General features: G+C 41.8%; 1 protein-coding gene and 1 pseudogene across 1 annotated transcript; both read right to left on the bottom strand.

Moving 5' to 3' along the window:
* Positions 1-45,155: 45,155 nt before the first annotated feature.
* LOC147436180 (uncharacterized) lies at positions 45,156-45,545 on the bottom strand. The gene has a single exon (XM_086488101.1). The coding sequence runs from the start codon at positions 45,543-45,545 to the stop codon at positions 45,156-45,158; it is 390 nt and encodes a 129-aa protein (XP_086344227.1).
* A 783-nt stretch (positions 45,546-46,328) lies between these two features.
* LOC147436179 (uncharacterized) lies at positions 46,329-46,824 on the bottom strand (annotated as a pseudogene).
* Between the last annotated feature and the right edge of the window lie 25,265 nt (positions 46,825-72,089).

Here is a 72,089-nt window from a genome sequence, read left to right as displayed (position 1 = left end):
CCACCACTTGTCCAACCTATTATCCCTAGTAGCATGAGTGGTTTGATCTCAAGATTCACCACTTTTCCACTCTATGTCATTATATTAAGAAGATCTCGGTGTTAAGGTCCACCACTTGTCCAACCTATAAGGCTATATCTTAAATGGTATTATTTACCACCACTTGGAATGACCATGATAGGTTTTACATGGAGGTTTGGTTCCAAGTTCCACCACTTGTCCAAGCTAACTCTATTGAAACATAAAGAGAATCAAAGTTCCACCACTTGTCTAAGCTAGGGTCCATTGAAACATGGAGAGAAGGATGCTCCACCATTTGTCCAAGATAGGCTCCATTGAAACATGAAGAGAAGCAAGCTACACCATGTCTCCAAGATGCTAGGCTCCATTGAAATACCTCAAACCCATGATATTTTGTACATGGGGGGTTTACATTCAAGGTCCACCACTTGTCCAACCTATTATCTCTAGTAGCATGAGTGGTTTGGTCTCAAGATTCACCATTTTTCCACTCTATGTCATTCTATTAAGAATATATGGGTGCTAAGGTCCACCACTTGTCCAACCTATAAGGCCATATCTTAAACTTTATTCTTTCTCACCACTTGGAGTTACCAAGATAGGTTTTACATGGGAGTTTGGTTCCAAGGCCCACCACTTGTCCAAGCTAACTCTATTGAAACATAGAGAGAAGCAAAGGTCCACCACTTGTCCAAGCTAGGCTCCATTGAAACATGGAGAGAAGGATGCTCCACCATTTGTCCAAGATAGGCTCCATTGAAACATGAAGGGAAGCAATCTGCACCATGTCTCCAAGATTCTAGGATCCATTGAAATACCTTAAACCCACGATATTGTCTACATGTGGGGTGTAACGTCAAGGTCAGTCACTTTTCCAAGCTATTATCCCTAGTAGCATGAGTGGTTGGGTCTCAAGATTCACCACTTTTCCACTCTATGTCATTATATTATGAAGATCTAGGTTTTAAGGTCGACCACTTGTCCAACCTATAAGGATAGATCTTAAAGGGTATTATTTCTCACCACTTGGAATGACCATGATATGTTTTACATGGGGGTTTGGTTTCAAGGTCCACCACTTGTCCAAGCTTACTCTATGGAAACATAGAGAGAAGCAAAGGTCCACCACTTGTCCAAGCTAGGCTCCACTGAGACATTTAGAGAAGGATGATCCCCCATTGGTGGAAGATAGGCTTCATTGAAACATGAAAAGAAGCAAGTTGCACCATGTATCCAAGATTCTAGGATCCATTGAAATACCTTAAACCCACGATATTGTTTACATGTGGGGTCTAACGTCAAGGTCAGTCACTTTTCCAAGCTATTATCCCTAGTAGCATGAGTGGTTTGGTCTCAAGATTCACCACTTTTCCACTCTATGTCATTATATAAAGAAGATCTAGCTGTTAAGGTCGACCACTTGTCCAACCTATAAGCGTATATCTTAAAGGGTATTCTTTCTCACCACTTGAAATGTCCATGATATGTTTTACATAGGGGTTTGGTTCCAAGGTCCACCACTTATCCAAGCTAACTTTATTCTTCTCATAGAGAGAAGCAAAAGGTCCACCACTTGTCCAAGCTAGGCTCCATTGAAACATGGAGAGAAGGATGCTCCACCATTTGTCGAAGCTAACTCTATTGAAACATGGAAGGTTTACATTCAAGGTCCACCAGTTGTCCAACCTATTAACGCTAGTAGCATGAGGGGTTTGGTTTCAAGATTCACCACTTTTATAAAGAATATGTGGGTGTTAAGGTCCACCACTTGTCCAACCTATAAGGCTACATCTTAAAGGTTATTCTTTCTTACTACTTGGAGTGACCATGATAGGTTTTACATGGGGGTTTGGTTCCAAGGTCCACCACTTGTCCAAGCTAACACTATTGAAACATAGAGAGAAGCAAAGGTCCACCCCTTGTCTAATCTAGGGTCCATTGAAACATGGAGAGAAGTATGCTCCACCATTTGTCCAAGGTAGGCTCCATTGAAACATGAGGAGAAGCAAGGTGCACCATGTCTCCAAGATGCTAGGCTCCATCGAAAAACATTAAACCCACGATATGTCGTAGATGAGGGGTTTACATTCAAGGTCCAACACTTGTCCAAGCTATTAGTGATAGTAGCATGAGTGGTTTTGTCTCAAGATTCACCCTTTTTTCACTCTATGTCATTATATTAAGAATATTAGGGTGTTAAGGTCCACCACTTGTCCAACCTATAAGGCTATATCTTAAAGGTCATTGTTTCTCACCACTTGGAGTGACCATGATAGGTTTTACATGGGGGTTTTGTTCCAAGGTCCACCACTTGTCCAAGCTAACTCTATTGAAACATAGAGAGAAACAAAGGTCCACCACTTGTCCAAGCTAGGGTCCATTGAAACATGGAGAGAAGGATGCTCCACCATTTGTCCAAGATAGGCTCCATTGAAACATGACGAGAAGCAAGTTGCACCATGTCTCCAAGATGCTAGGCTCAATCGAAATACATTAAACCCACGATATTTCATAGATGAGGGGTCTACATTCAAGGTCCACCACTTGTCCAAGCTATTATTGCTAGTAGCCTGAGTGGTTTGGTCTCAAGATTCACCACTTGTATTAAGAATATGTGGGTGTTAAGTTCCACCACTTGTCCAACCTATAAGGCTACACCTTAAAGGTTATTCTTTCTTACTACTTAGAGTGACCATTATAGGTTTTACATGGGGGTTTGGTTCCAAGGTCCACCAGTTGTCCAAGCTAACTCTATTGAAACATAGCGAGAAGCAAAGGTCCACTCCTTGTCTAAGCTAGGGTCCATTGAAACATGGAGAGAAGGATGCTCCACCATTTGTCCAAGGTAGGCTCCATTCAAACATGAGGAGAAGCAAGTTGCACCATGTCTCCAAGATGATAGGCTCCATCGAAAAACATTAAACCCACGATATGTCGTAGATGAGGGGTTTACAGTTAAGGTCCACCACTTGTCCAAGCTATTATTGCTAGTAGCCTGAGTGGTTTGGTCTCAAGATTCACCACTTTTATTAAGAATATGTGGGTGTTAAGTTCCACCACTTGTCCAACCTATAAGACTACATCTTAAAGGTTATTCTTTATTACCACTTGGAGTGACCATGATAGGTTTTACATGGGGGTTTGGTTCCAAGGTCCACCACTTGTCCAAGCTAACTCTATTGAAACATAGAGAGAAACAAAGGTCCACCACTTGTCCAAGCTAGGGTCCATTGAAACATGGAGAGAAGGATGCTCCACCATTTGTCCAAGATAGTCTCCATTGAAACATGACGAGAAGCAAGCTGCACCATGTCTCCAAGATGCTACGCTCCATCGAAATACATTAAACCCACGATATTTCGTAGATGAGGGGTTTACATTCAAGGTCCACCACTTGTCCAAGCTATTATTGCTAGTAGCCTGAGTGGTTTGGTCTCAACATTCACCACTTTTATTAAGAATATGTGGGTGTTAAGGTCCACCACTTGTCCAACCTATCAGGCTACATCTTAAAGGTTATTCTTTCTTACTACTTGGAGTGACCATGATAGGTTTTACATGGGGGTTTGGTTCCAAGGTCCACCACTTGTCCAAGCTAACTCTATTGAAACATAGAGAGAAGCAAAGGTCCACCCCTTGTCTAAACTAGGGTCCATTGAAACATGGAGAGAAGGATGCTCCACCATTTGTCCAAGGTAGGCTCCATTGAAACATGAGGAGAAGCAAGGTGCACCATGTCTCCAAGATGCTAGGCTCCATCGAAAAACATTAAAACCACGATATGTCATAGATGAGGGGTTTACATTCAAGGTCCAACACTTGTCCAAGCTATTAGTGCTAGTAGCATGAGTGGTTTTGTCTCAAGATTCACCACTTTTTCACTCTATGTCATTATATTAAGAATATTAGGGTGTTAAGGTCCACCACTTGTCCAACCTATAAGGCTATATCTTAAAGGTCATTCTTTCTCACCATGATAGGTTTTACATGGGGGTTTGGTTCCAAGGTCCACCACTTGTCCAAGCTAACTCTATTGAAACATAGAGAGAAACAAAGGTCCACCACTTGTCCAAGATAGGGTCCATTGAAACATGGAGAGAAGGATGCTCCACCATTTGTCCAAGATAGGCTCCATTGAAACATGACGAGAAGCAAGTTGCACCATGTCTCCAAGATGCTAGGCTCCATCGAAATACATTAAACCCACGATATTTCATAGATGAGGGCTTTACATTCAAGGTCCACCACTTGTCCAAGCTATTATTGCTAGTAGCCTGAGTGGTTTGGTCTCAAGATTGACCACTTTTATTAAGAATATGTGGGTGTTAAGGTCCACCACTTGTCCAAACTATAAGGCTACATCTTAAAGGTTATTCTTTCTTACTACTTGGAGTGACCATGATAGGTTTTACATGGGGGTTTGGTTCCAAGGTCCACCACCTGTCCAAGCTAACTCTATTGAAACATAGAGAGAAGCAAAGGTCCACCCCTTGTCTAAGCTAGGGTCCATTGAAACATGGAGAGAACGATGCTCCACCATTTGTCCAAGGTAGGCTCCATTGAAACATGAGGAGAAGCAAGGTGCACCATGTCTCCAAGATGCTAGGCTCCATCGAAAAACATTAAACCCACGATATGTCGTAGATGAGGGGTTTACATTCAAGGTCCAACACTTGTCCAAGCTATTAGTGCTAGTAGCATGAGTGGTTTTGTCTCCAGATTCACCACTTTTTCACTCTATGTCATTATATTAAGAATATTAGGGTGTTAAGGTCCACCACCTGTCCAACCTATAAGGCTATATCTTAAAGGTCATTCTTTCTCACCACTTGGAGTGACCATGATAGGTTTTACATGGGGGTTTGGTTCCAAGGTCCACCACTTGTCCAAGCTAACTCTATTGAAACATAGAGAGAAACAAAGGTCCACCACTTGTCCAAGCTAGGGTCCATTGAAACATGGAGAGAAAGATGCTCCATTATTTGTCCAAGGTAGGCTCCATTGAAACATGACGAGAAGCAAGCTGCACCATGTCTCCAAGATGCTACGCTCCATCGAAATACATTAAACCCACGATATTTCGTAGATGAGGGGTTTACATTCAAGGTCCACCACTTGTCCAAGGTCTTATTGGTTATAGCTCGAGTGGTTTGGTCTCAAGATTCACCACTTTTATTAAGAATATGTGGGTGTTAAGGTCCACCACTTGTCCAACCTATAAGGCTACATCTTAAAGGTTATTCTTTCTTACTACTTGGAGTGATTAGGATAGGTTTTACATGGGGGTTTGGTTCCAAGGTACACCACTTGTCCAAGCTAACTCTAATGAAAGATAGAGAGAAGCAAAGGTCCACCCCTTGTCTAAGCTAGGGTCCATTGAAACATGGAGAGAAGGATGCTCCACCATTTGTCCAAGGTAGGCTCCATTGAAACATGAGGAGAACCAAGGTGCACCATGTCTCCAAGATGCTAGGCTCCATTGAAAAACATTAAACCCACGATATGTCGTAGATGAGGGGTTTACATTCAAGGTCCACCACTTGTCCAGGTTATTATCACTAGTAGCATGAGTGGTTTTGTCTCAAGATTCACCATTTTTCCACTCTATGTCATTATATTAAGAATATGCGCGTGTTAAGGTCCACCACTTGTCCAACCTATAAGGCTACATCTTAAAGGTTATTCTTTATTACCACTTGGAGTGACCATGATAGGTTTTACATGGGGCTTTGGTTCCAAGATCCACCACTTGTCTAAGATAACTCTATTGAATCATAGAGAGAAGCAAAGGTCCACCACTTGTCTAAGCTAGGCTCCATTGAAACATGGAGAGAAGGATGCTCCACCATTTGTCAAAGCTAACTCTATTGAAACATGGGGTGTTTGCGTTCAAGGTTCACCACTTGTCCAAGCTATTAGTGCTAGTAGCATGAGTGGTTTTGTCTCAAGATTCACCACTTTTTCACTCTATGTCATTATATTAAGAATATTAGGGTGTTAAGGTCCACCACTTGTCCAACCTATAAGGCTATATCTTAAAAATTATTCTTTCTCACCACTTGGAGTGACCATGATAGGTTTTACATGGCGGTCTGGTTCCAAGGTCCACCACTTGTCCAAGCTAACTCTATTGAATAATAGAGAGAAGCAAAGCTCCACAACTTGTCCAAGCTAGGGTCCATTGAAACATGGAGAGAAGGATGCTCCACCATTTGTCCAAGATAGGCTCCATTGAAACATGAAGAGAAGCAAGATGCACGATGTCTCCAAGATGCTAGGCTCCATCAAAATACCTGAAACCCACGATATTTCGTAGATGGGGGGTTTACTTTCAAGGTTCACCACTTGTCCAAGCTATTATCGCTAGTAGCATGGTTTGGTCTCAAGATTCACCACTTTTATTAAGAATATGTGGGTGTTAAGGTCCACCACTTGTCCAACCTATAAGGCTACATCTTAAAGGTTATTCTTTCTTACTACTTGGAGTGACCATGATAGGTTTTACATGGGGGTTTGGTTCCAAGGTCCACCACTTGTCCAAGCTAACACTATTGAAACATAGAGAGAAGCAAAGGTCCACCCCTTGTCTAAGCTAGGGTCCATTGAAACATGGAGAGAAGTATGCTCCACCATTTGTCCAAGGTAGGCTCCATTGAAACATGAGGAGAAGCAAGGTGCACCATGTCTCCAAGATGCTAGGATCCATCGAAAAACATTAAACCCACGATATGTCGTAGATGAGGGGTTTACATTCAAGGTCCAACACTTGTCCAAGCTATTAGTGCTAGTAGCATGAGTGGTTTTGTCTCAAGATTCACCCTTTTTTCACTCTATGTCATTATATTAAGAATATTAGGGTGTTAAGGTCCACCACTTGTCCAACCTATAAGGCTATATCTTAAAGGTCATTCTTTCTGTCATAATAATCAATATCTAATTCTCCTAAATGATTTTCTCATATTAAACTGATCATTTAATGTGGGGAAGTGCCAAGGGAGAAAAAGCTAGAATATTGGTTAAGTTAGCAGACCGGCCACAGTAGGGATCCAAAGGAGGGAAAATAGGGATCCAAAGGGGGGGCCGTCTGCAAAAGAGCCATGTGAAACAATGGGCCAAAAAGACCCTAAGGTTCAGCCCATTAAGACTTCCAAAATGCTAAGGTTCCAAAATTCAAAGGTTGTGTCCAAAGGTCAACCCTAGGGAAAATTGGATGCTTCGTGTGTGCCCAAAAAGTCTTTCTACATCCCTACATGGGAGGGGGCGAGCCCCAAAGCTAGGGGATGAGAGAGAAAGCCACACACACACACACAGGCTCCCTTTACACAAAGGGAATGAGGGACACATGTCAGCTCCCTAGGCCAGATGCCCACAAGGTGTGCCCAATTCCTATTGGAAGACCCTTGAAGTGGACCAATGAGAATTAAGCTAGAGTAAATCTAGTTTAATTAATTTAAAAACATTTAATAAAAGAAACCAATGAGAAATAAGTCTCCTAGAAGACTATTGGGCAGTCTCCCAAAGGGTCCAATGAGCATTCAGGAGCCCCATGGCTTGCCTGATTCCTATTGGCCAGGAGGCAAAGGGGTCCAATGAGAGTTTAGTTTAATTATTTAATTACCTAAAGCTCTCACAAAAGGGGAAAGGGGGACACATGTCAGAAGGCTATAACTTATGCTGCTTAATTCCTATTGGCTTGACCTGGGGAGGTCCAATGAGGCAAAGGCCAGACTTATTTAGCAGCTAGGGCTCGCCCAAGAGAGAGGGGGGGCTGATTTTTGCTTGGCATTGACACACACACTCTCACACTTGACCATGTGTGAAGGGAAAATACTCTATCTCCTCCCAAGCTTTAATGGAGAGCTCATCACCTACTCCAAGCTTGTGAGATAGAAGCCTACATCAACACTCTCTTGGCATGTGGATGCAAATCCAACCAAGAGCCAAGCTTCAATGCATGCTCATCTTCTCTACCAAGCTAATTACTAAGCTAAGCTATGCTAATATGAGTGATTATGTGAGGAGATGTACTTCTTTCTCGTAAGATACTTCTTTTTCCTCTCAATCTACTCTCATACCCTGCTAGCTCTCACCATCTTCGAAGGTGTGTGAGGTCTTGGGTCTGAGAACGGGGATAATTCAAGTTGTGTTTGATTAAGTGTTTTGCTTGGTGTATGAAGCTTCCATCTTCATTGCACTAGCTAGTCTTGAAGGAACACAAAGAATTGTATTGTACAATGTCTCTCTTGATGGGAGAAACCATAATACAAAGCCTTTTGGAGGGGGGACCGGCTCCATGCAAATCCGGTCCTCAACTGTTGTCAATAGCTTAATTGCTCTCTCTTTTGAAAGTATTGTCGATGCTATCTAACTAGGTGTTATGCTTTTTGTTGCTCTCTCCACCCAAGCACTCTTGTAATTCTCATTAGGAATCTATTCTAATGAAATGCCCACTATGTTCATGCTAATTTCCGCTACACATAAGATTTTAGGCCATTAAATGTTACATTGGTATCAGAGCTCAAGGTTTCTCTTTTCTTGCTCAAGAAGGGAGGTCCTCAAGCTAGCTACAAATGGTTGGTATTATTAATTGCCTGTGAGTAAGTAGAATAGGGATTTTTCAGCCTTGCAGTGCGCCTGCCTTTGTGCAGTTAACGGGGCATCACCGTCGAGAGCTATGGTCTTAATAGTGGAGTCCTACGGGGCTTGCCTACGGCTTAACCACTATTGAGCTATTAGAAGCTTGACAGGAGCCGGTGCTGTTTTGGTGTCGAAAGACCCTCTCTTCTATTCCTTGCAATTAATGGTATTCGAGCCGCGGGTACAGTAGCTTGAGTGCTTTTTCTAAAGGGGTAAAGAGGAGTAGCAACTAGGGCTTGAAGTGCCAAAGTACACCTAAAAAGTTTACACCTAAAAGTTGTTAGAATGGCTGACAATAGTAAAGAGAGTGAAATTAATGTTGATAACTTTGATTTTGCTCATGAGCAAGCTACTAATGATGCTTCAATGCTTGTTAACTATCTTGTTTCTAGGCTTCAACAAGCCATGGGCAATCCATCTCTCCAAAGTGAAGTGCAACGGCAGCTCCGTGCTCACGGGATTCTCCAAGCTCATCACCATGACGAGAGAACACCTAGGAAGCCTCCTTGTGAGACTACCAAAAGAGGTCTCTCTCCGATTCGGGAAGAAGAAGAGAATCCATATGAAGGGCTCAAGAACTTACTTCTTGATGATGCATCTCCTTCCCAAAGGAGAACTCAAGAGCCTCCACCGAAGGAACGAGAAAGAAGCGAGTCTCCCGTCACCTCGGCGGAGATGGCTCCACGAAGACGGCGGGCTAAACGCTCTCCATCACCACCAAAGCGGAGAAGACCATTACACTCTTCTCCACACCATAATTCAAAGAGGGATGATAAAAAGCAAGAGAAGAAAAAGGCGAGAAAGAGGACACCCTCTTCTCCATCTTCTTCATCCTCTTCCTCTTATGAAAGCTATGGTGAAGACGACAAAGATCAAGACAAAAAAAAGGCGAGAAAGAGGTCACCCTCTTCTCCACCTTCTTCAAATTCTTCATCTTCTGAAGAAAGTGATGGTGCAACTTTTGAACCATCAAAAAGAAGAGGCCATAGGAAATCCTATGCCGCATGGAAGAGGTCGTCCAAGCTAAAGAAATTCAAAGAGGGAGGGAAGAGCATCTCTTTCCTTACCTATGATGGCACCTTCGGTGCTACAGACAAAGTTTTGGCCTTTATCCAGCAATTCGATGCGGCGTTTGGAGATGAGGGCTTCACAGAGTCCTCTAAGCTACACCATGTAGCTATGCATTTTCAAAAGTCCGCCAGACAATGGTGGTCTAGCCTACGAGCCAACGGTGAAGCTCCACGAACATGGAAGGCTTTAAGAGCTTCCATTATGAAGCAGTTTTTGGCCACCGATGCCAAAGACAAAGTACTCACCGAATGGCGAAGCTTAAAGCTCTCTCCCAATGAATCCATCCACAAATATGTAGACAAGTTTTGGGACCTACAACTCAAAGCCACTGTCTTCAAAAAGTTGGATTTTGGAGAGCAAAAGCAACAATTTTGTGCGGGCTTAACCGAAGAAATTGCGGAGTATGTCAACTCCCAAAGGCCACGTACCATATCGGCGGTAATACACCATACTATGGTGGCCTCGCGAATCAATTTCCAAACAGGGGGTAAAAGAAATAATAAGCCCCCGGAAAACAAGGGTTCCAATGAGCCTAAGGGGAAGGACAATGTCCAAAAGTCTCCTAAGGGCAATTCCAACAAAGCTAAAGAGAAGGGAGTTTACAAAGGAAAGAATAAACTCTCTCCTGAAGAGCTTGAGCGTTATCGTAAAGATAACCGGTGTTTCAAGTGCGGCGAACAAGGGCATGCATACCGCGCTTGTCCCCAAAAGAACAACCGCCAAGATCCTCCTAGAGCTTCTTTGGTTGAAATCCAAGAGGAGGAGATTCACCAAACTCACCACAAAGGATCTCCTCTATGCCATGCTTGGGGAAAGGTAAGAGAACATGATGCTTTTATTCTCTTTGACCCTGGTTCTACTCACAATTTCATATCTATGGAGTTAGCCACCAAGCTAGGCATACAATCCTACGAGATGGGAGATATCCTACCCGCAGACAGTGCCTTCAAGGGGCAAGAAGCTTCAGTCACTCCCTTAATCGGGAAATTGAGGCTTCATGTCCAAGGCTATGTGGACAAAGAGGACTTCTTTATCTCTCCTCTCAAGCATGAGGATGTAATCCTAGGGGCACCATGGTTTGACCGCCTGGCTGCCGATATTAAATTTCCTGAAAGGAGAATCTCCTTTAAGTTCAAGGAAAAGGACATGCATATAGATGCTAAGGAGATGGGTAACACCATCCCCATTGTACATACACCAGCTTTCAACAAGTCAATAAAGAGCTCTATTTCCGTGTACATGATTTTTGTTAAAGATTCTCACAATGAACCTAATGCTTTAGCAAAAGAAAATAAAAGCAACCAAAAGGAATTAGAGTTATCCAATTTTCTCAAGGGGTTTCAAGATGTCTTTATTGACGACATCCCTTGTGAGCTACCTCCTAAACGAGGTAATGATGACCATGCAATTGAACTTCTTCAAGGAAGTTCACCGCCTAACAAACCTCCTTATAGAGTTTCTCAAGCTCAACAAGAGGAGATTATGCGGCAAGTGCATGAGTTAATTGAGAAGGGCATGGTTAGGCCTAGCTCATCTCCATTTTGCTCACCTGTGCTATTAGTGCAAAAGAAAGACGGCACATATCGTATGTGTGTCGACTATAGAGCACTAAATAGGATCACTATCAAGAATAGGTTTCCCGTTCCACGGGTAGAAGACCTATTTGATAAGCTACAAGGATCGACCTACTTCAGTAGGATTGACCTAAAAAGTGGCTATCATCAAATAAGGATAGTTGATCAAGACATTGTAAAGACCGCATTTCGTACTACATTTGGTCTTTACGAATACATTGTCATGCCTTTTGGCTTGACTAATGCACCAGCCACATTTAACCGCTTGATGGAGAAGCTGTTCAGGCCTCATCGAACCTTCACTGGAGTGTTCTTTGATGATATTATCATCTACTCTAATTCATTGGAGGAACACAAGCAACACCTCCAGGTAATATTTCAAGTTTTAAGAGAGAATAAACTTTATGTTAATCGAAAGAAAAGTGAATTTTTCTTGCAAGAGATTCAATATTTAGGTCACATTATCTCTCAAGATGGAATCCAAATGGATCCATCCAAGTTAGAGGTAATAAAAGGATGGCCTAAACCAAGGAATCTTCATGAACTAAGAAGCTTTATAGGTATGTGTGCATACTATAGACGCTTCATAGAAAAGTTCTCACAAATTGCGGGACCATTACATGACCTAAAAAAGAAAAGTGTTAGGTATACGTGGTCTGCTAAGGAGAACAATGCTTTCGAAAAGCTTAAAGAAAAGCTTATCTCTCAACCTGTGCTTACACTACCGGATCTCTCAAAACCATTTGAGGTCCAATGTGATGCTTGTGGTGATTGCCTTGGGGCTGTTTTGCTCCAAGAAGGGCACGCCATAGGCTATGAGAGTCGAAGGCTCGACCCTGTTGAGCAAGCTCTAGGCATATACGAAAAAGAACTCCTTGCAGTTCTACATGCCTTAGACTCATGGAAGCACTATTTATTGGGGACTCCATTCATTCTGCGAACGGATCACCAAAGTCTTAAGTACTTCATGACGCAGACCAAGCTCTCCGACAAACAAATGAGGTGGGCAAATTTCCTTTCGCAATTTCATTTTCATATTGCTCACATTGCTGGCAAGCATAATCAAGTAGCCGATGCACTCTCAAGACGACCGAGAGTGAATGCGGTTTCCATAGCAACTCACAATGATCTATCTTCAATGATAGATGAGTATGCTATTGATCCCGATTTTAGAGATGTGATTTCAGCCCTTGCATTAGGGAAGAAAGAAGAACCATTTACTTTACAAGATTGTTATCTTCTCTATGGCAATAGACTATGCGTTACTAACTCACTACGTGAGAAAGTAATGTATGAATCTCATGCTCCCCCATATGCAGGGCATAGAGGGATTCAGTCTACCCTAAAGGGAATTGAAACATATTTCTATTGGCCTACCATGAAAGTGAACATACACGAGTATGTTTCCAAATGTGTGGTATGTCAAAAGACAAAATTTGATAGAGGGAAACAACTTGGATTGCTTCAACCCTTGCCAATCCCTAATTCACCGTGGGAGAGCATATCCATGGATTTTATCTTTGGATTGCCTAAGTCTATCCATGGGAATACGGGAATATGGACGATAGTAGACAGGTTCATTAAACAAGCTCATTTTATACCTGTCAAAAAGACTATCAAAGCCCATCAAATGGCAACCCTCTTCATTTCACAAATTTTCAAATACCATGGCTTGCCAATGTCCATAGTGTCGGATAGAGATCCTAGAATGACCAGTAATTTCTGGAAGGGTCTCTTTGAAAATTTAGGAACAAGGCTAAACTTATCTTCGACCTATCATCCACAAACTGATGGCCAAAGTGAAATAGCTAACCTAACCATTCTCGATCTACTAAAAGCCTATGTAACGGAAGTAGATCAAAGATCCCAATGGGAGAATTACTTACCCTTAGTAGAGTATGCTTACAATAACACTGTACATACTTCTACAGGAAAAGCACCTTTCGAGGTAATTGAGGGAAGATCAAAAAGTCCCTTGCTACTTAAGGTACCACTACAAGAGGTTGTGTGCTCTTGTGACACTCTTAGCGACGGAAATACACTGGGTTTTTATAACCCCCGGCGTCGCTATAACCGTCGCTAAAAGCGTCGCTACGAGAGCGTCGCTATCTGCGTCGCTATAGGCGTCGCTATAGGCGTCGCTATATAGCGACGCTCATAGCGACGCCTATAGCGACGCAGATAGCGACGCTCTCACAGAAGAGTATAGCGACGCATATAGCGACGCTACAGAGCCATAAATAGCGACGCTTATAGCGACGCCTGAGAGAATATTTTTTTGGTGGCACGGCATTGAATGCCCTGCCACCCATCAACCATATTGTACTTGATTCACTTTTTAAAAAAAGTGCAAAGGTAAATAATAGACCCAAAATAGTCACCCACAGGACGCATTGTTTGCAAAATTGACAATTGTACACATCATAGACAAACTGAATTGATTGGCAAATGTAATAATGACAATTGTACAACATCATAGGCATAAAGAATTGATTGGCAAAAGGAATTGCGGTGACAAATGTAATAATATACATGGTTCAAAAAGACGTATAAAATCCGTCTCATGATACATAAGCTATGAGAAACCCTAAACTAATGCTATCCAGCTACGGCTAAACTGACGTCGTCTAATCAGACGTCTCATCGCGTCCAAGCGGCGTATCTGTCGGATTTTGCAAAAAAAGACAATAAGACAGTTTTCAGTAAATATAAACATATAACGACATTTATAAAACAATACAAAAAATAAAAAAGAGTAAACCCTAATACTAACCATGCCGCCGCGAGAACTGAGAATGTCCATCAGGGCGTTTAAGCCCTTCCTGCCTGCGTACTCGCGCTCGTACGGTGTGGGATCACGTCCTGTCATCGACCACTGTCAAAACATACAAAGATTTCATTATGTTAGAACTAAAAAACTCATAAACCCTAAACTATCGAACATGCATAAAGAGCAATGTGAAAAGACTTACAAAATCGGCCTCAAATGATGCCCATCCACCGCTCCCCAAGTGGTGCGAGCTCCCTGCCTCTACTCGCGCTCTGGCTGCATCCTTTTGTTGCTTCCACTTGTCGGGATTCTCGCGCGCTGCTTTCTTCGCATTCTTCCAATCTTCTTTGGCCAGCCAATCTGGCCTATTCCACCCATTCTTGATTGCTTTTTGCACTTCGGAACGCTTTTGTTTGCAGTATTCGCGCATTCGAATCTTCATCAGGTCTTCATTGAAGCGCTGATCCCGTGTTGGAACGGGAAACTCATCATGAAGTATGCTGATGACTCTGTTTTTTAAATCACTTGGTACTTCACTCCATTTGTTTAGTATATAGTGTCTAAACAGCTGAGAGCAAAGACCACGCATGCGCGAGATCACCTTCTTGCCGTCATCATCCATGATGATGCCGCCGCTGATGTCGACGGAGTAAGGCAAGCCCTCTGGCCGGTGACGCGTGAACCTGGGTGTCCCGGCAGGGGTCTCTAGCGGCGTGTCGATGGGGGTACGGACGTCAGGTGTCTCCATCGGCGTCTGGGCGCCGAAGCGAGGAGTGTCGAGTGGGGTGGCTCCTGGCGGAGTAGGTAGAGGTGTGTAGCTTCTAGGAACAGTCAGCCGTGCAAAACCTGGCGTAGACGGCGATGCTGTGGCTGGTGTGGGGGCGGGCAAAGAAGGGGAGGGTAAAGAGCCTCGTCGAACACGAGGCGGTGTGGAGGCATCGGCGGCGGAATCCCCACAACAACCGCCATCGCCACCACTAGAGCGCCGGTGTCTAGACGAGTGTGACGCTCGTCTCGTCGACGCCGAAGCTTCGGAGCGCGCCGAATGCTCCGAAAGAGAGGGAGATGCGGATGGTGTAGGAACGCGCGATGATGTGCCAGAGCGATGACGCTCCACGTACCACTGTCTCTGCTGCGGTGACAAAGAAGAAAGAAACTCCTCATCATCCATACCTGCATTAAACACACGAATATTTAAACTTAATATTGAATGAATAGAGTAGACAATGACGCAAAGACCATTAAATACAATGACGTAATGACGCATATAAATACAATGACGCAATGAATCGAGTGATAGAAGAGGCAAGTCGAAAACTCAGAATTTTCAATCAAAAGATGTGAGCGCGAGTAGAAAAGAGCGTTACACACCATGGAAGCTACTTAGAGAGCTAGAGCTTTTACAGCACGGAGCAAAATTGTTCAAATACAATATTTGTGGCTTTAAGAGATCTCTCTCTCATCCTCGCATAACTCAGCATAACTTCCTATATCTATATAGAGCTCTCCGTTTAAACACATATCCTCTGTTTCATTTTGTAGCTCCTCTGCATGCACCCCATATAGAGTAGTAGCATCTTGATGCTCGTCTGGCACCACCGCAGCGGCTTCTGATTGAGCATCTTCTCTGATCTCCTCCATTGATGTCGTTGTGATTGGCACATGGTAGCCTTCATACGTCCTTGCACTACGAGGGGCTACCTCTATGACGTACCACCGGTTTGATGTAGACTTTGATGTAGACTCATGAAGGTTGGTAGGCTCTCCAGAACCGCTGGATAGTGCATCGGTGATCGTCTTCCCCATCTCCACTCGATTCGTGCCCTTTGTCGCTCTTGCTTTGCATCCTCATATTGTGAAATCCACTTTTGCATCACTGGATTGTGAAGCATGCAAAATCGGTTGATTTTAGCCTCTAGATCTTCCGTCATCTTCTTCTCAACACCGAGATTGCACATGACAATCCCAGATATGCGCTCATCATCTATGGTTCGCCATAGCGTGTCCCGGGATTTATCAAATCCGTCTAGCCACTCTCCAATGTACACTAGGGACTCTGATACCAACCAACCTTCTGCCATGCTACCCTCCGGACGTGCCTTTTGACGCACATATCCCTTAAGCGTTTTCATGAAACGCTCTAAGAAGAACATCCATCTGGAATGAACTGTGCCAGCTATTTCCACCTCATCAACTATGTGAATAAGAAGATGCACCTGAATGGTTAGTATTGTAGTAGGAAAATGTTTCTCAAACATGCACACAAGCTCCGCAGCATTTAGTTTGGCGAATGGTATGGAGTCTACGTCGATCTCCTTTTGTGAGATCCATTGCACCAGCTTTGCAAGTTTGTAGATTGTGTTACGGATGTCGAGAGACAAACATCCCTCAATGGCAACCGGTAAAATAAACTGTAAAGTATGTGCAGGAATGATATTAAAGTCCACATTTTATGCAATGATATTAAAGTCCACTATGAACGTACCTGACACATTTTATGCCAATCGTGTGACTTCAAACCGGTAAGCTTTCCTTCTTTAGTAAAACACGTTCGGAGCGAGTGCATTACGCCAGTGGGGGTCCGCAAAGATCGAATGGCCTCTTTTACTTTGCGTTCTTGGGCTCCTGTGAAAATCCATGGTGCTTTAGGAAGTTTTATCGATCCATCAGACGTTGTTTGCGGCCAATATTGCTCCATACGATCCACATTTCTAAGGTCAACTCTGGCTCCCAAAGTATCTTTCTTGCCGGTCAAATGGTCCCATAGTAGATTACCCACATTCTTGAATATGTGCATTGGATCGAGCAAGTGATTGATCACGAGTCGGGGCCAGTATGGTAACTCGTACCATAGAGATAGTCTCTTCATCCCTGGAGGCAATCCGTCATCGCACATCTCCTTCTGCTCTAACCATGCTTGTGCAGACATCCTTGGTGGCTCTCTTCCCAAAAAGCCGTCGCGTAACACATGATTCTCCGGAAGATACGCTTGATGACCTTCGTAGATTTGCTTCTTCAGTGAGGGTGCCCTACGTGCATTCAGTCTAGGTCCACATGTGACACATGCTCTGTATCCGCTTGTTTGAAGCCCTGCATGTATACACATGATAATAGATCAACTATGGGGAAAAACAAGATTTACAGTGTCTGAGAGAGGAGTGTCAATAGATCACCTGAGCATTCTGTTAGCCCGGGATAGTCATGCATGGTCCACATTAGAATACCTCTGATCAAAGCATTCCGTCGTCCTGTGTGTCGGCTCATATCCACCACCTCTATGCCAATCCACAATTGTTGTAGCTCTTCCAATAGTGGACGAAGATACACATCCATATTCCCCACTTTATATCGCCCTGGCACAATCAAGCTTAGCCATAGGTGCCCCTTCTTCGTAGTCAACCACGGGGGAATGTTGTAGTTGACGATGACAACGGGCCATACACTGTAAGATGTTGATCTTTGACCAAATGGATTTACGCCATCCATAGCCAGGCCTAAGCGCAAATTTCGAGCTTCCCTGGCAAAATCCGACCATGTTCCATCTATATGTTTCCAGGCTGCGCAATCTGCAGGAATTCGTAGCACACCATCCGAAGATTTATTCTCCTCATGCCATGATGCTAGGGCGGCCATGGACTTACATTCGAAGAAATGCTTGATGCGAGGAAGCAAAGGAAAATGTCGCAAAACCTTTTGTGGAATTTTTGTCCCGTGGAGATCTACTCGATATCTTTCAGAATCACATTTCGGACACTTCTCCATGTCTGTGTATTCCCCTCTGAAAAGAATGCAGTCATTAGGACAAGCGTGGATAGAATTGTAATCCATCCCCAAGTTTCGCAGAATCTTTCTTGCTTCATCTCGGGAATCTGGCATCACATTGTCAGCTGGTAGAATGTGCTCTTTCAGCAATCTACACAACATAAAAATATGATACAGTCGTGTAAAAATCTATCAGATCATTATACATTTAGAGTTCTATTAAAGTAAACTAATTGTAATAGATCACCTGAAAAGCGCTGTGACGCTAGTGTCACTCCATCCAAACTTTGCCTGCATGTTGAGAAGAACCAGGAGTGCTTTCAATCTAGACATACGTGCTCCATTATACAATGATGTATCGGCTTCACTTTTCATATCATCATAGATAAGCCTTTCTGAATCCATGATCGTCTCGATCATTTCATCAATCTCGGGCTCAAACATTGCCTCGTTGGGAATGTGCTCTGCATGATCATCCCCCGAGCTGTCAGAGGCTACATCTTGTGGCCTCACATATGCTGATTGACCAAAGCGCCTGCGAATACGTCTATTGGGTTGCAAGATTGCTGCTTGTTGGCCAGCGTCAGAGTCCGACGAGTTATAATTGGCAACAACTCGATCTATAATAGATGGATCGAACTCGCCAAATTCGCGAACGTGCTGCAAAGAAACACGTCTTGTCCGTCGCACAGCATGCTTGCATTGATTACAAGGACATAAGACCCTCGTTGAGAGATAGGTGTTTCGGTTGGACGGTCCCACATCCTCGTCGCTACTCATAATGAGGATAAAAAACTTATAACCTGGACAACAAATTTAATATTCTATTGGCATTCTTCGTCTTATCTCTCTCTCTCTCTCTCTCTCTCTCTCTCTCTCTCTCTCTCTCTCTCTCTCTCTCTCTCTCTCTCTCTCTCTCTCTCTCTCTCTCTTTACCTCACATTCTCTAGTCATGTCCAATCTCCGCACACCTCGGTCTAGAGGTGCACGGAGATCAGAACCACCGGGTTATAATCTCGTCTTTATTGGTCAATACCTATATTTGTGGGTACAAGAAATCTAGACACCCACGTCTACATGATACTGCATGTAGTGGACAAAATCCCTTTGCCTCTTCTCTAGCTGTAGCACTTCACTTCATCTTAACATCTTTTCACAGTAGATCTTTTCACTGTTCGTCTAACTCTAAACCCTAAACCGTAAGTAATTCTTGCGTGGACTCGATCTAACGTAAATAAGCATAAATCTAAATAAACGTAAATCTAACTAAAAATAAAGCTAAATCTAATTTAACGTAAGTCTAATGACTAGAGGTTGTCTAGATGGTCATTGTGTCGGGGATGTAGTGACTCTTGCCGCCCTGAAGATCCACCTTCTTCCCTATCTTCTGAAGACATTTCACCAGTACTTTTGGATCGACGGAGCCCACCATGAGTGAAGGCAGCAATACCCTATATTCCATTGAGGGCTGTCTTCACCCGCTTCATGCAGGCATCGCAGTCTATGGAGACCCGCATCTAATCTAATATAACGTAAATCTAAATCTAGCTTAAATAAACATAAATCTAGTTAAAAATAAACCTAAATCTAATTTAATGTAAGTCTACATATAACCTAATCTTTAACGTCTTTTAAGATAGTTTCCTACGACGTTATAACTCTCTTCTTCCTGTGTGTGTGCGCGTGTGTGGATGTGTGTGCCAATAAAAAGAGATAAATGGTATAACCTTTCTATCACCCATGCCAAGTATGATAGATTGATTATGCCATTTCTCTCTTGAATAATAGGTCTTCAGTTCAACTCCTCGTCGGCTAGATCTTTAGGTCTTTTAATTTTAATTAGTTTCCTACGACGCTCCCTTAGTTTCTCTTTCTTTCTCTGTCAATGTGTGTGCGTTTTTTTGGATCGTATGCATGTTTTCTTTCTCTTTTCCTCTCTCAATGTGTGCGTTTTTTGTTTATGCATGTTCTCTCTCTCTTTTCCTCTCTCAATGCGTGCGTTTTTTGTTTATGCATGCTCTCTCTCTCTCTTTTTCTCTCTCAATGTGTGTGTGCATTCTTTGTTTATGTATGTGTGTGCGTTTTTGCACTCTCTCTCGCTCTCTCTCTCTCTCTCTCTCTCTCTCTCTCTCTCTCAAAAACACTATGTGTGTGTGTGTATGTGTGTGTGTGAGAGAGAGAGAGAGGGAGAGAGAAAGAGGGGAAGGGAACATGAGAATGAGGAGAGGGAAGGAGCATACCTGGCTCTCCTTCCTCTCCTCGTGTGTGTGTGTGTGTGTGTGTGTGTAAAAGAAAAAGAGAGAGAGAGAGAGAGAGAGAGAGAGTGAGGGAGAGCGTTACCTGCTCTTTGCTTGAGGACGCCGAAAAACTCAGATCTGAGATCTGAGTTTTTGGGCGTGCTCGGTTATTTTTTTTACCCCAGGTGGCGCCGCTATGAGCGTCGCTATAAGCGTCGCTATGAGCGTCGCAAATTTCTTTGTAAATTTGCGACGCTCATAGCGACGCTTATAGCGACGCTCATAGCGACGCCGGGAATTTTTTTTTTTGAGCGTCGCTGTGTGAGCGTCGCTAATATGAAGAGCCTCTTGTAGTGTACATGGGAAGATCTTCGCTGCAGATGAGTATAGCCGAGACCTACAAGAATCTTTCCAAAAGATTAAGGATGCTATCTCTATCTCACAACAAAGGCAAAAGGCTGCTGCTGACAAGCACAGAAAAGCCCAAGCCTTTAAAGAAAACGATTGGGTCTTGTTAAAGTTTCCCAAGGCTCGATTAAGGCACACGACGGGCAAGAATCCTACGGGCCACCAAAAGTACTATGCTAAACTAGCAAAAAGGTATTATGGTCCCTTCCAGATTCTTAGGCCAATCAATGAGATGGCCTATCAACTTAAGTTGCCCAATCATTGGCTCATACACAATGCTTTTCATGTGAGCCTATTAAAGCCTTACAAAGGAGAGCCACCTCAAGAACCAACTATTGAAGACCCACCGGAGATCGAGGACCACGAGGAGGTGCTGCAGCCCGAGTCCATTCTCCGACATGAAGACAAGGTATTAAGAGGCGGTAAGACTATCCGACGATATCTTATTAAGTTTAAGAATTATCCTTTTGAAGATGCTAGATGGATGCAAGGCATACAATTAAAGGATAACCTAAACCTTGTCAATGCTTACAATGCTTCCCAAGAGTAAGCAAATGTACAAAATGTTAAAAATGAGCAAAATTTTTTGTCTTATAAGACTCTCTTTTTCTTGATTTGTGCACAAAAATGAAGTAGTATGCATGCTTAGATCAAGTTTGTGGAGACGACGTCTCCCAAACACCAAGTAGACCTTGTCACTCTACTATGGAAGACTGATAGGACTAATGTGCAGACATGCTTGCGGCAGCCTCAGACTCTCAAGCGCCAAATGGACTAGTCATCCATTATGGAATGATGTCGTAGGGTAACATAGGGATCCTCTACCCGCTAAGAAAAGGACTCATGCATATGCTTTATCTTCTCTACACCATAGTCGAGGACGACTATGATTTCAAGAGAGAGGTAATGTCATAATAATCAATATCTAATTCTCCTAAATGATTTTCTCATATTAAACTGATCATTTAATGTGGGGAAGTGCCAAGGGAGAAAAAGCTAGAATATTGGTTAAGTTAGCAGACCGGCCACAGTAGGGATCCAAAGGAGGGAAAATAGGGATCCAAAGGGGGGGCCATCTGCAAAAGAGCCATGTGAAACAATGGGCCAAAAAGACCCTAAGGTTCAGCCCATTAAGACTTCCAAAATGCTAAGGTTCCAAAATTCAAAGGTTGTGTCCAAAGGTCAACCCTAGGGAAAATTGGATGCTTAGTGTGTGCCCAAAAAGTCTTTCTACATCCCTACATGGGAGGGGGCGAGCCCCAAAGCTAGGGGATGAGAGAGAAAGCCACACACACACACACAGGCTCCCTTTACACAAAGGGAATGAGGGACACATGTCAGCTCCCTAGGCCAGATGCCCACAAGGTGTGCCCAATTCCTATTGGAAGACCCTTGAAGTGGACCAATGAGAATTAAGCTAGAGTAAATCTAGTTTAATTAATTTAAAAACATTTAATAAAAGAAACCAATGAGAAATAAGTCTCCTAGAAGACTATTGGGCAGTCTCCCAAAGGGTCCAATGAGCATTCAGGAGCCCCATGGCTTGCCTGATTCCTATTGGCCAGGAGGCAAAGGGGTCCAATGAGAGTTTAGTTTAATTATTTAATTACCTAAAGCTCTCACAAAAGGGGAAAGGGGGACACATGTCAGAAGGCTATCACTTATGCTGCTTAATTCCTATTGGCTTGACCTGGGGAGGTCCAATGAGGCAAAGGCCAGACTTATTTAGCAGCTAGGGCTCGCCCAAGAGAGAGGGGGGGCTGATTTTTGCTTGGCATTGACACACACACTCTCACACTTGACCATGTGTGAAGGGAAAATACTCTATCTCCTCCCAAGCTTTAATGGAGAGCTCATCACCTACTCCAAGCTTGTGAGATAGAAGCCTACATCAACACTCTCTTGGCATGTGGATGCAAATCCAACCAAGAGCCAAGCTTCAATGCATGCTCATCTTCTCTACCAAGCTAATTACTAAGCTAAGCTATGCTAATATGAGTGATTATGTGAGGAGATGTACTTCTTTCTCGTAAGATACTTCTTTTTCCTCTCAATCTACTCTCATACCCTGCTAGCTCTCACCATCTTCGAAGGTGCGTGAGGTCTTGGGTCTGAGAACGGGGATAATTCAAGTTGTGTTTGATTAAGTGTTTTGCTTGGTGTATGAAGCTTCCATCTTCATTGCACTAGCTAGTCTTGAAGGAACACAAAGAATTGTATTGTACAATGTCTCTCTTGATGGGAGAAACCAAAATACAAAGCCTTTTGGAGGGGGGACCGGCTCCATGCAAATCCGGTCCTCAACTGTTGTCAATAGCTTAATTGCTCTCTCTTTTGAAAGTATTGTCGATGCTATCTAACTAGGTGTTATGCTTTTTGTTGCTCTCTCCACCCAAGCACTCTTGTAATTCTCATTAGGAATCTATTCTAATGAAATGCCCACTATGTTCATGCTAATTTCCGCTACACATAAGATTTTAGGCCATTAAAATGTTACACTTTCTCACCACGTGGAGTGACCATGATAGGTTTTACATGGGGGTTTGGTTCCAAGGTCCACCACTTGTCCAAGCTAACTCTATTGAAACATAGAGAGAAACAAAGGTCCACCACTTGTCCAAGCTAAGGTCCATTGAAACATGGAGAGAAGGATGCTCCACCATTTGTCCAAGATAGGCTCCATTGAAACATGACGAGAAGCAAGCTGCACCATGTCTCCAAGATGCTAGGCTCCATCGAAATACATTAAACCCACGATATTTCGTAGATGAGGGGTTTACATTCAAAGTCCACCACTTGTCCAAGATATTATTGGTTATAGCCTGAGTGGTTTGGTCTCAAGATTCACCACTTTTATTAAGAATATGTGAGTGTTAAGGTCCACCACTTGTCCAACCTATAAGGCTACATCTTAAAGGTTATTCTTTCTTACTACTTGGAGTGATTATGATAGGTTTTACATGGGGGTTTGGTTCCAAGGTCCACCACTTGTCCAAGCTAACTCTAATGAAAGATAGAGAGAAGCAAAGGTCAACCCCTTGTCTAATCTAGGGTCCATTGAAACATGGAGAGAAGGATGCTCCACCATTTGTCCAAGGTAGGCTCCATTGAAACATGGGGAGAAGCAAGGTGCACCATGTCTCCAAGATGCTAGGCTCCATTGAAAAACATTAAACCCACGATATGTCGTAGATGAGGGGTTTACATTCAAGGTCCACCACTTGTCCAAGCTATTATCACTAGTAGCATGAGTGGTTTTGTCTCAAGATTCACCATTTTTCCACTCTATGTCATTATATTAAGAATATGTGCGTGTTAAGGTCCACCACTTGTCCAACCTATAAGGCTACATCTTAAAGGTTATTCTTTATTACCACTTGGAGTGACCATGATAGGTTTTACATGGGGCTTTGGTTCCAAGATCCACCACTTGTCCAAGCTAACTCTATTGAATCATAGAGAGAAGCAAAGGTCCACCACTTGTCTAAGCTAGGCTCCATTGAAACATGGTGAGAAGGATGCTCCACCATTTGTCGAAGCTAACTCTATTGAAACATGGGGGGTTTACGTTCAAGGTCCACCACTTGTCCAAGCTATTAGTGCTAGTAGCATGAGTGGTTTTGTCTCAAGATTCACCACTTTTTCGCTCTATGTCATTATATTAAGAATATTAGGGTGTTAAGGTCCACCACTTGTCCAACCTATAAGGCTATATCTTAAAGGTTATTCTTTCTCACCACTTGGAGTGACCATGATAGGTTTTACATGGCGGTTTGGTTCCAAGGACCACCACTTGTCCAAGCTAACTCTATTGAATAATAGAGAGAAGCAAAGGTCCACCACTTGTCCAAGCTAGGGTCCATTGAAACATGGAGAGAAGGATGCTCCACCATTTGTCCAAGATAGGCTCCATTGAAACATGAAGAGAAGCAAGATGCACGATGTCTCCAAGATGATAGGCTCCATCCAAATTCCCTTAACCCACTATATTTCGTAGATGGGGGGTTTACTTTCAAGGTCCACCACTTGTCCAAGCTATTATTGCTAGTAGCATGGTTTGGTCTCAAGATTCACCAGTTTTCCACTCTATGTCATTAGATGAAGAATATCTGGGTGTTAAGGTCCACCACTTGTCCAACCTATAAGGCTATATCTTAAATGATATTGTTTTTGACCACTTGGAATGTGCATGATATGTTTTACATGGGGTTTTGTTCCAAGGTCCACCACTTGTCCAAGCTAGATCTATTACATATATATTATACGTACAATATTTAACTAGATTCCCTACCTATCATGTCCAGTAGCATGGATGCTCTAGCTTGAAGGTCCACCACTTGTCCAACCTATACTCTCTTATGTAAGGGAGATCTCGCTATAAATTCAAAACCTTCCCGCCTAAATTTAAAATATTCCTCCCAAATCTTAAATATCCCGCCTAAATTTTAAAATATCCCGCCCAAATTTTAAAATTCAAACTTTTCTATAAAAATTTAAATTTTACTACTTAAATTTAAAATATTCCACGCGAAATTGATTTTAAATTTAAGTTTACCACAAAAAGATATCATTATACCACCTAAATTCAAATATGCAAACCTCAAAACATTATATTGTACATAAATTCTAACAAATTCAAATTAACAAGCCTAAACTGATATTAGTTTGCATAGATATGAATTTATCACACCTAAATTATGTCACCATGTTAGAGAGAGTGGTTAGAGAATTTGAACAAGGTCCACCACTTGTCCAACCTAGATACCAAGAAGGATTGAGTGTACAAGGTATTGTTTGGAGGTCCTTATAGTCCACTGGTCTCAAGGTCCACCACTTGTGGTAAGGGTCACCAAAAATTGTATATATTCATCCACACAAATACATGTATTTTTGGTCTACATGTCCTAGTTTAAACCATTTATGTCCATTAGGTGTATCACTAAACAACACTACTATTTTTGAGAAACAGAAGTTACAATCATATCTACAAATGGATTAGAGGAAAATCAACTCAGCATACATCCAGAACTCGCTACAAGAATCGACTTTAACAGATCACGCAAGTAAGTCTTCCATTCAATTTTACTAGTATTACAATGTGTTAGTTATTTGTGATATTTATGTATGTATATATACTATGTATGCATATCGTAATTAAGTGTAATTGTGTATCTGCATTATGTATGAGTATTACAATGAAATAACACAAATATACATACATACACATAGATAACACAGACGCACACATACATGAGCATGTATTTTCAAGAGAGAGACAGCAAGATACAGAGATAGATAGATAGATAGAGAGAGAGATAAATACCTGTTTTTTAGAGAGAGGAGAGAGAAAGATAACAGATTTCACTGTGTTTATGTATGTGGAAGAGAGGAAGACGATGTATGGGAATATGTGCACGTATTTTCAAGAGAGAGACAACAAGATAACAAATTTCATTGTGGTTATGTATGTGGAAGTGAGGAAGACGATGTGTGGGAATATGTGCATGTATTTTCAAGAGAGAGACAGCAAGATAACAGATTTCACTGTGGTTATGTATGTGGAAGAGAGGAAGACGATGTGTGGGAATATGTGTATGTGTGTGGCGATACTTTTAAACTATGTATCTCTGTCTTTTGACGAGAGAGTGTGTGTGCAAGAAGAGTTACAGAGAACCATCTTCTCTATATGGAGAAAGACAGAGAGTGAGAGAGAGAGAAATACCTGTTTTTTCTCTATTGGTGAGGTGTGCAATGTCTCCCGAGAAGACTGCCCGATCCTGCCCTTCTGGAAAGCGTTGTGTACGCTGCTGTTTCTTTATCTTGTGCGCGAACTTTCAATCCTGTGCACTCCACCTGTGTGTTGTGTACGATGCCGAGCTTGCTCCTCTACGCGCGCGTATACTCCAACTGTGTGCGATCCGTGTGTGCTTTCTGTGTGTTTGCTGCTCGCCTGCTTTCTCTGTGTGCGTTGCTCGTGCGCTCTCTGTGTGCCTAATCTTGATAGGGTTTATTAGAATGCCACGTATGCTACAAGTCCATGTTTTATCATAGGATTAAAAAAAACAAAAGCAATATAAAAAATTAACCAATTCACACGACCAAAATTAAAGAAATCATGGTTGAAAATATGAAAAACATGCGTAACTCTATACTAGGAAATCATGGGTTTATCTATACTGCCGCCCCTTGACCCCGCCCGGGGCGCTGCCCCAAACCCCGCCCATAACAATATCCCAAAATCAACCTCCCAAGCCCCGCCATCGAGAGCGCTATATTCCACATCCCCATCAAGAGCGCTACCCCCAAACCTCACGTGGAAGCGCTGCCTTGTCACCCCATTGTGGCATTGCCCTAAGACCCCGCATCTGGAGTGCTAAATGGGAACATTCTTCATTAGTGAAATTTTGAACATAAATTATATTAGCATATACTTAAATATAATACAAATATTAACATATTAGCTATACTACTAATTTACTGTTGCAGTTCTAGATTATGTCCCATACTATATTTAAGGTGCCAAAGGTTTGGCCTTATGGTCCTAGATTTAGCCAAGTGGTCAACACATATAGGACCAAGTGCACACTGTGCCACAAAACTTGGCCACCACTTCACTTGCCAAAGTTTAGGCCACATGGTCAATCCTAAGTTTCCAATGTTCTTATTATGTCACCTTTTGCCTCGTGGAAAACCTAGGCTTGTTTTCACATACTCAGGCACTTCAAGCCACAATAAATTGTCATTACTCTTCGGCAACCCTTTTGTTCAAGTCTTTGAAAAAACATTGTTTAAGGCCACCCTAAACCATTTTCATTTAGGGGTGTCTAAAACTAGCTTTTTGGCAATTCGAGAAGAAAATGGTCAAAGTTTTATACTTAGTTTTAACCACTTGACCAATTCAAATATTGGAAAGCAAGGTCTTGTAATACTTTTCTTTGGACATCACACATTAAAACTAGGTCCTTCACTTGTCCAAGCTATGCTCTAATACAATAAAGGGCTTTTGGTTTCAAGATGCACCACTTTCCCAACCTTGATTCCATTAAAGAAGCTAGCTCTACTTAGACATTTAATAGCAAGGTCCTGCAGCAGTTCAGATTGAACATTTTCCATGGCAGCTAGGTCCACCACTTATCTAAGCTATGCTCTAATAGAGTAAGGGGGTTTTGGTTTCAAGATCCACCACTTGTCCAAACTTGATTTGGGAAGCAAGGTCCTATAATAGTTTGCTTTGGACATTCACCATTACAACTAAGTCCACCAGTTCTCCAAGCTATGTTCTAATACACTAAGGAGGTTTTGGTTTCAAGGAGAACCACTTGTACGACTTTGTTTTTGGAAGTAAGGTCTTTACATAGTTCACCTTGGACCTTGGACATTGGATACTACAACTAAGCCCACCACTTGTCCAAGATATCCTCTATATATAGCCAAAGGGTTTGGGTTTCAAGATTCACCACTTTTCCAACCTTTCTTCCATTAAAGAAAGGAGGGGCATTATAACTAGGCCCACCACTTGTCCAAGCTATACTCTGATATAGAAAAGGGATTTTGGTTTCAAGGTCCACCACGTGTTCAACCTTGCAAGACTCAAGGGATACATGGACATTGGAAAGCATAGTCCTATAGTAGTTGATAGGTGGCAGTGGGTATTACAACTAGGTCCAACCTATGCTCTCATATAGCAAAGAGGCTTTGCTTTCAAGGTCCACCACTTGTCCAACCTTGCTTCCATTAAAGAAATGAGGGGCTACGTAAACATTGGCAAGCAAGGTAGCAAGGTCCTAAGGTGTTTCACCTTGGATATTGGGCATTATAACTAGGTCCACCACTTGTCCAAGCTATGCTCTGATAAAGAAAGGGGATTTTCGTTTCAAGGTCCACCATGTGTTCAACCTTTCTAATATAGAAAGGGGATTTTCGTTTCAAGGTCCACCACGTGTTCAACCTTGAAAGACTCAAGGGATACTTGGACATTGGAAAGCATAGTCCTATAGTAGTTGATAGGTGGCAGTGGGTATTAAAACTAGGTCCAACCTATGCTCTAATATAGCAAAGAGGCTTTGGTTTCAATGTCCACCACTTGTCCAACCTTACTTCCATTAAAGAAATGAGGGGCTACGTAAACATTGGCAAGCAAGGTAGCAAATTCCTAAGGTATTTCACCTTGGATATTGGGCATTATAACTAGGTCCACCACTTGTCCAAGCTATGCTCTGATATAGAAAGGGGATTTTTGTTTCAAGGTCCACCACGTGCCACCACGTGTTCAACCTTGAAAGACTCAAGGTCCACCACGTGTTCAACCTTGAAAGACTCAAGGTCCACCACGTGTTCAACCTTCAAAGGGGATTTTTGTTTCAAGGTCCACCACGTGTTCAACCTTGAAAGACTCAAGGGATACTTGGACATTGGAAAGCATAGTCCTATAGTAGTTGATAGGTGGTAGTGGGTATTACAACTAGGTCCACCACTTGTCCAACCTATGCTCTCATATAGCAAAGAGGCTTTGGTTTCAAGGTCCACCACTTGTCCAACCTTGCTTCCATTAATATAGCAAGGAGGATTTGGTCTCAAGGTTCACCACTTGTCCAACCTATGCAAACCTTTTTCATGTTGTAGCATGATTTTTTGTTTGAAGAGTATTTTTCTATAACTATGGATTTAACAATGTAATCTTTTTACTTACAGGATGGACTTCGAATCTGAGGAGAAAGTACATATGATACTTGACAATGAAATCGTTGGTATTGGTTGTGTGTGTAGAACAGATCCAGATTCCACTTGTGGTGGTACAAAGATAGGGCAACATATGGCAAAACACATAGAAACGAAGCTTAGGGACCTTATGTAGCATATATATACACAAGACATGAGCTTAACAATACAACGGCATCTGATCATACATAACAAGGATATAGAGAAGCAAGCAAAGGATGGAATAATCCCTTGTCAAAAACAATCAACCCAGCAAGTAGGTATGATCCTACTAGCAACACATCAATACCTTAGAGAATGATGGCGAGGATGGTGGCCATGGAGCATGAGAGAAGACTCCTTATTTAGGTTTTAGGGCTAGTAATGTAGCATACTAGAGGGAGAGAGAGAGAGGGAGAGAGAGTAGAGCTCCATCCATAGCTCCTCGTTGTGAGTAATGTCGTCATAGCTTCCTTGCTTCGTGAAGTGGGTGAAGTGTTGTTTTTGAGTGAGAGAAGGCCTCCTTATATAGGTTTTTGAGAGGGTTTAGGATTAGGGATAAACATGCTTAAATCCGCTGATTGGGGTTACTTTTTGCTTAGGGTGGTCAACAGATTGAGGTCACCTGATATGTCACCATCAAGATATTCTCTAGAGTGATGTGAGAGGGGAGGATAAATGCTGATTTTTTCTGATTGTGACACATGGGGATAAGGCCTTGACCAGCATTTAAGAGCAGGTAAGGTGGCTGTTGAAACTGGAGGTTCTGCACATGTCAGGGGGGACCTGCGGGGGGGGGGTGACACCTGGGTCCTCCTGAATACCAAATTCTCAAAAAATCCTCAACCATGGCTTCTTTTGACATGTGTTCTTTGAAAAAATCAGCATGTCTCTTTTCAACTCAAAAGTATTTATCCCTGTTGACTCACCTTTACAATAAGATTTTCCCCTCTTCTCCTCCTGTAACTGTATTGTTGATGCCCAATCACTGCTTCTAGTAACAGTGAACTGTTACCTACCAAATACTTATGGTGCAGTAAAAAATATTTACCATGGGTAAAAAAAGTTACTGTAGGTAAAAAGTGATTTGTATTTACCATGTAGGTGAAAAATATTTACTGTAGGTAAAAAATATTTACTGTGGTAAAAAATATTTACTGTCGGTAAAAAAGTGAAAACGGAGTATGCTGTGCTGTGAGTCCACACGAACATCCTCGTGTAAATTTCACTAGAAATTCACACCTAGAATGGGCTATTCTGTAAGATATAGGTTGTAGGCATGCATAAGAGCTCGTTCTTTCGTATCTTCTGTCCATGGCACCTTTTACTCTTTGGTGCTTGTGAAGTAGATTTTTCTTCTCTTTCGAGATCCCTTGGACTAGAGTATCTTCATCTCCCCAACAACTGACTGTGCCTTTATTGCATCTTTAGAAGGGGTCCTAAAAACCATGCATCATATAGCCCTCCCCCTTAAGCTAGAGGTATTTGATGCCTCTAGCTGTAGGTTGTGCTACAATAGGGTTCTCTTGAATACTTACCCACCTGGTACCAATTGAATTTGCCATGTTACTGCTTTCTTGGCTGATGCACCCTGTTTAGTCCTTTCTGATGAATAATTGTATCCATCCATGACTAATAACTGGTCTCCTAGACCCTTGAAAGCCATACCCCATCCATTGTCAATATCCGCTTTCACTGGTAGCATTCTCTTTTTTTCTTTTTTTCTTCTCTTTTTTTCCTTTTTTTTTTTTTTTGAAACGACTATGTACATGATTGTTACCTTAGTTGGAGCTCGAATATGATGAGCTCTCCTCTGAACCATCCTTAGCATTGATTTCACCAGCATATGGCTGTGAAAGACGACATTGGTAGGCCTTCAATCGCCAACCATTTACCGGGGTATGATGTACCTTACCATCTAGGTCACCTAGTTGGTAACTACCATTTGAGAACCTCTGTATCACTACAAAAGGGCCTTCCCACTTAAGCAAGAACTTACCATCCTTCCTGGGATCAAAGCGATTGTCGTATCTGAGCACTAAAGAACCTTCCTTGATACCTTTCTTGACAAGGTTGCGATTGAACTTCTTTCGTTTCTTCTTTGCCTGGGCTGCATAGTACTTCATTGCTGACTCTCGATCTAGCCCTAACCTCTCTAAATCGATGATTCTTCCTTCCACCTTCTTCTCTTGACTATCCTCTTGATGTGCTTTTAGAACTCGGAGGCTCGCTAGCTCCACTTCTACAGGCAATAGTGCCTCTTGCCCGTAAACCAAGTGAAAAGGTGTATACCCCAAGGATGTTTTAAAGGATGTTCTGTAGGCCCAAAGTGCTGCATCTAGGTGTTTGTCCCATGCCTTAGGATGTAAATGCACTTGCTTAGTGATGATTTTACATATAAGACCATTTACCTTTTCCACAAGACCATTGCACTCAGGGTAGTATGGTGTAGAGTGCCTGCGCTTGATTTTTAACTTGCTCATCAATTGCCCGACTAAATCAGCTCGAAATCCCGGTCCCCTATCCGAGAGAATCTCCAAAGGTGTGCCAAAACAGCAACAAAGGCATTCAAAAATGAAATCACTCACGTCCTTGGCTGTGATGCGCTTTGTGGGACGAGCTTCTGCCCATCTGGTCATGTACTCCACCCCCATAATGATGTATTCCTTCCCTGATTGAGTGCAAGGTAGTGGCCCTATTGCATCTATCCCCCATTTTTCAAATGGCTCATAGGTTTTGATTGGATGCTGATTTTCATGGGTAAGACGCCTTGGTCCAGCTTTTTGGCAAACCTCACATGCGCGGCACCAATGTTGTACATCTCGATGGAGGCTTGGCCACGTGAACCTTGCTTGTAAAATCTTTCTGCTAGTAATCTCTTGTGCAAAGTGGCCACCACACACACCTTCAGGACAACTAAAAAAAATATCCTTTATCTCTTGGGATGCAGGAACTCTCAAGAAAGCATCTTTCCCTCTACAATACAACTCCTCATTCACTAAGCTATAGCTGGTAGCCTTTTTTGCCAACCACCTACGTTCACTTTTACTCATACCAGAGGGTGCTTCACAATGCTCAAGAAAGTAAAGTAAATCATGCAGCTCCTCCTTTCCCTGGAATAAAGGACTTTTCACAAGGATAGCACCTACTATGAGAGTTTGTAGTTCTTCACCTGCTAAGGCATCTGCTTCTCCATTTTGATCTCTAGGTACAAAGTGCACTCGAACTTCTTTAAAACCCTTCAACAAGGCCTTTGCTTCCCTCATCTTAACAGACAATTTGTCATTTTTACAGGCCCATACACCAACCATTTGCTTAACAATCAACATGGAGTCACCAAAAACATTTAGCTTTGTGATGCGCTGAGAAAGACAACATTGCAACCTTAAAACAAGGGCATGGTACTCTGCTTCATTGTTAGAATGAACCTCTTTTAGATGAAACCCTTTTGCAAAGATCTTCTCCTTCTCTGGACCTAATATTACTATGCCTGCTGATGCCTTGTCTTTGGTCCTCTTGTAAGCCCCATCAAAATACAGACTGTGTGCTCCCAGTAGAACTTCAGGCTCCGGGATAGGCGGTACCTTACTAGGTGCCTCTTTCTTGGCCTTCTCATAACACCTTTGTGTGAGGACATCTGCCAAACAAGCACGGGTGGAATCCTCTACTTGTAGTGTGTAGTCAAACTCTTGAAGCTGCACCACCCACTTTGCTATTCTTTGAGACAATTCCATGTGTTGTAGGGCATATGGAAAAACCTCCTCAGTTGTGATCACCACAAATTGTCTCGGAAGTAAGTAAGCCCAAAACTTATCCACTGCAAACTTAAGAGCTAGCACCAATTGCTCAGTTCCGCTGAAACCCTTTTCAGCAGCTGTCATCACTCTACTAGAGAAGTAGACTCGTCTCATGAGAGATGTCTTTGGGTCTTTTTGCATCAAGACAGCTCCTAGAGCTTCTGGACCTACACTAGGATTTACATAGAATAATTCACCCCACGTGGGTTGTAGGACGACAGGAAATGAGCTCAAAATGGTTTTAACTTCTTGAAAGCACCTTTCACCTTCCTCACTCCATGTCAATGTAGTGTGTTTAGTGAGCTGCTGCAAAGGATAGATTGCCTGAGAAAGGAGATGTATGAATCGTCCCATGTAGCGAACCTTTTGAATGAAGGAGACTAGTTGCTTCACGTTTGAAAGAGTAGGTAAAGCTAACAATGTCTTTACCTTTTCAGGGTCAGCCTCAATACCATCTTGAGACACAACATGGCCTAGTAGAGTGACCTTGCTCTCACCTATGTGGCACTTGTCTTTTTTCAATTGCCCACCCAATTGGGCCAGACGGGTGAAACCTTCATCAACCTTGGACAGATGTACTTCCCTAGAGCTGTAAATGCAAAAATCATCAATGAAGACTCGTATGGACTTACCAAAGTAAGGTTGAAACACCAAGTTCATAAACCTCTGGAAAGTAGCTGGGGCATTAGTTAAACCAAAAGGCATAACTCTATAAGCAAAACAACCCCTAAGGTGTTATGAAGGTAGTCTTTCTTTGGTCTTCATCTGCAATTCTGATTTGGAAGTAGCCTGAGTACCCATCACACACTGTGTACCTTTCATGACCAGCCACTTCATTTAGTATTTCATCTTGAAAAGGCAAAGGAAAATGGTCCCTTTTTGTGGTTGCGTTTAGAGGCTTGTAATCCACACATACCCTCCACTTCCCATTTTTCTTTGGTGCTACCACAACTGGAGACACCCACTCAGAATCTTCCACTGGGTAGATAAATCCTGCCTTGAGTAATCTTTTTACTTCTTTTAAGAGTGCATCTTGTTGCACTAGCCCTAATCTCCTTAGCCTTTGCACCACTGGTTTGGCACCTTCCTTTAATTGGATATGGTGTTGGGTTACCGTCACTCCTTTAATGTGCTCGTAATCAGTTATAAAGAGGCCAGCATGCTTCTTTAGTACCTGCAAATAGGGTTCTCTCTCTTCTTCTAGTAGGTCCTTAGCTAGCATCTCCTCTAAGCCTGTGGCTTCTTCCTTGTTTAGAGAGTCTTGACCACCTTCTCCTTCTAGGTTTCGCAGTATTATACCCATGACTTCCAAAGAGCTAGCATCCTCCTCAGATGACTCATCCTCAAATGAAGAGCAACTGCTTGTGCTCCATTCATCCATAGAAGTCTCCATCTCTAGGTCTTGTTGTTTACCCTGCTTCATGTCATACACAATTTTTCGTTGCTTGCCACCTACCTTATGATATGGTCGCAACTCAAGGGAACCTGTCTCCCAATCTTGCCTAGCTTTCATAGCCATAAGCCAAGGTCTTCCAAGGATTAGCAGATAGCCCTCCCCCTTAGTTGGGATCACATAAGAATCAATTGAGATTGCAACACCAAAAGCTGAAACCTTCACTCCATTAACCTTTCCCACACAAGCCACCCTTACATTATTTGCCATCTTAGCTTGTAAGGAAGTTTGCTCGTTTACTTCCAAACCCAACCTGTGCATTAATTTCTCTGTCATAACACAAATCTCGGCTCCACCATCTACGTACACATTGGAGACTCGCTGACTCTTAATCTCTGCATCAATGACTGGCACGATATCCTTCATGCCTCTTGCACTAATAGACCCAACTGACTTTGCCCTAGCCCTCCTGGGGCTGACCATCTTAGACCAGGTTCTACGCATCTTTGGGGAAAGGTGGAGGAGTTGCTGCCATGAAATATTTGGTCCTTGCTTACTCACATCTGCTACCAGGTCGTAAGGTATGGATCCTACCCCAAGTGGAAAGTCTTCTACTCCTATGTGCCTGCTTGACCTACTCTTCCTTTTCTTGTCTCCTATCACTTGGGAGGAACCCTCATTCCCTTTATCCGACTCTGAAGCTTCCATTTCATCAGTTCTTTGTCTCCTAACTCTCTTTATTGGCATGGCAATAGCTTCCTCCATTTTTTCTTTCCCTTTATCCTTACCATTATTGAGACTTATGACAGAGACAGCCCTGTCCTCCCCTCCCGATGGTAGTGGAGGGATCTCTGCTGGTGCTTGTGGTGGTGGAGGAGGGTGTCTCAATATTTGGATTGGTGGAGCCACGTGTGCATTTTGTCCATTTAGTGGCCTAGCTCGAGGAGGAGTGACTTGCTGGCGAGGAGGCCGTCTTTGATTACCATTTCCTTGATAGCGTCGTGGATGGGGGCAATAATACATGCCGTGACCTACCTCTCCACAGTTGTAGCAAATGTACTCACATGCTTGCCTTTGTCCTTCTTGTCTATTTCGTTCATTTCCTGGCTGGCAAGCCCTTACAGCTTGAACCAGATTGATGGACAGGCTCTCTAGTTGATTGGTGATTTGTTGAAGTAATTCTTGTTGAGAGGACTCTTGGTCTGTTGCTCTTGTCCCTGCTACTACCCTTGCCGTAGGTTGAGCTAGTGGTGGAGGCTCCATTCCCCCTTGTAGTTGAGCTTGGAATTTTAACTTCCTATCCTTCTCCCTTGCATAAGTCATAGCTTTATCAAAGGTATCTGGGAATTTACCTTTTACCTTTTCTCGAAGGATGGGGTAAAGCCCTGCCAGGAAACAGTCCTTCTTTAGGCATTCTGGAGCCCTTTCTCCTTCACCTAGTGATGCACACCATTTCTCCCACAGGTTGGAAAACTTTCCTTCATAGCTTCTATAGTCATTGGGTGATGTTTGGCGTAGCTCTAAGAGCTGTCTCCATATCTCCTCTGGAGGCTCATGGCGGCGAAATTCTTCGATGAAGGCCATCTTTAAGGACTCCCAGTCTCTTTTTTCTTCAAGTGCCAAAGTTTGATACCATAATTTTGCACCTTCCCTCAAGACCAAAGGAAAGGCCCTTAACTTAGTAGCTTCGTCATCCCTTCCCGATACCAGAAAGGCCATTTCCAAATTATCCAAAAAGTCTGGAGCAACCTCCCCAGGCTTACCATAAAAATTAGGGAAGGCCATAAGTGAGAGAGTAAACAATTACACAAACAACTCCAATTTATTTTAAAATAGAGTATGGTAATTACAATTTGGAGCTTTAGCACAACTTAGCTCAAAATAGGATGAAGATCGACACATCAAAGGAATGGTAATAGTCTAGTAAGGGTAGAATGACAGGATGAGGAGAGCGCAAGATTTCCCCAAGTCTCTCGGCTCCAAACAACAGGGCTATTCTTTGCTGATAAAAGATTTTTCTATCAATACAAATACTCACACGGATATGACGCACAAAATGGAAAGGAAACATGCGGGGATCATCATTCTCATTATTGGAATCCATACTTACACACAAGAGCCTAGCTTAGTTGCACCACCTTGGGACGAATGAGCCTGATCAGCCACAGAAGGTCAGCACCTCGGATCACTTCGACTCTTCCTGATGCATCTGTGAAGACGTAAGGCGTGATGGAAACACTTTGTACAATGCTGAGCCTTTTAGCAAGCAACAATTGGATGCTATTAGCATAATCGGCATGACAAATGAAAGTCACACCATTAATGTGCAGCACATCATCAACTAAGATAGTTTCCTTAGATTGAGATAACTTCTTGAAAACTAGCAGCAAAGGTAGGGCAGGGAGGCTTTTCACCCGGTCTCCAAAGCACTTTGGACAATATCCAAAGTGATCTTCACGCGAACAGGAGGTTGGCTTGGGATTGGTGGTGTCTGGATTCACAAAGTGCACTGGGAGCACTCGCAGACGGGCGGCAATCTTGTAGGCAAGCCTTCGTCTCTTTGCTTCAGGAGGATTTAGGGGTGAGAGTCGTGGTTGCAAGTTGGAGGTTGAAGTTGGTTGCATCCCGGACTTTTTCTTGCCTGTAGTGGTCATGTAATGCCTTATTAATGAGATTAAGCCAAATGTTACCTTACGCTTGAGCATGCGCTGCGGCCTTGGGCCACTTAGGTGTAGAGGTGATTTTCCTCCTCTTAGTCGGCTCCTCAAGAAAGAGGGTCTGGTGATGCTTTCTCTTCCCTTAATGTGTGTCATAGTACCTTCGTGTATGTTGATGTAGAATACTTCAAGCTCGTGTGCGTTGGAGGTTTCTGGTGCACTCATAGGTTGAGAGGAGAGGTATATCTAGCTCTTCTTCTCACTCTCCTTCGTTGGCGACGATCACGAACAAGGCATGTAGAAGAACTTACTTCTTGAATTTCAATGACACTGCAACCTGGTAACAAGACCTCCATGAAAGATTTTAAGGCCTCTAAAGCCTCCTCCTCTTCTGTTCTCCAATTTGCAAACTCCTCACGCCATTCGTCCATGTTGTAGATTGCACCTCTTCATTGCTTGTGGACTGAAGGTCTGTGTAGCCCTCCTCCGTGGGGGCACCAAAATGATAGCGGGAAAAAGAGCAGTGCAATCCGGTGGCCTCTGTAGTCGTGCACACTCCACGAACCACGCCTCATGCAAACAAGAAAAGAACAAAACAAAGGGGGCACCACCCTAAATTAAGAGGCTTAGGGACCTCACACATAGTGCACATAGGCAAGTGAGACTTCTGGCATTATGATGGCATCAAAACACATGGCAAAACACATAGAAACGAAGCTTAGGGACCTTATGTAGCATATATATACACAAGACATCAGCTTAACAATACAACGGCATCTGATCATACATAACAAGGATATAGAGAAGCAAGCCAAGGATGGAATAATCCCTTGTCAAAAACAATCAACCCAGCGAGTAGGTATGATCCTACTAGCAACACATCAATACCTTAGAGAATGAGGGTGAGGATGGTGGCCATGGAGCATGAGAGAAGAGTCCTTATTTAGGTTTTAGGGCTAGCAATGTAGCATACTAGAGGGAGAGAGAGAGAGGGAGAGAGAGTAGAGCTCCATCCATAGCTCCTCGTTGTGAGCAATGTCGCCATAGCTTCGTTGCTTGGTGAAGTGGGTGAAGTGTTGTTTTTGAGTGAGAGAAGGCCTCCTTATATAGGTTTCTGAGAGGGTTTAGGATTAGGGATAAACATGCTTAAATCCGCTGATTGGGGTTACTTTTTGCTTAGGGTGGTCAACAGATTAAGGTCACCTGATATGTCACCATCAAGATATTCTCTAGAGTGATGTGAGAGGGGAGGATAAATGCTGATTTTTTCTGATTGTGACACATGGGGATAAGGCCTTGACGAGCATTTAAGAGCAGGTAAGGTGGCTGTTGAAACTGGAGGTTCTGCACATGTCAGGGGGGACCTGCGCGCGGGGGGGGGCAGCTGGGTCCTCCTGAATATCAAATTCTCAAAAAATCCTCAACCATGGCTTCTTTTGACATGTGTTCTTTGAAAAAATCAGCATGTCTCTTTTCAACTCAAAAGTCTTTATCCCTGTTGACTCACCTTTACCATAAGATTTTTCCATTTTCTCCTCCTGTAACTGTATTGTTGATGCCCAATCAGTGCTTCTAGTAACAGTGAACTGTTACCTACCAAATACTTATGGTGCAGTAAAAAATATTTACCATGGGTTAAAAACGTTACTGTAGGCAAAAAGTGATTTGTATTTACCATGTAGGTGAAAAATATTTATTGTAGGTAAAAATTATTTACTGTGGTAAAAAATATTTACTGTCGGTAAAAAAGTGAAAACGGAGTATGCTGTGCTGTGAGTCCACACGAACATCCTCGTGTAAATTTCACTAGAAATTCACACCTAGAATGGGCTATTCTGTAAGATATAGGTTGTAGGCATGCATAAGAGCTCATTCCCACGTATCTTCTGTCCATGGCACCTTTTACTCTTTGGTGCTTGTGAAGTAGATTTTTCTTCTCTTTCGAGATCCCTTGGACTAGAGTATCTTCATCTCCCCAACAACTGACTGTGCCTTTATTGCATCTTCAGAAGGGGTCCTAAAAACCATGCATCAGGACACACATCAGCCACCTTGTCTTGCATCCGGAGTTGGTCCCCTCGTCTACTTCAGATGCATCCTCATCTTCCCAATGTACAGTTTGCTATAAGAATTTTGATGGATGGAGTGGGTACTAAACATTGACATGTGGTCACTATTATCATTTAGTTTGTCTTATTCGATTGATGCAAAACAGTAGTCGATGTGCAATCTATTCACAACATATTCCACAAAGAGTATATATTATGTTTGGCATGGCAAATGAATATAAATTCCAGCAAGCACGTCCAGATACCCCTAGCACAATTAGAAATCTGTTTGATGAGCAAGATGCTGCTTCAGGGCAACACAATTGAGATCGAAAAACTATGTAATATCGCAATAGATTATGTACTATCGAGAATATGAAGCATTGTAATTACTCAAAACACACATTTGAATACAAGGTCTTTACAATGGTGTTTGACATTAACTCATTCTACTCTCAAGCTATATTGAATCAGTTGAGTTGTTATGTGGTTCTAAGTCTGAGTGTTGTGGTTCTCCTTGTAATTCAACCTCCACATCTATTATCAAATTCTCTTCTATTTGTCTACAGTGCATTGAGATACACTAACATTGACATTTTCTTCATTTTTGTTTAACAATCATACAACCAGGTTGGCATTTCCTCCTTGTAGCCAGCACTTTCGATGTGATTCAGTATCTTTTCGTTGCAATACATATACACTAATTTCTCTACTCTGTCTGTTAATAGTCCGTTGTGACTAGTGTTGTGAACATACTTGTGCATACTCCAGTTTCTCTCTAAACTTGAATTTGCTGCACATTGTGCGAGTACTTTCATTGCAAGGGGCCGTAAGGTAGAGTAATTCTCTCCACCATTCATCATCCACCACTTCCATGCAAGTTGCTCTTTTGCCTTACCTGTACAAAATCATTCGCAAAGGGACCTTCTTTTAATCTAAATGCACTCATTTCTTTGATGCAATCAATTCGGTCTTGAACATTGGAGTAGAACGTGTTGACAACGTGATAGAAATCGCCTACCACCCCTATATTGGACATCAGATCTAGATTCCAATACTCTGGATCGAGCATGTAAGCCATGCTATGGAGTGGACTATGAGCACTCTTCCACCTTGCATGAAAATACTTAGCCAAAATTTTCCGTTGTTTGCTAGAGAATGGTAATCGCCACTCCTTCTCTACTACAGACTCTTTCAACTCTTCAGGATTTTCAAGACTCTGTTGGACTGACCACAATGTCATCCACACTTTGCCCAAGTTTGGCACCCTTTGATCAAGATTGCGGATCGTGAACATAACGGGCATCATTACATGGTATGCATCCATTACACTCCTCCACCAAGCAGCCTTGTTTACATTGCCACATAGATATGTAATTTTATCTTTCAGTGTTTCTTTCTGCTCAATCTTCCATTCATCAAAGGCCGCGCAATTGGATGTGTCAATCATAACACATTTATTATGGAGAAGTGATTCCAAGGTATAAAAGTGTGTGTAGAATCGAGTTTCAACAGGAAGTTTCAGCATCACTGACATGCGCATCCTATACAAATCAAGAACTCTTTTTTGTTTCAAGATAAATTTCACAACCTCACGTGCTGTATCAATTATTTTGGCGAACCATGTGGTTTCTTCGCTAGTGTACCAATCTTTCAACACCAAGTTCAAGCTGTGCGTATTACAACCATTGGAAAAAATGTGTGGAAAGCACTTCTTTATTAATTTATTGACATTGTTACAATTCTTTACGTTGTCCATGACAACTTAAGCGACATGTTCAGCACCAATTTCTTTAATTACATTAATCAAGACCTCAGAAATGTATTTACCACTTTTAATTGCACCAGAACTATCAATCACCTTTAGAAACGTTTCTCCCCTTAGACAAACCAGCATTACATTGATTAGCGGTCTTCTCTCAACGTTTGACCAGCCATCACTCACAATCGTACATGCTGAAAGCGAAATATTCCCAAGTATTATTTTGCCAACACGCTCTTTGACTTCGATGTAACATTTGTCCAAGAAAACATTTCTTATCGTGTGATAAGAAGGAGATGAAAATCCTGGACCAAACTCACCGATTTTCTTCCAAGCAGCCTTCCAATGATTGTTGTCTACCATGATCAAAGCACTTCTAGTAAAGAATATTGCTTTGGCGAGTGTTTTTTGTGCTTCTTCTAGAGACTGTACTCGAAAGCTTTCATGTAATGATTTTTGACGCATTTGACAAAGTCCACCTTCATTGTGACGTTTAAAAGGAACACTGTCTAGAATTTCCTCTCCTTGCCAGGTTGTTCTCCAAGGTTAGTTGGCGTCACTACATGATCTGTAGAGTTAACATTTGACTCTAGGAACTCTTTACTCGAAGGCACAGAACTATATATGTGTCGTCTCTTGCCACCCTTTTTGGCAAGCTCTTCTCTCAAACGCTTTGCAATTGCACACGCCTGAGAATGTTCCCATTTCTTACAACTGTTTTTAACGCTACCCAAAAAATGATCTCTAATACATGGTGCACCGCCAGATTTTGTTGTGTGACAAAATTTACATTACCACTCCATATATCGGCCACATATATTGTGAGCAAAATCCCACTCTTTGCTAGGAGCTTTTTTATTCTTTGACTTCTTCGTACCACTTGTGCCCACATTTTGCTCCATTGCTTTTGAATTAAAACTGAAGAGAAAAGAACAAGATGTTCAGTTTTGAAAATATTTTTTTATATTTTTAATAATTTAAAAACCATTCAATATGAAAGTAACCATGATACACAATATGAGATTTCAATGCACGCTAGTGAATCCATATATCGATCACATATATATTTTTAATATATATTATAATTTAAAAACCATTCAATATGAAAGTAACCATGATACACAATATGATATTTTCAATGCACGCTAGTGAATCCATATATCGATCACATATATTGTGAGCAACCATACACATTGCAATGTAGTCTATACATGGCGTAATAGCTATAACAATGCTATGAATCTCTCTACGCAATTATTAGTATATTGAATATTTGTCCACTTTGATTTGCAAACAATAAGACACATCTAATTTTATTTGCTACAAAAAAACAAACGAAAGCAATAAAATATATGATTGGTCATTTCATGCACTAATAATCTATCGTGATACATACTGCACTCTCTGTATAAACCAATGCATGAACTAACGTAAATAAATCTTCAATATAATCACCCAATTGGGGACTACTTGTACCCAGTGAAGGATTGTCCCCCACCCATGCAACCAATTCAATATATAAAAGCTATTTTAATCCAATCAAGGATTATAGCTCTTATATTGTAAACTCAAATGCAATACTTCAAGGATCTTTATATGCCTGGTACACTAGTAGAGGACATCCGACCCTTGACTATCGACTCGTCATTTACATATGCTCATCTTCTAAAACCAATTACAGCCCTCATTTGGACCAATGGCTTCTTCGCAATGAGCATGATTCTTCAACTTTTTAGTTGTTTTGGTTTCGTACCTTTATGTCGGTAAACGAATTAAATTTTTTAGAAGTGGTTACCGAATTGAGAATCACGTTCGGCCCAAAAAAAGGACCTGTGACTCTATAACCTTAGGTCAATTCACAAGGAGATGACAATACTCGGCACTCAGATAGACTCCCCAAGGATTTGCCTAGCTAAAAGACCGGGGTTAGCACACTATTTACTATATATAATTACTCCCGCCGGGCTTTTTCATTTTCCCTTGGGGGATTCACCATGGAAAACTTACCGCACTACGTAAGTGCAGGGGAGGGGGGTTTTTTTACAAGTTACATAAGCGTATAAACTAGGGGAAAGACCCCAATATTTTATCTCCCAAGCTTAAAAATAAGGGAGGGGGTATCATATTTATGGGGGGTGGCGGACCTGATCCCGGTTGATTACTTATAATGATTGGTCACCAATATACACTAGAACGCGAATAACTTTAGGGGATGTTTTTTGTCAGGTCACACATCAAATTTTTCATCAAGCCGGTCATAGAGATAAGGACTGATTTGGAGAAAGTCAAGGGTTAATTTACACCAGCTTTGGATGGGTCAAAAAAATTGGACAAGTAGCCAGAGTACAGGCTGATCGGGCACATAGTAAAACTAAAACACATTAAGGATACATCTAGTTATCGACATAAGTGGTTCCTTAGTACGTTGCCAGTCACTATGCTAATTTGACTAGTTTTACTCAGTTAGATCATGTCAAACCTAAGTTTTATATGTAAGATAGAGGTATGATCGTTTTCTTCATTGATTGTCGTATAAGCGTAGAAAGGGGGGTCATATTCCCTAATATGAGTCGTACGTAGGGGTTTTATCAAAGTTGTCTGCTCGTAGGTGGCATCCCATTTTGTATACAGAGTGAATCACCTGGGCTTTTTCGCGACGAGCCCGTTGGGCTACTACATATACCCGACAGGCTCGTCGGGAAAATGAAAAAGCCCGGAGGGCTAACCGGCTCTATAGGTTTTTGCAGGTCAGAATCAAAGTCACGTTAACAATTAACGTGATCACGTTATTTTTTTGTGTAAATACTATAGTTATTTATGTAATCTCTTGATGTGATTACGTTAATGAAATCCCTGCCTACACTAGCCACTTTCCACAATAGCCCCCCCGTGTCAAAAACGGCTCTCCACTGACTCAACACCTCAGTCTTCTCTTCTCCAAACTTGGCCGCGATTCAATCCTCATGCAATTGTCAACCTCTCGTCGCAACAGGTCTCCTCATGGCCCTACATAGGTTGCCTCCTCCCCCTTGTATCTCTCAAGTTGCTCCCTATTGCACCGTGGTGACTCTCCTTTCATGCAGGCCGTTGGTGGCTCATTCTCCTGCTCACGCCCTGGCGGCTCCTCCACAGGTGGACGCACTTCCTTTCCATCCGAACCGCCTCTCGCAGAGCTCTCATGCAGCTTTTGGCGAGCCTCCTCATGCCATAGGCCCTCTTGCAAACTGGCCGAACCCCATGCAAGCCTCCAAGTGGCGCCTCTTTCCTTCAAGCAGCCTGCCACTGCAGCTCGTTTTTTTTTCCCTGTGGAAACCTTTAAAAAATGTTTCTTTTCCCTTTTTTTTTTTACTCCTGGTTTGGGCAATGTTTCCACACGTCCCATGGCTCTACTCGTTGACCTACCCTTCATGAACATCTTTGACTATAGATGCTAGGAAAATTCAATTAGCTAGCTTGAGCACCATCAAAACAATTTTCCAAGGCTTCATCTGCATGGCCATAAGTCAACAAAGTTCGCTCCACAAAACAAGTTTTCCGGTGACGAGACCTCTGTCGGGAGATGTTACAACCGCCTTGAGTCTAAAGTTGTAATTCACCATAATTTTTAGTTGGAGAAGTGTCATTCCCCGGTATGCAAGAATCGGCCAAAGAGATTGGGACTCGTCAAACACGAGGAAGCATTCTGCATATATTGTGGCATCATTTGAAGAGGAGATCCTTCATCCCTTGGCACCTTCAAGCATCATGACCTGACAAAGCTCCTTAAACATATCCGACCTATTAAATGTCTCATTTGGCACACATATCTCAACCATGTTAGTTGTACCTTGCATCAAATAGCCACTAAAGAACTTTGTCATCTGCTTGAAAATATCCATGTATCAGCTTTTGAGCTCCCCTTGGGCCGACCAAATCTGGCTGCACCATCATTGCCTAACCCCTTGTCGAGGATTCATGCTCAACCATAGCATTATTTTGGTAAAATAGGACTGTATAGAGAGAATGATATAAAATAGCTACATAGACTGGATTAAAAAAATGATATAATGGCTATATAAATAGAATAGAAATAGAGATAAAAGCATCTACTTCATCATCCGCCAGGATCAAATGGAAAGCCTTGAGCTTCCCCAAGCATGGCATAGAGTCCACCTAGATCGAAAACAAAATATTGGCCGTGGCCATCCACCTGTAAAGCATGTATATCCAAGCCTTCCTTTGCACTTGTAGGCCAATAGACAGGCCACCCTAACAGCTCTTCATAGCATGGAGCTTTTTCACCCTTCATCCACAAGCCTTCGTGCCAACCATAAGAATACTTTCAACCACTTGAAACATTGGTACCATAAGCAGCTATCATGTCACTTGCTAGAGAACTCTCCATATCATCACCTTTATCATATGAGTAGTGAGACCTGCATAGTACACCTTGCAAAGCAACCTGGAACAACATAGCTATCAATAGCATAGCATAAAGTACCCAAACCCTCCCATTTTCCTCCACTTGCTGCATAGCCAAGAAAACCTGATCCCTTTGCAAACATGTATCCAAACCCTTTGAAAACGGCTCCAAGGCCACCTTTTGATACTCAAGAGTATGACCTGCTAGAGCTTCAACCTGTTCAAATACCTCATCACCTGCAAGGTTGGTGGCACCTTCCTCGTTGCATGGAGCCTCACTCTTATAGGCTGCACCTGTATGAGTTTCCATAGAGTCATCTGCCGGAGCTACCTCTCCACGGCTACACAAACTCTAAAACTTCAAAGTACACCTCGACATGCCCATCAAGGCAAGGTTGCCCCACCCCCTGCATAGGTAAATCACTTTGACATACCTCTGCTTATGTTCCTAGCTCTTGCAAGTCATCCTCCAAAACCTGCTCTTCAATTACATCGGATGCACAATCAAACCATACCTCTTTCTCCAATAGGGACTCATCATCACAAGACACAAGAGAAGGCTGCTCGACTAACCGATTCACACAAGGTGTAACATGATACTTCTCTTCGACCTTTAGTTGGCTGGTAGGAAACTCGCATACATTTTTGTCCACTCCATCTACATGAAAAACATCATAATTTTCGTACCTAGAAGACATGGACTCCGTCTCCCACATGCTATCTGTGTCCAAACTATTGCTGGAGCTATGAGAACTGTCGGACTTCTCTTATGATCTTGCCGGTTCTTGCACCTTTGCTACCTTCCTCATTGCTGGCTCTAGAACCAACACTTCTTCTTTAAGATCTTGTATCACGTCATCCTCTTGAGCAAGCAAACTAGGTGGCACTCTGAATATGCCTCTCTACACCTTTTGAGACCTGGTTGGCACTCGTTCTACCTCTTCTAGCATGGCATCGCCTTCATGTGCTTTGATTACATGCATATCAAGAATTGAAAGGCCTTTTACCTCTTGATGCTCTTTAATTTGTTTGGGCTTAGGTCCACTGGCTGCCGTGATTGTATACTGCAACAATCCTCCCCCCATTTTCTTCTTCATCTTTCAACTCTTTGCTCTAGCGACTCTGACAGCTTCATCAAAGGTCCTTGGATCTTCATACTCCACTCTCTCACAAACATAAGGATGCAAGCATGATAGAAATCTTTCCAGCTTAAAGTATCATGCATTGGTTGCTTGGGTAGCAGCCACAATATCCCCCCAATAAGCGTCAAATTTATCAACAAAAGTATCAAAATTTGCAGTTACGTCCTGCTGCAAGCCTTTGATCTTTGCATCTGCTTCCAAGGCCGTCACCACCTTTCGATACCTTTGTAAGAATTGCTCGCGAAATCCGATCCAAGTTTGCTTGTGTGCATCTTCTAAGCCATCGAACCAAACTTTTGCTTTACCTCGCAGCACCAAAGGTAGACTCCGGAGCTTTGTTTCATCACCTGGCATCTGCAATACTCTCATCATAAATAGCTCAAAATAGGCAATCCAATCGTCTGCATCTTTATCTCCTTTGAACACTGGACCAAATTCTTGCTTCATCTTCACTCACGACACCTTGTTAGGAAGCAATCAGTGGATCCTCAGTGGGGGCACCACAAGATGGAAAGGGGGAAGTGGAAAAACCACCAACACACAATCTGAATGCCTCTCTATATCCCAGTGACTACACAACACCCCTATCCCCTAGCAAACACACACCTAGACTCACAATCTAGCAACGACTATTGTCTAAGCCCATATCCAACCAACCTCCTCTACATACATATTGTCGCAAAGCATACCATAATGGCTTTTGTTTATGACCTTTCAGAGCACCTTCACAACAACCATAGCATTTCAAAATCAACTAACACTCACATGCTATTATAGAATCTCTAACATGCAACCATTTTGTCATAAGCTTGCACCCAATTTATGCATCTAACACCAACAAACACTTGGATATTACTAGCATATACTGCCTTCAAACTATAAAGGGTACCAACACAAAAAACCATTCCAGTACATGGAACCACATAAGCATGATGATAGTGAGGGAGAAAGATGATGTATATCCACTAAAAAAACAAGCATATGGAGACTATAGATAGTTGGATTAGAGTAAGCGGGACAATTGTGGATCCCAAAAAAAAAACTCTTTGATGTAGCTTCCAACAAATTTGTGGTGAGGTATGAGCGAGAGGGTTTGTATGGCTGCCCTCCTCCTTTCAATGCTAAGAGCCCATGTAGTATTAACCCTTTTGATTTGCGCTCCTTCAACACATTCTAGTTGTTTTTTTCGCCCTTCATGACGTTGGCTACCTTCTGCAAAACAGCATCTCTCTCTCCTTTTGCGGGTTGGTGAGGTCATTCACACTCTCTCTACCAGTCTCTTGCATACGAGCCCCCTCTAGCCCGTAGCTCTCCCTTCCTTACACTTCACACGGCCCGCCTCCTTCTATAGCACCATATCAAGGTGGCGGTCCTCCTCCTACAATGGTCACTTTCCACAACAGCCCCCCCGTGTCAAAAAACGGCTCTCCACTGACTCAACACCTCAGTCTTCTCTTCTCCAATCTCGGCCGCCATCCAGTCCTCATGCAATTGTCAACCTCCTCCTGCAACAGGTCTCCTCACGGCCTACACAGGTTGCCTCCTCCCCCTTGTATCTCTCAAGTTGCTTCCTATTGCACCGTGGGGAATCTCCTTTCATCCAGGCCGTCGGCGGATCATTCTCCTGCTCACGCCCTGGTGGCTCCTCCACAGGTGGGCGCACCTCCTTTCCATCCGAACTGCCTCTCTCAGAGCTCTCATGGAGCTTTTGGCGAGCCTCCTCATGCCAGAGGCCCTCCTGCAAGTTGGCCGACCCCCATGCAAGCCTCCAAGTTTCACCTCTTTCCTTCAAGCAGCCCGCCACCTGCTGTAGCTCGGTTTTTTTTTTCCTGTGGCAACCTTTAAAAAATGCTTTTTTTCCTTTTTTGTTAACTCCTAGCTTGGGCAATGTTCCCACGTGTCCCATGGCTCCGCTCATCGACCTACCCTTTATGAACATCTTTGACTACAGATGCTAGGAAAATTCAATTAGCTAGCTTGAGCACCATCAAAACAATTCTCCAAGGCTTCATCTGCATGGCCATAAGTCAACAAAGTTTGCTCCGCAAAACAAGTTTTCTGGTGACGAGATCTCCGTCGGGAGATGTTACAACCGCCTTGACTCTAAAGTTGTAATTGCTCACCATAATTTTTAGTTGGAGAAGTGTCATTCCCCGGTATGCGAGCATCCAAAGAGATTTGGACTCGTCAAACACATGTAAGCATTCTGCATATACTGTGGCATCATTTCAAGATGAGATCCTTCATCCCTGGGCACCTTCAAGCATCATGACCTAGAAAAGCTTCTTAACCATATACGACCTATTAAATGTCTCATTTGGCACACATACCTCAACCATGCTAGTTGTACCTTGCATCAAATAGCCACTGAAGCACTTTGTCATCTCCTTGCAAATATCCATGTAAGAGCTTTTGAGCTCTCCTTGGGCCGACCAAATCTGGTTGCACCGACGTTTACAACATCTTTAACACTAGAATGGTAACCTAACAGGACATAAAAGTGTCCTTTCAGGGTTTTGGGAAAAAATTCCAAAACCGTAGTAGATCCACTCATTTTGAAAAATCCTTTCATGAGCTTATAGTTCAATAACTACTACATATGGAAAAAATGAGAAACTTGTAATTTTTCTTATCCCTTGGTCACTACAAGCCTCCATAGTTGATGGACCAGTGCATTTTTCCCAAAACAACAATTTCTTACGGTTGATTGCATATAAATAAGAGTGGGGATTTTTGTAGGACATGAGATAAAATGCCCCGTTAACTTCAATGGGTTGGTGACCAAAACATATGGTTGCTTTTACCTCACTATTTTTTTTTTGGGCAAAAAAAATAGGTACAAAAAAGTTGCATTTTTGCCATTCTGCGGACCTATCATCAAAGTTTCTATAGTCACGCTCAATATAGATACTATATACATGTTTTCTTAGTTCCCATTGGGCCTTTGGATTCAAAAGGAGCCATGGAGCATGTCAAAAGGATAATGGATCTCTTACAATTGGAACCAAAAATTGGGTTTAGCATTATGACCTCTAGAAACCCATAGAAACTACTCAATATCTAGCCAAGTTTGTATTCTATGATTAGATATGGTTACTACCTACAAAATACACACAATTGGCCTAAGAAACTAGCAATATTGAGAGATTTATACTTGCTACTCTAAAATGTATCGTATTCTTCAGCAATCAAAAAACTCAACCATCATCATATACTATGCTATATAGCATATTAGGTCCCCCAAAACTCAAGGAAGATTATCTTTATGTTATACATTACACTTACACAATCAAAATTGAATTTGGATATCAAGAAAGCCACCAAAAAAATCATAAAAGTGCTAATTTTGGCCAAAAAACAGAATTATCCAATTCTTGTAAATTGGTCATAACTTTCAATTTTAACACTTAGCTCTCCCTACAAGCATCAAAACATGTTGAGAACTATGAAGGCCTAACCTCTAGCCATCTAAACGTCACAAACATGAAGTTTAGAGTGGTATAGTGCCAAAAATGAAAAAAAAAGCCAAAAACAGTACCCGTTTTTTCACACAGTTTAGGTTCAAAAATGTTGTGCAAGAGTAAGGTTAATGGTGAGATCGATACTCCAAAAAAATGCTAATTTTTTTTCAGCTCATAAGGCAGCTTTGTGGATATATAGCACCTAGAAAATCATTTTCATACTCTTCAAATAATTCAAGCAAAATGGTCACTTAACAGGACAGAAAAGTGTCCAAGGACATAAAAGTGTCCCGTTACCATTCTAATGTTAATGGTCAAATAGGACGAATGTGAGTGCTTAAACCTTTAAATGCATATTAAATTTATTTGAATTAATTTATATATTAGTAAAAGAAAATTTCATGCTTTAAACTTTCAATGCTTTAATTGAAAGAAATTATGGTTTGATGTGAAATTTCATTTTGAATTATATATATATTTTTTTGGTTTATGAAAAAATCTTGTTTTGAAGCAATTGCATTTTGAATTATGTCCTTTTCGAAATTATGCGATTAATGGGGTTTATGTTTTAGGTTAAGTTTAGGTTATAAGTTAAGTTAGGTTAGGTTAGGTTAGTGTTGAACCTACACCAGATCAGTACTTGTACTTATGTTTAATCAATCAACTCTTAGTCAGTCGGATCTTAGTTAGTCGGAATTTGATAAGTCGGATTCTGGTCAATCGGATGTAACAGTTATAACTGTCACAAGTTCCTATTTAAAGGTCATGCTGGTTCACGCAAGAATGTAATTTTGGGTTTAAATGGAAGTTATCTTTGGACCAAGATGAATCAACTGTGTAGTCTCTTGCTTTATGCTTCCTGCTTGTTCTACAATCTGCTGTGTCGGAATTTGGTGAATGTTGAAATGCTGATGAGTTAAATGTGTTTTCCTTTGTTTAACTCTGTCTTTAGTGTGTGTGACTTGTTGTCAACACCTAAGTTTTGTGTGTGTTGAAGAACCCCAACAGTTGGGTTATCTTATACGTTGATGGAGCAAAAGATGTCGTGCGCACACTCACACACCCAGACAACTCAACATAGCACAAGGAATTTACTTAAGTTCCTCACCTCACTCACCACCACTCAGAAGCTCCCTGAAAATTCTACCCACAAGATCAATTCAAACTCCAAATGCGTCGACCTACAAGCCCTGCCTGCCCAGACACTACAAGGTGTGTCAAGGTGATCAACACATGAAATCACGCTTGATGGTGACAAAAATATACAAGAATAACCATCAAAAACCCAAAAACTCTAGCCACAAAAGTCCACTCTCAAACCATTGCAAAGCCTTCACCAAGCTCCACTCTATTGGACTCTTTGGAGTAGTGCCAACCGTAATGGCACCGATACAGGGTCACATAGTCTTGCAGAAAGCCGCACCTTCTTCCCTCAATTCCTTGCACACACACATCCATGGAAACTTCAGAACTTCCATAGACTCTCCCAAGTGCAAAACTGAAGAGAGAAATCTCTCATTCACTCCTCCACACACTCGAAAATAGGACGCGAACGTGAAGGGACTGCACCAAACCACCTGTAGGAACCCTGGTCCCTCCCACACGCAGAGGGGTGAAAGTGTTGATATTGCTCTTTAAAATTTATCCCTTAGCCTGGACCATCACGGAACCGTGAGTGGTGTGGCAATTTGAAGCCTTTTTCACACCTTTTTTGGCCATTTTTTGACCATTTTTGGTCCAGTTTTGGCCAATTTTGACCCCTGGCGGGCATTTTTCGCCGGAAAAACCCGAAACACACTCCAAAATTGATCAAATTTTGTACGCTTGATCCTTGATACTCAAATCACTTTGCCACATCCCCACATTCTATTTTTGACCACTTCTAAGGTGGTGCATGCATCACCGCAGATCAGGCACCGTAAATAAACAGTACTACATGTCCCAAACTTCTTGAGCAGGATGAGAGTACCCATACTTGTTACTTGAATTATTTACATTCTAGAAAGATCAAAAAAAAAATTTAGAGCCAAACTAAGCCACCTAGAACCATATCCAAGGCCCCAATACCCTATCCGGGCATGTACATGTGCTTAACAACTGGCACGCAAGCCTGCCTATTCACAATGTGTACACGTTGCATATTTTTTTGAACTTGAAACCACTTTGCAAAGCTCCCAAATGCATGTAATTGTACATATTTTTGTACATATGACCATGCATATAAATGCTACTTTGTACACGCCGAAAGCGGTCTATCATCATTGCCCACCCTCTAGGTAGAGCATTTATGCTCAACCAAGAGACTGTTTGGATATGGAACCACATCCCTCGCAAAATATTTCTTCAATCGATACCCATTTATTCTATAGCGCAAACGTTCAACACACAGTTTTTTCAACTCATAGGTGCCATTAGGAAATACATGCTTCACTTTTTATGGAACCAACCATTTGTCCCTCAACTCATTGTTACTTTCAGCTTCATCAAGATTGTAAGCTCTAGAAAAGATTACATCACCTTTTGGGTTCTTAATGACTACCCCACCACTTGCCTTTTGAAGAACTTTCCTGTATGCACCATCAAACATCATTGTAACGCATCTGTAATATCTACTTCCTCTTCACGATCATCCTTGTCGACCCTTGGGTAAGATGGAAGCTCCCCCCCCCCCCCCTTCCCCCCCCCTACGTACCACTATGTCTCCCAAGTGAGATTTAACAGAATGATCCACTTTAAACTCAAACTCATACTCTTGAAGCTCATAGTCCACTTTAAGATGAGCTTGCTAGGCTTCAAATGTTGTACTACAACAGACAGTAGGCAAAAGATTTGATGTGGTGAGCACATAAAACTTTTGGGGCAAGAGATAGGTTTTGAACCTTCGACAAGCAAGAACCAAGGCAAATACCCATTGTTCCATTTCCGTGTAGGAGAACTCGCTTAAATTCTTCATTTTTCTCTCAAAATAGATTGGCTTGAAGTTCCTTCCTTGCTTTTGTAAGAGAACCGACCCAAAAGCTACTGACCCCACACTGATAGATACATTGAAAATTGATTGCAAGTCAGGAGGACTCACTATTGGTAAAGCACACAATACCTCCTTGATACCATCAAAAGCCTGTTGCATGTCTTCATTCCACTCAAACCCTTGAACTCTTTGACTCAGTTTCTGAAGAGGATACACATACTGACATAGCATCCAAAAAAAAGTGACAAGTACTTGAGCTTATGCACAAATGATGCCAAATCCTTTGTGTTGGTGCTATCAAGATCTGAAAGTAGCCAGAAAATCCATCCATGATTGAGTAAAGTTCATGATCTGCAACCTGATTGAGGATTTCATCTAGGAAGGATAGTGGATAATGATTTCTTTTTGTGGTAGCATTCAAAGGTTTGAAATCAACGCATATCCTAAATCTTCCATTCTTCTTGGGCACAATAACAACCGGAGAGACCCATTCAGACTCCTCCATTCGAAAGATGAAATCTGCTTCCAAAAGCTTCGTCACCTCTTCATGAAGTGCCTTCTCATGAATGACCCCCAATAGATTGATTTTATGCTCGACTCCTTTATCTCCTTGATTTTATGCTCGACTCCTTTATCTCCTTGCAAATCTGTATATTCAGTGTGGAGAATAGCTTTGGAAAATTAGTGAACATGTCTTCATACTCCTTTTTTTCTTTCTTTGTCAAGTCCTCTCCTAGCATGCTCCTTGCGTTCACTTTGGCAGGCTCTACAACTGCTTTTGGACTATCCTTCTCCTCCTTGACCTTCACATCATGCACCGATGCTTCCTTTTCAACACTTATCCCAAAAAGATCAGGACATAATTGCATCAAGCCTTCCTCTACACTTTCTTCTCATGACCTAGACGAAGCATCACTATCGTATGACGTAGTTTCTGTCGAATCCGTATCTTGCATCTCCACTAGGGGCTGTGTACGGCTCTCATGTGTCTTCATGTTGTAGACAATGATCCTTCCTTTCTCTTTTTCAGGGATGGTGATCAAGCGCGTGTCCCAATCCTAATTAGCACCAAGGGTTATAAGCCATGGCCTCCCTAAAATGATCGGATAAGCATTCTCACCCACTTGCATCACGTAGCAATCAACCAAGCACTCAATCCCCAAGACTTTTATCTTCACATCTTCAGCTATTCCAAGACACCTTGCCTTTTTGTGGTTGGCCATCCTCATACAGATCGAAGCATTCACTAACATCTTAACGCCTGCTTAGGCTTCATGATAGCCTCGGTCATGACACACACGTGGGCACCACCATCCACATATGCTTGCACTTCCGTCTTCTTTCCCAGCATAGCTTCAACTATTCGCAACATATCCACTGGGTGACCAACGCTCAAAGATGACACCATGCTTTGATGCTTTTACTTCTTGGAAGGAAGCCGCGTACTTACACACTTGGTCCACTGCCTCCTCAATTTAGCATTCCAAGACACCAACTAACCAAAAGATATATTTGCCTTTTGATTTTGTATGTCGTCAACAATATCATAGTCTTCAACACCTTGGCCAAGGAGGTAGTCCTTTGGACCAATTTTCCTTCTTCGCCACCTCTTGCTACTTTCTGGTTTGTCTTCTACCTCAGCCTTTCCTTTCCTTGCTCTTGTTTCCCTGTCTTCTTCTGTCTCTTTCTCCCTATCATGCCTAGGTCTCTTATTGGTCAAAACATCCACATCTTGATGCTCAAGGGTAATGATGTTATTAGCTCTACCTTCTCCATTTTGAGACAACGGTTGTGGTTGTTGTTGCGGAGGTGGTGCTTCTAGTGCCCACTCTTGATGATTTTCTTCTATTCTCCCTCGACCACATCCATATAAGGGGTATATCCCTCCTCTCACTCTTGGTGGTTCAGGACAATCAGGAGCGTAATGACCCTCTTCATCACAATTGTAGCATCTTCCTTGTAACCTTCGTCCCCTACCTCTCCCAACTGGCCGTTCCTCTCTTTGGTTCCTATTCATTATATTAATTATTAATTCTTGCAACTGAACGACAAGATCATGCAAAACCCGGGCTATAACAGGATCTAGACCTTGAACCACTTGCTCCACTCTATCATCCGTTGTCACAGGGACCATTGGTTGCACCACAACTGGCTCAGTGTGTGTCATGCCTTGATCCCACCTTCTCTTGATCTTCTTGCTCTTGGCCTCGGAAATTTCCACAGCTCTTTCGAATGTAGCAGGCTCATCTTGATCGACCTTCTCCCTTAAACTTGGATGGAGACAATCCATAATTTGAGGCACTATAAAGAAATCCCCTGGAGGTACTTGGGATGCCGCCTCTAATTGAATCCAAATTCCTTTGAAGTGTTGCAAAAACTCTTTAAAGTTAGCATGAACATCTTGCAGCAAACCTCCCAATCTTGTTGTCGCTTCTATTGCGGTTAGTTTCTTTCCAAACCTGTCAAAATTTGTCAGCTTCACTTGCTCCCATGTTTGCTTTTTGTCTTCCTCTAAACCTTCAAACCACTCCCGAGATTCTCCTTTGAGTTCAAGATGAAATACATGAAGCTTTGCTTCGTCATTCACAATGTGCATACCAAGCGTATGCCACTTGAAGTCCGCAATCCAATCCTTCACATCCTCCTTCCTTGTGAACACTGGCCGACTATAAGCCATCTCTTTGGAGTCTCTTCTCCCGTGCATGAGTAACTCCACAAAAGTTGAAGTCTTGCACCTCAACCAAACCACCACTTTTCTTCAATGAAGGTCAAACTTCACAGCAAAACCGCTTCACCTCGGTGCACAACCGGCAAATTTCCGATCGCCAGCGGGATCGCCAAAGGATGATGGAGCAAAAGATGTCGTGCGCACACTCACACACCCAGACAACTCAACACAACAGAAGGAATTTACTTAAATTCCTCACCTCACTTACCACCACTCAAAAGCTCCTTGAAAATTCTACCCACAAGCTCAATTCAGACTCCAAAAGCTTCGACTTACAAGCCCTTGCCTACCCGCAGACACTACAAGTTGGGTCGAGGTGATCAACACGTGAAATCACGCTTGATGGTGACCAAAATATACAATAAAAACCATCAAAAACCCAAAAAACTCCAGCCACAAAAGGCCACTCTCCAACCATTGCAAAGCCTTCACAAAACTCCACTCTATTGGACTCTTTGGAGTACTGCCAACCCTAATGGCACCGATACACGGTCACATAGTCTTGCAGAAAGCCGCACCTTCTTCCCTCCATTCCTTGCACACACACATCCATGGAAACCTGAGAACTTCCATAGACTCTCCCAAGTGAGAAATTGAAGAGAGAAATCTCTCATTTACTCCTCCACACACTCGAAAACAAGACACGAACGCGACGGGACTACACTAGACCACCTGTAGGAACCCTGGTCCCTCCCACACACAGAGGGATGAAAGTGTTGATATTTCTCTTTAAAAGTTCTCCCTCCGGCACCATGAGTGATGTGGCAATTTGAAGCCTTTTCACACCTTTTTTGGCCCAATTTTGGCCATTTTTAACCCCCGACGGGCATTTTTCGCGGGAAAAACCCCAAACAGACTCCAAAATTCACCAAATTTTGTACGCTTGATCCTTGATACCAAAATCAATTTTCCACATCCCTACATTCTATTTTTGACCACTTCTATGGTGGTGCACACATCACTGCAGATCATGCACCGTAAATAGACAGTACTACATGTCCCAAACTTCTTGAGCAGGATAAGAGTACCCATACTTGTTGCTTGCATTATTTACGTTCTATAAAGCTCAAAAAGTTTCTTTAGATCCAAAATAAGCCACCTAGAACCATATCCAAGTCCCCAATACCCTATGCGGGCATGTACATGTGCTCGATTGCTGGCACGCTAGCTTGCCTATTCACAATGTGTACACGTTGCATCTTTTTCCAACTTGAAACCACTTTGCAAAGCTCCCAAATGCATGTATTTACATATTTTTGTACATATGACCATGCATATAAACGCTACTTTGTACACACCAAAAGCGGTCTATCAACGTTACGTTAGGTTAAGTTAAGCTACGTTAGGTTAGGTTATGTTAGGTTAGATTAAGCTACATTAGGTTAGGTTAGGTTAGGTTAGGTTATGTTAAGGTTAGGTTAGGTTAGGTTAGGTTAGGTTAGGTTATCTTATACGTAAGGTTAGGTTAAGTTAAGCTACGTTAGGTTAGGTTATGTTAAGCTACGTTAGGTTAGGTTATGTTAAGGTACATTAGGTTAGGTTATACGCTAGGTTAGGTTATCTCATATGTTAGGTTAGGTTAAGTTAAGCTACGTTAGGTTAAGTTAGGTTACGTTAGGTTAGATTAAGCTACATTAGGTTAGGTTAGTTTAGGTTATCTTATACGTAAGGTGAGGTTAAGTTAAGCTACGATAGGTTAGGTTATGTTAAGCTACATTAGGTTAGGTTAGGTTGAACTATGTTCGGCAAGACGGCAAGCCATAGAGCTTACCCACAGTGCATATTAAAAACAACACAATGGTAACTTTTTTATCAATACGGAAATCTATAAAGCTTACCCACAATGTATATGCATTGTGGGAAAGCTCTATGGCTTTCTGTATTGCCAACGGCTCGCCATTGTGTTGTTTATATATCCGCAAGCAGTTTTCAAGTCCTAAAATAGCTAAGCGACCCTAAAAATAACACCATGGCGAGCCGTTTGGTAATACGGAAAGCCATAGAAATTTCCCACAATGCATATGTGTTGTAGGCAAGCTATATGGCTTGACGTATTGCTAAACAGCTCGCCATTCTGTTTTCTATATGTTTGCAAGCGGTTTTCAAATCCTAAAATAGCTAAGCGGCTCTAAAAACAACACAATGGAAAGCCTTTTGGCAATATGGCAAGCCATACACCTTTCTTACAATGCATATGCATTGTGGGCAAGCTTTATGGATTGCCGTATTGCCAAACGGCTCTCCATTGTGTTGTCTATATGTTTGCGAGCAATTTTCAAGCGCTAAAATTGCCTCGTGTCCCTAAAAACGACACAATGATGATCCGTTTGGCAATACAGAAATCCATAAAGCTTGCCCATAAGGCATATGCATAGAGGGAAAGATCTATGGCTTGCCGTATTGCCAACAACTTGCCATTGTATTGTTTCTATGTCCGCAAGTAGTTTTACAGCCCTAAAATAGCTAAGCAGCCCTTAAAAAAACACAATGGCAAGCTTTTTGGCAACACTACAAGACATAGAGTTTTCCCACAATTCATATGCATTGTGTGCAATCTCTATGGTTTGCACTATTGGCCAAAGGCTAGCCATTGTGTTGTTTATATGGCCGCGAGCAATTTTCAAGCTTTAAAATTGCCGCTTGCGGCCTAAAAACAACACAATGGAGATCCGTTTGGCAAAACGGAAAGCCATAGAGCTTGCCCACAATGCATATGCATTGTGAAGAAGCTCTCTGTATTGCCAAAGGTTGGCCATTGTGTTGTTTATACGTTTGCAAGCGATTTTCAAGTGCTAAAATTGCCTCGCCTCGTGTCCCTAAAAACAACACAATGGTGATCCGTTTGGCAATACGGAAAGACATAAAGCTTGCCCACAAGGCATATGCATTGTGTGCAAGCTCTATGGCTTTCCATATTGCCAATGGATCGCCATTGTGTTGTCTATATATCTGCGAGCGGTTTTCAGGCCCTAAAATCGCTTCGCAACCCTAAAAACAACACAATGGTGAGCCGTTTGCCAAATTGGCAAGCCATAGAGCTTGCAGATATCGTATATGCATTGTGGGCAAGATATATGGATTGCCATTTTACCAAACACCTCACTATTGTGTTGTTTTTATGTTATGTTATGTCAGGTTAGGTTTAGGTTATAGGTTAGGTTAGAGCTAGCAGCAAGTTAATAGTAGAAAAAATGCAAACAGACTTCGAAGATGACTTGTGTACTTCTAGAAACGCAAAGGACTTCGGTTAGGTTAGGTTATAGGTTATAAGTTAGGCTACATTAAGTTCGTTTAGGTTTAGGTTATATGTTAGTTTAGATTATAGGTTAGGTTAGAGATAGCGACAAATTAATAGTAGGAAAAACGCAATCGGACCTTAAAAGTGCACACGGACTTCAAGAACCTTAATATATAGTCATTGACCAATAAAGACAAGATTATTACCCTCTCGTCCTAATCTCCGTGCACCTCTAGACCGAGGTGCGCGGAGATCGGGCATGGCTAGAGAATGTGAGGTTGTTAGAGCTAACAACAAATAGTTGAAAAAACGCTTTCTGACTTCAAAAGTGCACATAGACTTCAAGAAATTTAATATATAGTCATCGACCAATAAAGACAAGATTATTACCCTGTGGTCCTAATCTCCGTGCACCTCGAGACCGAGGTGTGCGGGGATCGGGCCTGGCTAGAGAATGTGAGGTCGTAACTTGTCATGTATTGTCATGTACTTAGTAGTGTGTAGTTATAACAACTAGAGTATTTTAATTATTTGTTGTATCACTGGTAGATAAAGTATGGATGATAGGATGGCGTGTCCTTGTGTGCATTGCAACCATCAGATCTTTTGAAAATGAAAAATCTACGACCAAGACATACGCAATCACAGTCTCTTTCCGATAGAGCAACTACAAGACCTACGTTATCGATCTCATGGTCTAGAGATTGAAGGTCAAAATCCGCAAGTAGATATTGCTCCAACTTCATCCCAGAGAAGACGGTTTTCAAACGATCAGCCATCGGCTGAGTCCTCCCAACTAATACTTGATGCGGCATTTCAAGAAGTAGAGATGGAGCAAATGTTGGACGTGTTCTTTGACATGGATTCCAACGTAGAAGGCGACAACATTGAACGCAGTACTGTGGCTATCCCATTCATATTAATGGTATGATAGCAACGATAAAGAGGGGGAGATGATGCAAAGTCTTTCACGCATGCCGCTCTACACGGGTGCAAAAATCTCAGTTCTCCGTACCGCATTGGTAACGTTTAATTTGAAGTCTGTCTACGGTTGGTATGACGCCTCAGTCATAGAGCTTTTCAGGTAAATACATTTTATCCTAAGCATGATAAAGTGTAAATTACAATTCATATAAAGTGATAAAAGGGCTGACTTGTTCATGTAATGACAGGATGCTCAATGAGCAAATCTTGCCAGAAGAGAATCACATGCCCCCTACCTGTCCAGTCGCTAAAAAGCTTCTTACTAATTTAGGCTTGGATTATCACAAAATACATGCATGTCCTAATGATTGTATACTTTTTTTGCAATGAGTAAGAAAACTTGGAGCAGTGTCCCAATTGTGGATCAAATAGGTACAGGGAGGACACTCAAGGAAAATGTATCCCTGCAAAGGTCCTTCGACACTTTCTATCATTCCAAGAATAAAGAGCATATTCAGGTGAAAGTCCATAGCCGTTTTGATGACATGGTACTCAAATACCAGATCGACATATGATGTCATGCGGATAAGTGCTAACTCTCATACATGGAAGCACATAGAAGAAAGTTAGCCTATATTTAAGAACGAGCCTCGATGGTTATTCTCTTTGGTCTGGCAATGGACGGAGTAAATCCATTCAGATTAGAGAATTCGTCATGGAGCACGTGGCCTATTTGTCAGGTTAATTATAATCTTCCACCATGGCTAGCTATCAAGAAGGGCCATCTGTTGTTGTCATTGTCCCATGAAAATACAAAGCAAAGAACATGGACGTCTATCTAGCACCACTTATAGAAGATCTCCAAATCTTGTGGATAGGAATCGATGTGGTTGATATGTCCCAACCAATCGAAAGATGGAATGTACATGTGCAAGGCATTCTCATGTAGACCATGCGCGATTGACCAGGCTTCGGTGAGTGCTCAGGTAAGTGACTTTAAAACCCTCACACACATGTGATTCTTGGCTATGCCAACGCTCTTATATTTTAATTTTGTGATGTTTCAAGCTTGAGTTACTCGGGCAATCATGCATGTCCGAAATGTGGTCCTCGACTTGGCTTCCACCGCTCTGAGCATTGGAGCAAGACAGTTTACGAGGAGCATGTTAGACTTTTGCTTGAAGGACATAAGCTACGTGGACCAAACATATGAAAACATGACATGCATCCACTAAAAGCGAGCGATTGGAAAAACATGTGGCTGGAGAGGGGAGATTGGATGCCACCTGGAATGAAAAGACTTTATAGTTTCCATGAACTCCCATACTGGAGTGACCTGCTGATTAATCATTTGCTTGACCCAATTCACATCTTCAAGAATTTGGGGGAGATCATATGGAAAACCATCATTGGAAAAAGGGAGAGACTGGAAAAAAGGAGAGCAAGGCCCAAAGAGATGACATGTAGGCTGTGGGTCAAATGCTAGACATGTTGCCTTGACTTAAACCCAATGGAAAGTTTGCTATACCAAAAGTTGCATGGGTTCTGAGTTGTGCAGAAGAGCAACAAGTGAGGAACAATATATCTTCATTCAAGACTCCCAGAGGGTGCATGTGATGTTTGAAAATGGCTTTTACGAGAGATGACAATCTCAGTGTTCTTAAGTCCCACGATTGGCACAAATTTTTACAGTTTATCTTACCAATTTTCATAAAGGGTTGTTTGACAAATGACATTGAAGAAAAATCTACAAAATCAGTGAGTTGGTACGCTGGATTAGTTCAAAAGAGATAAGAGAAGACAACATCGATGCAGCATGCTTAAGTGCTATTGAAGCAGTGTGCATGGCGGAGAAGTACTTTCCAACAAACATTCTTACCATCCAAATGCATGTACTTGTGCATGTGGTTGATTAAATTGCACTTGCTGGTGTGGTCCATAGCAGGTGGATGTTCTTTTTGAAGAGATTTATGAAGACTTTAAAGGGGTTTATTCATCAAAGGGCTCCCCCCAAGGGTAGCATGGCCGAAGGATGGATTGTACAAAAGTCTCTTGTCCTTATCAGTGAATTTTTGGTCTCAATTGATCCAAAGATGCCCCGAATGTGGACTACTGAGGTCAACGTCAAGGTGACAGGGGACGAGCCGCAGGGACAAGGCATTGTCAGGAAGATGGACATCACAATGCGAGAAAAGGTTATGAGATTTTGTCTTTTCAACTCAGACAATGAGCAATTGTGTGAACCTAGAGATGAGGTGTCAAATACTAAAGCTGATGTGAAGAGCAACGAAGAAGTACAGTTCAATGACAAAGATGTAAAAGTACAGATTGAGATAGACATCTTTGGTGCATCGGATCTCATAGAGGATGAGAGATTAACTAATAATTTTTGCTAGGAACTCTTTTGTAAAAATATTTTTATTAGTCTACAATACACTTTAGATGCATTCATTTGTGTAGCAGCTTCGTTGATTTGTTATTTGTATTGATTAAGCATTTCTTCTATAAACTAACGTATTTTGTGGGTGTTGTGTGTGTATGATTAGCCATGGCCGATGACAATGAGCCATACTCTCCTAGTTTTAGTTTTCCTGTCACTCCGACCGGCATGTCATCCAAGCAGATGGGCTCGTTTTTGTCTCAGTTCACACCAGAGCAGATCGCGATCGCACAGCAACTTTGGGCAACATGTCCCTCTAGACCTACTATGACCAACCCTACGCCCCAGACTAGTGTGGTCCCTACACCGAGCAACCCCACACCTTAGTCTAGTGCGTCCCCTACGCCTAAGACTCGTGTGCCCCCTACACCCATGGATAGTTCATCCTCGAGAGGAGGTAGGTGTCATTCTGTAGGTGGTGGTTGTTGTTGTAGCGGTTCTATTGATGCGTCCGCACCACTGAGAGAGCGTCCACCACTCTCTTCAATAGATAGCTCACCGATTGGCATACCACGTACACTTTGGGGATCACATGAGCATGATCCTAGCAAGGTGTACAAGAGCAGGGATGGGACTGTTGTGGCGGATAGGGTCGAAAAGGCCATGCGCCAGCTCTATATGATTCAGTTTAGTCACTCCGTGATGGAGATTTGGGATAACCTCGATGTTGAAAGAAAGAATCACATTGTTGAGGCCATTCACAGAGAGTACAGGCCGACAGGGGGTACGATCCAGTGTCGAACCGTCGGTCAGAGACGATAGACATGTACAATGATCACAGTCCCAAGCCGGCATGGTTGGACATAGAGGAGTGGGCGCGGATTGCACCAGAGACACAAGACAATCCTCAGAGATTTCAACAGCAGAGAGATGCAGACAGTGCACGTTTGGAGTCTGTTGGAGCATCACATCTTGGGACTGGAGGCTATGTTACGCTTCAACATGAGTTTATAAGTATTATACATATGCTTTAAATTATTGAGAATATATACGTTATTTGAAGATTTATCTAATGATTAAACAAAAAAATTTCATTTTGGTAGAAAAGTTAATAATCGCGATTATTTACTTTTTGGCCGAAATGGGAGAAATTTGCAATTTTGCCATCATACATCCAAAGTACATGATGTCCTAAGCCCACTGGCCAAGTTTGAACAAATTTGGATCTCAGAATCTCAAAATCTCTTTACATCTACTGTTTCAGAGACCTAAAGCCTAAATCTGGCACCATTTTCATCCTATGCATCCAAATGAGCCCATATTTAACTTAGAGTATCTATTTGGTATATACTTCAAGCCTGTAATGCCAAATTTGCAAAAAGTTGAAAAAATTACTCAGCTATAAATAATTGAGAGTATTTACTTTTGTTGCAATTTTCTGTTTGCATTTCATAAATTTGATCTTTTCATGTTTTTATGCATCAAATAATATTCAAAAATTGAATTGAAGCAAATTGGACCAAATTTGTCAGCATTTTAGACTGAAGGACATTTCAGTGAGAATCTACCAAATTTGCTAACTTTAACATTCCATTCAATCAACAGGAGCCATGCAAGGAGCAAAGAGGGCCAAGAAGAAGCTCAATCAAAAAGAAAAGTTTCAGGAGCTACCACCATACCAATTGGATCCCGATTTAGTCCAAATCGCCAAAGTGACCTATCTGTCAAAGGAACATCTTGAAGAGCATAACACCACAGTGTTCGTAGAAAGATTCAAGAGCAAGAAAGGACATCAGGTAGAACTACAACGTCTACCCAAAGAACTGTATGATGTCACAGCAAAGCCCGAGACCAAAGAAGCCAACTGAAGGCTAGGACTCAGAGATTTCTATGAACAAGAGCCGTGTGGAGTGGACTTACAAAAATCGTATGGACTTTTTTCCATGATCAAACAAGACGGAACCGCTCCAATCACTGACCAGAAAGGGAACAAAGTTGAAGTGGTGATTACCAGAGAGATAGTGGCAGAAGCACTCAAACTGCCAACAAAGGGAATGACAATGAGGGCAAGGGATAGAAAGACGGTAGGAACCTTCACCAAGGAAACCGCCGCTGCTACATTTGTCGACCTCATCCAAAAACAGGTGGAAGAGCCCACAAGGTTGTACCACCAGCACTTCCACTTCCTTGCCAAAAGGCCGCCAAGGTATATGACACCAAATCATGTGGTTGCCACAATCTTTATGCAAGTTCTCAAATCAACAAGCAGGCAACCAATTGACCATGCACAATATGTTTTGTCCACATTGAAAGGGACGAAGAAAGAAGGAAAAATCACATATCTAGGTGAATTACAGGTTCTGACCAGGATTGCTTACCATGCTATCGGCATGGCCAACAACTTGCGGCCTATCCCAGATCAGAACACTTGGATAGTTTTAGCACAACCTTCTCCTCGAGCTACAAGATCTTCCAAGAGATCATACAAGTCTAACAAAGAGTCTGCTGAGCGCTCGCCATAACGGCACTGCAGTGAAAGCTCTGATAACGAGGAAAAAAGAGCACGACGGGAAGAGATGAAGAGAAAAGCCGTGGCAGCACAGGTACAAAAACAGGCCCGATTTGAAAGAGAAAAGCACTCTTACAAACGCGGTTGCCAAGCACAAGGTAAGGACCCGGCAAAATGGGTATCCATTGATCTTGAAGGACCAAGAACTAAGCATCATACCAGGAAACAGACTGAAAATCCCACAGAACTACTGGAGAAGATGTATCAAGAAGGAGAAGCTTTCAAGCTGAAAGAAGCCCAAGAAGAGGAACAAAAAGCTAAAGAGATGGCGGAACAACAAAAGCAAGTAGAGGAAGCAACTTCACAAGGTGCAGCACAACATGATCAAGGTAATGTGTATCCCCGCCCTTCTTCACCTGTTTTAGAACATGATCACCCCATGCCAAGCCCACCACCATCACCAGCAGTTAGAACCAAAGCAACTGAGCCAACAAAAGAGACAGAGCCTGAACAGCAAGAAGTAGTGGAATATGCACAACAGGCAGCTACTACACAAGAGCCATGCAAAGAGCAAGAGCCAGAGCCGGAGAGGCAACAAGTCCTATACCAACAGAGGACAACACAAAGTTTGAGCACCCAAGAGAATAGGAGGCTGAGGAAACACCTTCTACCTCTACACAACAAGAAAAGGACGAGGAATCCACGAAGCTTTGTCAGGATGACAAAGTGAAAAAAGATCAGCCACATCCACAAGGGCAACAACAACCAGACACCATGATGCAGCCAAAGGATACACAAGAGGCTGCAAAAACATCAAGGCAACTAGCACAAAACAAAGATTGGCAATCAAACAATCAAGTGATCCTACAAGTTAACGAGTATGCCAAGAAAATACTGGACATGACTGAACGACTTCGCTCAGAAGCACTTAGCCGTAGCACAAGGGCCAAAGAATTAGAGATGGTGATTGACGCACTCCAAGGGGAGTTAGACAACCGATTACATGTCATCACCGATCTACAAAGACAAGTGCAAGAGTTGAAAGCGAAAGCTGAACAACATCATCATGCAAGGAATAAACAACAGAAAGATATGGAGGAGCTCACTGACTTGCTTACAAAATTTTCAGATGCATGCAAAGCCAAAGATGAACAGTTGACAAAAGTTACAAACAAACTTCTAACTACAACCCTGCCAGTTCAGAAGATTCAAGTACAGTTAGATGTAGCAAATGCCTCTCTACAATACTCAGAGCAAAGAATAAATGATCAGGCAATTTTCCCACGGCAAATCAGAGAAAATCCTGCAATGGCCTCGATCAAAGGAACAAACGAGGTCTACAAAGCATTAAAGAATAAGAATAAAGACCTCGAGCTGGAGCTTAAACTTGAGCAGTCTCTGCGAGACCTGGCTTTAATGCGTGTGCAAAGAGAAGACCAGTTGCTGAAAGAAAAAACTGAACTTAAAAAGGTCAACCAGCTGTTGAGAGAGGGACGACCAAAAACACAAGAATAGGCAGGCACTTCAGAGCAGCCACAGATAGAGATCCCCTTAGTTTCATTCACTGAGATAGAGACATAGCCAGCAGAAGATCTCAGTGGAGAGGAGGAATTTCAAGTACACCTAACCGTAACGGATACAATGCCAATGGTCCAGCTCTCAAAGGCTGAAGAAGATGCACTGAAGGAGAAAATTACACAAGAGGTAGATGAGCAGTGGAAAACAGCAATGAATTGAGAGATGAGAGTTCTTCACTCCATCAACATTACACAACTCACTCCCAATCAAATCAATGTGCACTGGCACCAACAATCCCTTCCCTATCCTTTAATAAAGGTGTAATTGTTTCGAGTAAAAGAGAGGTTGCACAAAGCCATGCAGGTAGACGATGTAGATCAAGACCACCCGAAGTGAAGGCTGAGTTGGCTGAACAAGAATCCAATTCCGTTCACAAGAGCACCTGTAGCCTTAAAAAAGGATCCTACTTTCTGTCCAGTACCAAGAGTAAGGACCTGGCAAGCACAGGAGGCATTAACAAAGAAGCGGCCAACCTCGCTGAACTACCCCTGATTGCCTGCTCCAGAAAAGGGACCACCAATTCAAGAATACATGGTGAAAACCCTAACGGGCTCCATGTCATTCTCCAAAAGTCTTTATCTTGTGCTATGCTATATAAAATCTTTTGAATGCTCCTGCTCACTTGCATCGAAGTATTCCATGAGCCAGAGCAAGTAGGCGCCCCTTGGATGTCATTCCTCGAGGGTAATAAAGGATTATACAACCTTAGTGGTCAACCATCCGAAGAAGTCCTCTATGGCTTCTATGCCAGATGCATGTTTTTACCTTCTCACAATATGATGACGTTAGAGGAAGCATTCTACATAGGGTTCCTCACTTGGCGAACAAAGATATTTGGGCCAGTGATCAGCAACTTGACATCAAGGTTGTAGGCTACTCAGCGGTGGAGCTGAAAAATATAGTCACGATGCAGTTTTTGCAAGTGCCAGATAAAGAGAGGAAGATCAAATACCAAAAGGCACTAAATGTGCTTAAAGACCACCTCTCCAGCTGTCAACCCGAAGAGTACTTCAGCCCATAAAGCTGTGTCAAGGGACGACACAGGCGAGGAGGGGGGAATGTCAGCAACAAGCTAACACGTATACCAATTTTCGGAGCTCTTATTGTCAAAATACTTATTATTTTTTATAAATTAGGAATATGTAACTCATATTTTTCAGATAAACCTTGTAATTGATGAGCCGTGACTGCAAGCTTTCAGATTGTATCAACCTGTCATTACCCATCTTTGGTAGAGCTCCCACATTATTAGTTTTGACCACCAAAAACCTTGGCTTAGGTATAAAAGCCAATTTTTGTAAGCTATTTGTAAGTTTTGGATAATGAAATACACAGCGTGATGAGCTAACAGTGCTCACTTGTCTCCTTCTCGCGCTTCCTAGTCCCTCCTCGGTTGTCACATTGCAGCTGCGTTTGTTGCATTGCAACCGCAGGTGACAGCTCTACGCATTGAAGTAAACACATCACATTATTTCGTAGCTTTTGGCGTTGCGGACCCACGGCCTAATTTCATCATAAGTAGGATTACACTCCAAAATAAAAAACTAAGCATAGGCGGGATATTGGGTCATCATTGCTAAGCATTTAGGTGCATTCTGGGTTGTAAACGATTACGTCAAAAAACCACTGTTGTTAATAATCGTGATTTGGGCACTTGACCTAAAGTGGGGTTTGAGACTATACGCATGTGTGCTTAGGTCTTGTAAACTTTTCCTAAAAGTTTCATTACCTTTGGATGTCATTTGATGCTATAACGGATGTGATTTGTTTAGCGATGAGCGATTGTCTTTTGGTGATTTCAGTCACTTGAGTGTAGCTTGAGTTAGATACGAGTTGTTTGTTGTTTTTCGAGAGATTGAAACCCTCTTCTAGCCTCTATGCACTAGTCGAGTCAGATTCATTCCATGGATTGACAATTTAGTCGTGGTTCTCGCTAAAACTGCAATAAGATAGGATAGTGAGGTTAGACACACGTCCCACGACATGGCTTTAGCTATGCTTCAAAGTGTGAATTACAATGCTTTCCTTAAGAGTGTTGGGAGTTCTATAGGTCCATGTTCGTAGACCCATTCATGAATCAACCTTCATTTGTTGTAGTGGGAGGAAAAAAATTGGTTGATCTCACACACTCTTTAATGCATGAAATGGGTGTTAATAGTCCTAGAATGAATAGAGTATTACTTCAAGAAAAGTGTATTCAAAGGAAGAAGCCAATCTCGCCAATATTGTCTTTGAGGAGGATAGCCATAGACTAGAATATGTTACAATCACAACTTCAATGAGTGGGACTCAAAATGTATCTAGGTATGGGCATGAGCCATGGGCTGAAGTTTATGTAGCCAAAATAGTTTGGGCAATAAGAAGAACAAATCCTAGATAAAAAAGGACTTGTTTTAGTGTGTTATTGAAGAGAGGCAGTGGTTGTGGACAGTTCAATAATGAGGTTGTAGTGGATGTCAAAACAAAGGTGGTAGATCCATGCTTTTGGGGATGCAAAAAATACGCACCTTCTAGTTCATGTTGATAAGTAAGAAGACACCATGTATACACACACACACACACACACACACACACACACACACACACACACACTTGTGCATTAACAAAACATAAGTAATTCACTTACTTTCTTCACCTCACATAAGACCACTAAACAGCTCAATGAAAAATGTCTCCCTAATTAAATACGAGCTCCAAACATCTCGAAGTACAAGCCCTTGCCTACCCACAGACATTGTGTAGCGGGTCAAGTTGATCAAGGCTTGGAATCACAGTCATTAGCCACCAAAAGACACAAGAAATACCATTAAAACAGAAAAACTCCAGCCACAAATGGAATCTCTCAAATCACTGCAAAATCTTCACCAGCTTCGATCTATTGTTGTAGCATCAACACTAACGTCATTGATACAAGTTTAGATTGTCATGCAGAAAGCCGCGCCTTCTTCCCTCAATTCCTCACACAAAAACCTCCATGGAAACCTGAAATATTCCCTAGAGTCTCCCACTAGCAAAAAATAAATGGAAGAAATCCTCATTCACTCCTCCACACACTCGAAAACAGGATGGGAACAAGTCAAGACTACGTAGAACTACTTGTAGAAACCTTGCTTCCTCTTACACAAAGAGAGGTGAAAGTGATAATATATGTCCACCATGCATGAAATTCAATACCATGTTGGCAAAGCTTCCAAATGTAAGTGTTTACATTTGTATTTACACATGTCCACACATATATCCACTACTATGCACATGCCAAAAGTTGTTTATCAATGCCCAAGAGGTTATCTGGAAGGGTTCATTTGCCTTTGCAACTCTAATAACATGCATATGTGGAAGGTTCATGACATCTTTGCATAGTTGTGAGGGGAAAAAGGTTCAAAGCCAAGAGGTAAATTAGTTCTAATTTACCTCAAGAGGTAAATTAGTTCAAAGCCAATGGAAACATTTTGAAAGCAGGACGCACATTTGCTAGGATGTGTGAAACTATTCCAATGACACAAAGAGATGCTAGTGGCAATTGGCCCAAATTTAGAGATGGAAATCATGTGAATGCAGATCAAAGCTAACAAAGTAATTTCAAAGGAAGATTGACTTGGGTATGTTGAGCTTAAATTTGAAGCTACTGAATATATGGCTTCTCTATATATAGCACCCAGGTCCCCTCTATATATACATCATCTCATGTGTGTATTCTACACACTTTGGGGTTCTATTTCTGTGCTCTCTCTTTCTCTCTCAACATGGTATCAGAGCAAGACGTTTTGATTTTTTATTTTTCTCTTGATTGAAAACGATTTTGCAGAAACAACTCGCGTGAGGCACCGAAATCGATGTAGTCTACAACTTTGCAGTGAAACATTTTTCAAATTCTGCACCGATTTTGAGTTATCGTTCTCGGATTGCATACATGTCTGAAAAACAACTTTCCTATTTTGTTTTTGATTTTTTCTTACTTCAAAATCATTTTGCAAAAACAGCGTGCGTGAGCCACTGGAATCAATGTGGTCTACAACTTTGCAGAAGAACTTTTTTCCAAATTCTGCACCGATTTTGAGTTATCGGTTGCGGACTGCGTACATGTCTGAAAAGCAACTTTCGCTTTTTGTTTTTTAATTTTCTCTTAATTGAAAATAATTTTGTAGAAACAGCTAGCGAAAGGCACCAAAATTGATGTGGTCTATAACTTTGTAGAAGAAACGTTTTTTTAAATTTTGCACAGATTTCGAGTTATCGTTTTTGGACTACGTACATGTTTAAAAAGAAACTTTCGCTTTATGTTTTTGATTTTCCTCCTAACTGAGAACGATTTTGCAGAAACTACCCGCTTGATCCAGTGGAACCAATGTGGTCTACAACTTTACAGAAGAAACTTTTTTCAAATTTTGTAGATTTTGAGTTATCATTCCGAGACAGACTGCGTACATGTTTGAAAAGCAACTTTCGATTTTTTCTTTTGATTTTTCTTGTAATTGAAAATGATTTTGCAGAAACGGTTCTGTGAGACACCAAAATTGATGTGGTCTATAACTTTGCAGAAAAACTTTCTCTAAATTCTTGCAATAATTTTGGATTATTGTTCTCAGACTGCGAACATGTCTGGAAAACAAATTTTCCTTTTTACTTTTGATTTTTTTCTTAATTGAAATTTTATCAATTATATTTTTTTCTTCATCAATCATATATTTGTTATTGACGTAACTTTGCTACAAAAGACAGTTACAAATCGAATCAGTATTATAGATATATGTTCTCAAAAGTCTATACTATTTCAAGCTGGCTAATACGTTCTGAGACATTTAGTGATGATTTTTTCTTTGATACCTATATTTTCAGATATCAAATATCTATAGGTCTGTTCATGAATATCATTCCAATTATTCAATTGAGCTGTTGATGATCGTTCAAATTTCATCGACCTACTGATGGTATATAATCTTTTGTTATATGATATATTCATTCATTGATTTTGGTATAATTATTCTTTTAGAGATATAGGTTATGCTGTTTAATTGATAATCTCTCGTTGATACCACAGTGATTTTGATTGTACCATGATGATATTTTGTTAGTACTTTGGTCATGATGATTTTCGTTGATACCATGGTTATTCTTGATGATATCATGATGATATTTCGTTGATACCATGATGATATTTCGTTGATACCATGGTTATTCTTGGTGATACAATGATGTTTTTTCATTGATACCATGGTTATTCTCGGTGATACCATGGTGTTGTTTCATTGATACCATGGTTATTCTCGGTGATACCAGGATGTACGTTGTTTCGTTGATACCATGGTTATTCTCGGTGATACCATGATTTTTTTTCGTTGATACAATGATTATTCTTGGTGATACCATGATGTTGTTTCGTTGATACCATGGTTATTCTCAGTGATACCATGATGTTGTTTCATTGATACAATGATTATTCTCGATGATACCATGATGCTTTTCGTTGATACAATGATGATTTATTTATTTTTATTGATACAATAATGATGTTTTGTTAATACTTTTATGATATTCATTGATATCACTACGTTGATAGATGTCGTTCTATGTAGTATATACACATGTCATTTGCATCATGTAATCATGCATCTTATACTTTTACATTCATACTTTATGTAAACAGGCCCGGGTAGGATGATCACCTTATGTTGTCGTGCGTATATATGTTGTCAAAAGAATGGCATCGCGAACCACCTCTTATGGCATTGTGAATGTAATTATTTCACTAACGATGCTAAAAAATATTTCAGGACTATGTTTTTTGAGTCTATGATCTATGTAGGATTGATCAAAGAATTGATTTCATGAAGACAAACTTGGTGAAAATAAAAGATTTATGAAGACATGTTTGGTGATGCCATATTGATGACAAGCTACACAGCAGATTCACGGAGACACTTCTGAT

This window comes from Adiantum capillus-veneris, chromosome 18 (genome assembly GCF_014529385.1).
Source record: "Adiantum capillus-veneris isolate H3 chromosome 18, ASM1452938v2, whole genome shotgun sequence".
NCBI lineage: Eukaryota > Viridiplantae > Streptophyta > Polypodiopsida > Polypodiales > Pteridaceae > Adiantum > Adiantum capillus-veneris.
This window is presented reverse-complemented; position numbering and strand designations above follow the sequence as displayed.

Bases quoted from the DNA above. Each gene is read 5' to 3' on its own strand.
- LOC147436180 (XM_086488101.1), bottom strand. From the start codon at position 45,545: ATGGAAACTCATACAGGTGCAGCCTATAAGAGTGAGGCTCCATGCAAC.